The 72,089-nt window shown below is 44.5% G+C and overlaps 1 protein-coding gene across 2 annotated transcripts; it reads right to left on the reverse strand.

The window, feature by feature from the left end:
* Positions 1-25,135: 25,135 nt before the first annotated feature.
* On the reverse strand, positions 25,136-37,579 carry LOC123445482 (protein ESMERALDA 1-like). Of its 2 annotated transcripts, none has more exons than XM_045122471.1 (10): positions 37,151-37,579; positions 36,292-36,361; positions 35,532-35,599; positions 35,320-35,408; positions 34,310-34,507; positions 26,722-26,926; positions 26,440-26,607; positions 26,089-26,256; positions 25,827-26,017; positions 25,136-25,715 (listed from the first exon to the last, which is right to left on the reverse strand). In XM_045122471.1, the coding sequence occupies exons 1-10, from the start codon at positions 37,577-37,579 to the stop codon at positions 25,553-25,555; spliced, it is 1,749 nt and encodes a 582-aa protein (XP_044978406.1). In that variant the 3' UTR covers positions 25,136-25,552. The 2 variants fall into 2 exon arrangements, with proteins under 2 accessions (XP_044978406.1, XP_044978413.1); XM_045122478.1 differs by having other exon boundaries at positions 36,292-36,357; positions 37,151-37,355.
* Positions 37,580-72,089: the final 34,510 nt, after the last annotated feature.

A 72,089-nucleotide genomic window follows, 5' to 3' on the forward strand; every position in this document is an offset into this window, starting at 1 on the left:
GGGTTGTTATGGGGACCCCCTTGATAAATCGTGTAGTCTTAAGGCTTGTCCGGCAGGACCCAACATTGGTTTTAATTTGCTAATAACCTAATAATAATTGCATAGGGAATAGCTACCCCGGGGATTTAATCAACAACCCCGGGCCAGTGCTCCTCATGAGTGTTGGTCCAAATTGGGCAGACTGCACGGCCACCACAAGGAAACTTGAGGATTGGTTTCCTGTAGGCTTTCCCATCCGTCGTGTCCTGAGAACGAGATACGCGGCTCCTATCGGGTTCGTCGACACGTCGGGAGGTCCTGCTAGATTAGTATTACCTTAGCGATATATCTTTCTTATAGGGATTCCGGTGAAACTTTGGGTCTCCTCAAAGTTGAGGTTTTCCTCTAAGGAATCCGACGAGATCACGAGTTTCGTGATAGAGGATTACTTTGCGGCCCATGGCAGTTTGTGATGGACTAGTTGGAGCACCCCTGCAGGTTTTAATCTTTTGGAAAGTCGTGCCCACGGTTATGTGGCAAATATGGATATTTGTTAACATCCGGTTCTAGATAACTTAAAGTAACTCTAATAATACTGCCCACTGTGTGCGTACCCGTGATTGTCTCCTTCGGAGATTGCTCTCCGATCGAGAACACGATGGGGCTATGTTTGACGTAAGTAGGTGTTCAGGATCACCTAGTGATCAATCTAGTCTTCGACCTCTCGCGTAGACCACCATATGATTACTCTGATCACCGTAAGGTAGCCACCGTATATGCTTAGGTTGCTGCAAACCCAAACACTTAACCTTCCTCACCTAAAAACTTGGCTAGATTAGATACCAAGGTCATTCGATTGTTGAGTCCCCGTGGCTCACAGATTACTACAAACCCCAACAGGTACAGGTACGCTCGACGCAGGAGATCCTGATGATAACCAGCTGAAGTGGGAGTTTGATGAGGACTCTGGCCGTCTGTACATGAACTATCTGGAGGACTGAGGCCGTGGTCGTGATCGTGGGCCAGCATGCGGGATGTCATAGTTTTACTTGTTTCATGTTGTCCGTAGCGGGACTAAACTATGCTTTGAATAATTGTGTGCCTGTAAGCTTTATGCTAAACTATTGTCAGATGGCAAGTGTATGCCCTACTTGTCATTCTTCAGTTATGTATAGTTATGATTATCTTGCTTGCGAACCGTTCAGATGCGCCCCTTTCCCTTTTGAGGCATCACCCCCAAAAATAGGAAAGGGCCGCATCTTAGTCGTTACAACCAAGGAGGAAAATGACGAGATATGTCGTGCCGAATTGAGGGCTCATTTTACAAAGAAAACTCCACCTCCAAAGGAGAAGCTAGATCCGGTGAAAGTGGAGCACACTATCAATCAACTGCAGCGTCCACAAGCACCTCCGTCGGATTCCAACTATGACCGCATTCTTAAAAAGACATATGCACAAGCGGTGTGGTCGAGAACTACTTCTAGTGATGCAAGGTTAGTAGAACGAACAAGTGAGAAAACAATTCTCGAGCTCGATATCGTCATTGCTAATCATCCGGAGATGGTGCTCGTAACCAATCCTGATGATTACTTGGGGGTGATGTAACAAAAGAACAATATAAATACGTGCACGGGAAGCCTCTCGTCAAACCTGGTCATCTTGCTCTAACAATGATGATGCACAGATTGCATGAGTGGTACATGAAAACCTGCAGGGAGTCTGGGAAAAACGCTATATATGTGGCAGTGAAACCAAAGCATGAATTCATTGGACTTCCCGTGATTACTATTCAATTTGAGGAGTTATTTCAGTTATACAATCAACTGGCCCTTGACAAACAACTCATGACTTCCTACTGTTTGTAAGTATTACTTCTATAGTGAAGTCTCTAGCTCAGCTCGTTCATTGCATGTATATATAATTAGCCTCACTATATATATTATGCAGATTGAAGATCGTCGAATTAAAAAAAGCAGGAATCGTCGACGTTGGGTTCATTAGCCCAGATGTCGTAAATGAATTGACCATACGAAACTCAATCAAAGAGACCGAGGAGAACTTGCTAAACTCGTTCCTTATACATTAAAAAAAGGAAATAATCTTTCCTTACAACTTCAAGTGAGTGTCGTTGTCTTCTTTGTAAACTCGGTTTCGCTTACTCGAGGTTAATTGAGTAATGTAATTGATGAGTTATATATGCGTGCGCACAGACCACTTTATTCTGCTATCCATTAACATTGGCAGGGCATTAGTAAATGTCTTAGACTCGAGGCATAAAGCCGAAGAGGATTATGAGGACATAACTGCAATGCTCAAGAAGTAAGTTCAGTCAATATACCGAGACCATATTGGCATGCAACTTTCATTAATTTCATGATATCAAGTAATCATTTTCTTTGTCTGGCAGGGTTTGGACGAAGTTCGCCAATAAGGTTCCCGGTATGAACAAAGAGTTGCGATTTACGCACCCCAAAGTAAGTAGTACTAGCTAGTTCCGCGCATCTCTAATTGATTTAAATTTTCATCAATATATCATTACCATGTTTGCTTATCAGTTTGACTGAACTCTATTCTCGTAAAGTGTATGTACCAGAAAGAAGGCATTGTTTTATGTGCATACTACGTATGCGAGTTCATTCGCCACTCAACCTCTGAGCGGGTCTTCTGTGAGAAACAATTTCAAGTACATAAATAATATTGACAATTGTGTTGAGTTTTATTCATATATATGCATGTATTGACCCCCTTCTTTAAATTAGATCTGCGAGATGCGGGATCAACTCCTACCATATGATCGCATACGAGGAATTCAAGAGGAATTGGCGGGATTCTTTGTTCACCACGTCATACCTAAAGACGGAGAATGCCATGTGGATTTGTCATTGGATCTTAATTAGATGATGTTTTGGATTAATTGTAAAAGATGTTATATTGTATATATGTAATAGCGTCGGATAGATATACGAAAACTTGTTGTTCGACCAAGCATGGAGAAAGAGAGGACACTTCTCTCTATTAGCTAGCTAACACAATATGAAACCACTAAATTAACGCTCCAAAACCCCCCCCAAACCCAGCCACCCTATTCAAAAAATAAACAGCTCCGCTCGGATGCTAACGCGTGGATGCCATGTTGTCCCGGTTGGTGTGAACAACCGGGACTAAAGAACCTCCTGCCGGGCTACCCGCAGAGGCCACATGGAGACCCTTCGGTCCCGGTTAGTAAGGGAACCAGGACTAAAGGTTATGGGCTTTAGTCCCGACCCTTTAGTCCCGGTTCCAGAACCGGGGCTAATGGGCCTCTAGAACCGGGACAAACGGGCCAATTTCTACTAGTGAATGCTCTAATAATGAATAATGATGATCTGCACACTTCTATTTACTTACAACTCAATATTACAACTCGGTACCTAAAACAAAGTATGACTCTATATGAATGCCTCTGACAGTGTACGAGGATGTGCAATGATATAGCTTAGTACGGACACCAAAAAATGGACAATCCATGGTAATACCATGCTAGCTATCTTACGATCATGAAAAAAAATATGGCAATGAATGCTCAAGTCATCAAAAGAGAAGCGGTGGAAGTTGCATGGCAATATATCTCAGAATGGCTATGGAAATGCCATAATAGGTAGGTATGGTGGCTATTTTCAGGAAGATATAATAAGGCTTATGTGTGATAGAGCGTATCACATCACGGGGTTTGGATGCACATGCGAAGTTTGCACCATCTCACGAGGTGAGAAAGGGAAAAGCACAGTACCATAGAGGCTAGCAAATTGCGGAAAGGTAAGAGTGTGTATATCCATGGATTCACATTCGTCGCAAAGAAATCACATACTTATTGCACGATTTTACTAGCTCTCTCGAAGCAAAGCACCGCTCGCATGCCCCGAGGGAGAGGATTGGGAGTATTTAACCATCACGCGACCACAATTATAATAGCGCAAACGATTTCAATCAAAAATTATGCTCCAACTTTATCGCATAACCAGAGACTACACGTGCATGCTTCGGGAATCACAAACCTTAACATCAATATTCTTACTAATCCACAATCATCAACTAGTGCACCCACATATTACTATCTTAATGTCGCAAAACTATTGCAAGGAATCAAACGTATCATACCAGTGAGCTACAACTATTATGTAGGATTTTATGACTAACCATGTAAATGACCAATTACTTTTGACTCTCTAAATAGATATAAGTGAAGCAATTCTTTCTACAAAAGACCACGCTCTAATAAATATAAGTGAAGCAAAAGAGCATTCTACAAATAACGATTTTCTATGTGAGGAGAAACAGGCAATCCAAACTTCAAATGATATAAGTGAAGCACATGAAGCATTCTATAAAGCCACACTCAAAAGATATAAGTGAAGATAAATGAGCATTCTATAAATGAACCATGGACTATCTCATACCAGCATGGTCCATAAAATAATATTGAAAACTAAACACAAAGACACTCCAAGACTTATGCATATCATGTGAACGAAACAAAGACGAAAACATACACATACTTGTTCAAGAAAGATGGGATGCCTTCTGAGGCATCCCCAAGCTTAGACGCGTGAGTCTCCTTGAATAATTACTTAGTGTGCCTTAGGCACCCCCAAGCTTTAACTCTTTCCTCTCCTCCATCTCATATCGAGACCTCCTCTAACTTCGAACACCGCTGCATAGAGGGGGACAGAATTGGTGTTGATGGCGGCAAGATTGTTGATGTAGATCACTGTCACGCTCCTTGCCCAGGCGGCATTCCGGCGCCACCGGGAGAGAGAGGGGGAGAGAGCCCCCTCCTTCTTCTTCCTTGGACACCCCCAATATGGGAGGAGAGTTCCCCGTGTGGTCCATGGGCTCCATGGCGGCGGAGGGGCAGGAGCCCTTCCGGGATTGGATCTTCCTTCTGTGTTCTCTTTTGTTTCGTGTTCCTGTTCTCTAACCCTTCACCGTTTCTTAAATTTCCGGAGATTCGTTACTCTGATCGGGCTGAAATTTTTAGGAGATTTTAATCCATAAATTATCTTTCTTACGACAGAAGAATATCCCTAACCGACTTACAAGCTGGCCACTAGGCACCACCCTGCGCCAGGGGGTATGGGTCGCGCTCTGCTACCTAGTGGAGGTCATGGGCCTCCTTTTGTGCTGATTCCACCTCCAAAAATCACATATATTACAAAATAATTCTCCATAAATTTTTATCGCGTTTGGACTTCCTTTGGTATGGATATTCTGCAAAAATAAAACATGCAACAAACAGGAACTAGCACTTGGCACTAGATCAATATGATAGTCCAATAAATCATATAAAATGTTACCAAAAATATGTGAAAGTTGTATAATATTTGCATGGAACAATGAAAAATCATAGATACGATGGAGACGTATAAAACCCCGCGAGGGTGGTGCACGCCGCCCCCGTCGCGTCCTAGGGCCGCTGCCCCTGTGAGCGAGCGCCAACGCGCTCGAGCTCCCACACGCTCTTCCGGCCCGCACCGCACCATCCCAAAAACGGGAGGAGAAAAAGAGACCTCTGCCACCGAGCCATGGGGGCTTTGCCCGACGACTCCTGCCGGCGGCGGCGAGGGGCGGGGGCATGATGGGTGTGCCCTAGCGACGGCGACTTGGTTTCGCCCCTGGCTGCCCGCCGGAGCGATGCAAGTGTCCAGTAAATTTGGGTTGAATTTACAATAATCTAGAGGGACTATCTTTGAAATTTAGAGGGAGCAGTACCAGCACTTACATATTTATATTTGTGGCTTCTTGATCACTGTTTCTCATTCCTATAAAATAAATCTAAAGATAAGTACTAAGAAAATAATTTAACCAACTAAACTTTAAGATCATGTTAGCACTATAAATATCAATTACTAATATGCAATAAATTGGTAATAACCAACCAATATTGCTCTTTGTAATGACCCCTCACATAAAAATATGTACAAAGTCAATGATTCAACATAATATCCTTTTATCCTTTAGATCAAACTAAAATAATACTGAAACTTAAGACAACAATATTGGTTAATTGATCTTTCATGTAGTCTTTCGCCAATGACGTGCTAGTGAGAAATAATGAATAATGCAATAATGAAATTGAATATTTTTTTGCGACCACATGCATTATGTAGCAGACCAAAATAATTGTAAACTTGAAGTGAAAAGAACAGGGAATATAAATGTATTCTTCAAGAAAAACAACTCCACGCACAATCCTTTTTTCAATCCTTGAGACTGTATTTTTGTGTTAATCGCATAAAAAATATAATAGTCCAAAACCATCTCCTCTGTTGTGCATGTAAGAACTGAAAAAATCATGAGATATTAAACATTTAGCTTGCAAACCAAAAGGAGAAAGAGAAACGACAACATTCTTTAGGAAACTATTAAGAAGTCGGGCATCAATTAATTCAAATAAGAGGTCAAGGAAGTAATCAATATCAGTTCAAGGGTTTCACTATGTGTCACCCCTATTTGATGTATTGTATGTAAATGGTCAGAACACAATCAATCGGAGAAACAACCACTATCAATAGTGAAATGACTAGAAGACGCATAATGAAGATGTGCTCTCATCCATGTTGGGAAGTGAAACATAAAGCACCAGGTCCAGTGTTTATAGAACACAAGTCTAAGCTTCTTGCATCAGCGACAATCAGAAACATAGGTTGACGAGGAAGTGATAATTCACTATTCTGGTAACAGAAAATGACAAATGATACAGAAAGAACAAGAGAGGAAATTCGGTGAACCGATTACCTCATTGTGCCATGCATAATTTCCTTAAAAGAAGTCACATGAATTTGTTTTAAAGTACAACATTTAATTAAAATAAGCATAATCCACAATACATCATTCTCTCGAAAAACAAATTCTGCACAATACCACATTCTTTGAAAAATAGACAACACAAAGATGAAATTGAGAGCGGGGAGATGGCATGCTCATAAGTCATTGCCTTCTAGCTCGATGAATATAACAGCACACGAGGAGGAGACCAAGGCCTGTGAAGGGGAGTTAACTGCATGTAGGATGAATGTCACGGAGAAGATCAGGAGAGAGGTATTAGGTCAAGGTTGTGCCCACTCGGGTGCCGACCTCGAACTTCACGACGGGGGGCAGCGTGGCGATGGGCTTCTTGAGGTCCTGGTCCTCCTGAAAGAAACATAACAGAAAAACAACAAAAAATGTATTTTCTTATTCAATATGGTCGGGAGGGATTGAACAAGGGATCCTTATAGGCGAGCTTCTATTAGGGACGAGTACACCATGTAGGTCGCTTCCCACCTCATCTTCTCGCTCAGATTCATCGTCCTTCCACAACAACGCCAATTAGAAAAATCACGAGAGAGGAATAGAGGGAGGGAGATACAAATCGAGTGAATTGCCTTATCCACTTCTTGTAGCATCTTCCTAGCGTCCATCGCTTCTGCTCGTAACCCGCGGATCTCAGATCAATGTCGTTCGCTGCCGCACCACCAGTCACTCGTTGCCCTCACTAATCTTGGACCGCACCTCATTGTCTATCTTGGATCTAGGGATAGGAGACAAGTCCAATGGGGTTGTCGAGTCCGGGCGGCTATGCTGGTGATGTCGCCCCACACCTACCCATGTGTTGCTGATTGTCTTGGCAACGGTTGGCCCAACATCTGCGGCAATGGGGCGTTGCTTTGCTGGTTCGTCGGTGTGGACAGTGAGATCATGCCTCGGTGTGGCGTCTGTAGAGTGCGATTGGGCGATGCTGGTGTATGCCTCCTGCATACGCAGGCGGGGTGGATGAGGCGACGAACCCCGCGGTGGGAGGAGGACGATGCTGGGGTGGTTTGGGTTAGGGAGAGAGGGTTTGGAGATGGAAAGGCATGTTAGGGCGTGAAGGTGGAGGGTGTGGTGGACGTGAGGTTCCTGGTTTCGCTGGGTTGGAACGCCAAGTATTTGTTGTGATATTTGTGCGGGCGTAAGAGGGTGTGGTTGAACCATCACGACAAAAACGACAAATTCTCCTTTAATATAGAGGTTATGATAGCAGTAGTTTGTTATCATGGTCAGAGGTAGACTAGGTTGAGAGGTCATGCGGAGAATGATAACGTAGCGCGTGAGGACGTGCAATGATGGGACGTGGTGGGTTTTACCAACAATGTGTAATAGGTGATTGTTTGGCAGAAGTTAGAAACATAGAGGAAATAGACATTTCAGTTAATCAAGTCTTTGTATTAGTTTCAAGTCTTATCTTCTTGTGGTTGGAAATTAAAGAGGGGGCAAACATTTTTTGCACTGAGTACATCCTTCTTTGTTCACAAATCAGAAATACAAAACAAATATTCTTTTGAATCAATAAATATTGTATGTTCATAGAAGTACAAGATTGAAAATGAAGGTAAGAAGGGACGGGAGAAGTTTAGATACTATGTTGTCTTGTAGAAAACGACAATTGCCGAGGTGATAGAAACGGGAGAAAATTAGTTTATCGCTGTCAACGACATATCATCATTTCAATAAATTTATGAACGGGGACAATTATTCAATCGCTATGTTTTTTTTCTCGCATCGAACATTAAGCTAGTAAGTTTAATAGAAAGTACAGTTGATAGAATCTTTTGCGGGTCCGGGTGCTGAGAAGGTAATGTGGAACGATATGAGTGCTCTGCTTAGATGAATGTGAAACACTTATGAAAGGGGTAGCTTTACCGTAAAATGGTTTTGAGGGAGTGGCTTTACCGTAAAATGGTTTTGAGGGAGTGGCTTTACCGCAAATTCATTTTTGCTCCAAAGTGGCCGCAAAAGCACACAAAGCGAGTGGTGATCGACCAGCCTAATCTGATCGTACAGAGTTGTGTTGGAACGGATGAAAAGAATGTTTCTCATCGGATCGTAATGGTAACCAGACGGGCCTCCCCTTAATATGTGGTGAGGCATGCACGTGAAAGTTCAGGGTATGTGCGTTAATGTTTCTCATCTAAGCTTCTCTAAAAATATCTTTAGAAATCGAAAAGAAAGAGCTGGGAGGAAAAGTGTTGGCGGGTCTTGTCGTTTAACAGGAACGGGTATTCCTCCTTCCTCAGATTCCCAATCCCTATCCATCAACGGTCTACCCTATGCATGTGAGGCACATTCAAAGATCAAAGCATGCTGCTGACACTTCTGCCAGGCTTGAATGTTCGGCCTTACAGCAGAATGGAGTACTCGGTACTATAGACAAACAAGATACGGAAATTGCTTTTGAAGCACGGCCTCCATGGTGGTCTTTAAATTTAAAATTCAAAATTCATTAAAATTCATATTTTATATATTTTGAAAAATCTAAAAAAAATACAGAGATAAGTGAGGGCTTAACACATATGTGTGTAAATTTTTAGAAAAAAATACGTTGAAATAAGGCTTATACAAAAAGACAAATCTAAGACTTTTTAACACATGATACTATTCATTGTCTCAATCCATAAATTTATCTTTTTTGTGTAAATTGTATTTTAAGGTATTTCATCCTAAAAATTTATACACATGCACATAACATCCTTCTTTATGTGCATATTTTTTCAGATCTTTTTGAAACCAAAAAGTTCTGAAATTTGATTTTTTTCAAAAATTTCCAGCTTCATGGAGCTCGTCCTTCAAATGTCTGTTCTCAACAAGATACTCCTATATTGCTGTAAGTAGATTTGTTTAAAAAAAAAGGGTTTTACCTACTCAACAGATGAACACGTCATGCATCAGTTGATGATTAGATACAAAAGTACTACCTCGGATATATAAGTATATACTGCAAGAACATATTTTGGTTGTATAGTGAACATATTTTGACACTAATGTATCACACCCATTTGTTACGCGTGATGTTAGCTTTGAGGACGATAGGGGAGCCGAGCTTCATGGTCTTTCCTCCCCTTGTTCTAGGTACATCTCGCCATCGTCTGCTTCTAAGGGTCTCGTCATTGGGGTGTACCTGGTGCACCGGGGCAATTGGTGCTAGCGATGCACCGGTCCCCCATTGCACATTAAAGAATATTTTTAAAGAAATATGTAAATGAATTAGCGCATTGACACAACATCAATGTATGTCCTCACAAAAGTTCAAATCAAAATTCAAAACATTGCTCAAGATATGAAAATGACAAATTTGAAACTAAATGGTACATAATACTAGTTGGGCTTCAGTTTTGGCCCATTAGCACATTGATGTCAAATTTGTCATTTTTGTATCTTAAGCAATATTTTGAATATTAAATTGAATTTTTGAAACAACATACATTGATATTATCAATGCACTAAATTTCTTTCAGATTTTTTCGAACATTTTTGAATATGCAACATTGTCTGATGCACCAGTAGCACCAATTGCTCCAGTGCACCACATACGTTCCCCTCGTCATTGATGTGGATGTGGGTATGACACCGGTGCTACAACTCATGACACAGCTTCTGGAGTTGGGTGGTGACCTAGCTCTGCTTATGTCCCTTGAGCAGTTGGAGGTGAACCCCACCCCACAGATCATTGTTGTGGATTTTTCGCGAGCGCCACCCTCGGAGCCTAGTCCGAGGCTCGACTTCGAGGTTGCAATCTCTTGTGCAATGGCACATGTGCCTGGTGCTCTAATCACCAAGGAGATTTACTATTTCTTGGCTACCTTGGACGTTGCTAACCCTGGATCCGGTAAGAAGATTGGGTGTCTTCTGAAGGAAAAGGCCATCAGGGATAAGAAGAGTGGCGGTGCTAGATCTTATCATGTAATGTTGAAGGAGAAATCAAACAAGTGTTGAAGCAAGAAGAGTGGCGCTATAGAAAATGTGGCATCATTTGCTTGATGAATGGCTCCCAGTGTTTTGACATGTCATCATGGTTGTGCTCGTGACCTTCATCTATGTTTGTTCCTCAAGTTTCCACTTGTTTGTGGGAACTCACTTGGGAAGTTGATTTTCGTGTGCAAGTGGGTTGTAGGCGTAGCATGGTGGGTGAATTTGCTGGTCTTTCTTTGTGATCTTAGAGCATCTCCAACAGAGGCACTAAATAAGCCGCACGCACAAAAAATCGTCCATATAGCGTGTGCGAGCAAAAGCAGTGCTCCAGCAGTGGTGCAATAATGTCGCGCGCGGGAAAAACGCATCGTATGCGGCTTATTTGGTGTGCCCGTTCTAGCCTGCTGGACAAACAAAACTCGTGCGCGAACCACCAACCGCCGGATTTGAAGCCTCCAGGCGTCGGCGCCTTCGCCCGCTCCTCACGTCGATGCTTCCCCCGCCTCTCCTCAGCGTGTCGCTGATATGTCCATTTTGCATCATGCTTTTATGTTGATATTTATCGTTTTGGGGGCTGTTATTACACTTCATGGTACAATACTTATGCCTTTTCTCTCTTATTTTATAAGGTTTACATGAAGAGGGAGAATGCCGGCAGATGGAATTCTGGTCTGAAAAGGGAGCAAGTTTGAGACACCTATTCTGCGCAACTCCAAAAGCCGTGAAAATCAACGAGGAATTATTTTGGATTTTATGAAAAATACTGGGCGGAAGAAGTACCGGAGGGGAGCCACCAGGAGGCTACAAGCCGGCCAGGCCCGGCCTACCCCCCTGGCCGGGCCTAGTGGCTTGTGGGCCCCCTGTTGCCCCTCCGGCGTCATCTTTTGCTATATGGAGGGTTTCGTCCCAGAAAAAATCACAAGGAAGCTTTCGGGAGGAGCCGCCGCCGCCACGAGGCGAAACTTGAGCAGAACCAATCTAGAGCTCCGGCAGGGCCGTCCTGCCGGGGAAATTTCCCTCCCGGAGGGGGAAATCGTCGCCATCGTCATCACCGACACTCCTCTCATCGGAGGGGACTCATCTCCATCAACATCTTCATCAGCACCATCTCCTCTCCAAACCCTAGTTCATCTCGTGTAACCAATCTCCGTCTCACGACTCCGGTTGGTACTTGTAAGGTTGCTAGTAGTGTTAATTACTCTTTGTAGTTGATGCTAGTTGGATTACTCTGTGGAAGATTATATGTTCAGATATTTGATGCTATTCATTACCTCTCTAGTCATGAATATAATTATTCTTTGTGAGTAGTCACTTTTGTTCCTGAGGACATGGGATAAGTCTTGCTATAAGTAGTCATGTGAATTTGGTATTCGTTCGATATTTTGATGTGTTGTATGTTGTTTGTCCTCTAGTGGTGTTATGTGAACGTCGACTACATAACACTTCACCATTATTTGGGCCTAGAGGAAGGCATTGGGAAGTAATAAGTAGATGATGGGTCGCTAGAGTGACAAAAGCTTAAACCCTAGTTTGTGCGTTGCTTCGTAAGGGGCTGATTTGGATCCACTAGTTTAATGTTATGGTTAGACTTGTCTTAATTCTTCTTTCATGGTTGCGGATGCTTGCGAGAGGGGTTAATCATAATTGGGATGTTTGTCCAAGTAAGGGCAGCACCCAAGCACTGGTCCACCCACATATCAAACTATCAAAGTAGCGAACGCGGATCATATGAGCATGATGAAACTAGCTTGACAGAAATTCCCATGTGTCCTCGGGAGCGCTTTACCTCCTATAAGAGTTTGTCCAGGCTTGTCAAAAGGGATTGGGCCATCTTGCTGCATCTTTGTTACTATTGTTACTTGCTACTCGCTACGAATCATCCTATCACACTACTATCTGTTACCCATATTTTCAGTGTTTGCAGAGAATACCTTGCTGAAAACCGCTTGTCAGATCCTTCTGCTCCTCGTTGGGTTCGGCACTCTTACTTATCGAAAGGACTACGATAGATCCCCTACACTTGTGGGTCATCATTCGCCGCCCTCCCTCCTGACCCAGTGGTCGTCGGTGCTTCCTCTACCTATTCTCCTCATCGCCGCCCCTCGAGTGCTCCGTTCCTCGGACGAGCAGCGCCCGACGACCGTTTGCAGCTCGACGCCCACAAGGTGTTTGACAAAATACTTGCAAGGTATATATTGCTTAACTCTATATGTTTGTAGATGAATTTGGTGCATGTTGTTTGTAGTTTTAAATTAGTTTTAATTCAATTTTGTAGATGGGTTCGTCCTATGATTCTTCCGATGAATAATTTGATCTCAAGAAGAGGAGCAAATCTTAATGATCCTAGTTATCCACGTCAATAAAAAGCCGAAGCACGATGGTTCATTTTTCGGTAGTTAGAAATTGTGGAGGGAAAGGGTTGATGCCCATAACAGATTAATGAGGAACTACTTTGTGGAGAATCCCACATACCCCGCATCCTACTTTCGGTGTCGTTTTAGGATGAGCATCGAGTTCTTCAAACACATTGCGAAGAAACTAGCGAGGCATAATTTGTTTCTGAGCAAAGGAGGAATGCCGCCAGAGAACTCGGGCATAGTTCCAAAAGGTGACCGCCGCTTTGCGTATGTTGGCAATCGGTATTACGGTTGATCTAGTTGATGACCACTTGGCCATGGGTAAGAGTCAAGCCATCATGTGTGTCAAGCGCTGCATAGTTGGAACTGTGCAAGTGTTTGATCCGGAATATTTGGGAGCTCCCAATGTTGAAGACACCACAAGGCTTCTAGAGTTCAACAAAGCTCGCGGGTTCCCGGGTATGCTTGGCTCAATAGATTGCATGCATTCGAGTTGGAATAACTTTCCTACTGTATGGCATGGATAATTCTACGACCAAGAAAAGCGTTTCACTGTAATCCTTTAAACGGTGTCCGATCATGAGACTTGGATTTGCCATGCTTTTTTCGGAATGCCCGGATCTTGCAATGACATCAATGTTATTCAATGGTCACCGCTCATGACTAGGATTGCAAATGGTGAAACTCCACCAGTGGAGTTTGTAGCAAATGGTCATACATATATACAACTAGGTCTACTATCTTGCGAATGGCATCTATCCAAGGTGGCAAACATTTGTGAATCCGTTGAAAGCACCGCAAGGTAAGAAAAATCTTGATTTTCACAATGCTCAAGCGTCGGCGAGAAAACATGTGAAGAAAGCTTTTGGGATTTTGCAAGCCCAGTTTGCTATTGTGAAATGACCGGCTAGATTTTGGGATCAAAAGATCCTATGGTACATCATGAACACTTGTGTTATCATGCATAACATGATCATCGAGAATGAGCGTGTGGACAAGATTTAGACTATTCTCAATACGAATTGATAGGGAGACTCGTGCGAGTGCGGAGGAGCGCTGTGAGGGTGGCCTGTTGTGTTGCCTCTTGTCATGCCATTCAATGTGGTGAAACGCATGATGAGCTTCAAAAAGATCTAGTCTAGGACTCATGGTTATGAAATGGGCAACGTATGAGTTGATATTATGAATTATTTGTTGTATTGAAAATAAACTATTCGTTGTATTATTCATGGACTATTTGTTGTATTATTCATGAACTATTTGGTTGAATTGGAATAATAATTGAACTATTTACTATTGACTTATTTTGTGTATGTCTGATCTTCTTAGTTTTATGTTTGAGTGGAAAATATGTTTGTATTAGGCATGCGCGTTGTAATTTAGTTCCACTGCTAAAGCGCTAAATTTAACAGCATCTGCTCAAGCTACTAATTTTCGTGCGCGCAAAAACGATGTTTTAATGTTAAAAAAAGTTAATGTGCCGCCCTAACGCACGACTGTTGGAGATGCTTTTGTTAGATTTAAATAAAATATGTTAATTATGGGAATCTTCCCTTTTCAAACCGTAGGCAGTTGCGTGGCAACCGTCGCATCGGTAGTCTCCTCTCAAGCGGTCATGTCTGTTCCATCTGTATAAATATATTGATCATCTAATGAAAGGATAAGGTTTTAGCTTACTATTCATTCATATGTCGTCTCTCTCGTTCTATCTCAACACGTTATCAGCACGACGGCTATTCATTCATTCGTCTGTTCCATCTGTATAAATATCGACAGCGTCGGTTATCTGCAGCGTCGCCCTCCATCATGCCCGGCGTGAGCGGCTCCTCCGACGCCGCAGTCATCGATGCCAATGCAGTCGCAAGACGTCGCATGCCGTTCCCGACATCGGACGCCCCTCCGTCTTCGTCGGGCACGAAGATTTGCCGCTCGTGTCGTGCCGCTCCCCACGATTGGTCGTCCGTCGTGCCTGCGCCGCCCCGCGCTGACCGTGCGCCGCGATCCGCCCGTTCCGTGGCCGCGTCATGGCTGCCCACGCTCGTGCCAAGCCATGGACGACCCGCCCAGCCACGCTCGCAGGCGACAGTTACGGGGATGGCCGCACAGGAGGAAGAAACGGAATCTTATCCTTTCAGTCATTTCTCGATGTAGTCCTCGGACTTTATCTTAATGCTAAATCGATCTAAATAAATTCTGATTCAATCCTCAAGCTTACGAATCTTTGCAGTTTAGCTATACGCTTGACTGTATTTTACAATCGATCCATCTAGCTCTTTGGACTGCATTTTCAGTTTTTTTCTGTTGAGTTTTAGCACTCCAGAAAATATGTGGCATGTTCAATGTGTTTGCTTTTTTAGCGATCCCTATAACATGTCTTATTAGTACAATGATATTGTTTTATGATTGAGATTTAGTTTTCTCGCATAACAATATTGATTTGCGATTGAGAAAAAAAATCTCGCAAAAAAATCTCATTGCGATTGAGATTAATTTTCTCCCGCAAAATATTAATTCACCCTACTGAATTATATTGCAATTTGATATAAGATCATCTCATTGAATTTGAGGTCTATACTATTCAACTTTTTCACTTGAGCATCAATTGCAACATCATTACTATTCATTGCAATAGTAGTGTATATCTATAGAGTACTTTGTACTCCAAAATAAATTGTGATGTAATAGATTTCTATGTTATTCTACATGTCGAGATTATTTACATATGTTATTTGCAATTGAGATTTTAATTTCTTGTAAATAAAATCAGTTCATCTTAATTGAGCCTTTGGCTTGATACAAACAAGAATTGATATGCAAATTTCTAAGTGTGGTTTTTCAAATTGATGTTTTGGTATCACAAGGTAGTGTGTAGATCTACGACTTTGTAGATTATCACCACTACTGTTAAAGCCTACATTTTGTCATTTTGACATTATAATTGCTTTACAAAGTGCTCTCCCACACAATTTTTCTAAGTCATGACATAAGGCATTACGAGTGAGTATATACTGATTTCATCAGATTATACTCCCTAGTGCTGCGAGATCCACTCAATTTTAGAGATTATCTTCAAGGTGTCATACTTAGCAATTTAAGATTCACATTAATGGTTTCAAGATAACTTCTTGAAATACCCATTAATTTTGCTAAGTTCACTACAACATTAACCATGATGATATTTAATTTACTGACCATAAATTAATTATCTCTGGTAACCGAGGGCTAGAGAATTTGAGGCATTCGCCCTCAATGGCCACCATTGCCCTATCTGGGACGTGGACATCATGATCGCTCTTGGGTCTCGTGGGATAATGTGTGCAATCCTAGATTCATCTCCGGTCAGGATCACACTACTAACAGAAAAATGTTGTTTTATATATCATAAGACATTAGATTCAGAACTCAGCATCTGGCTATTTTGTATCAGCAATTCCTAGGATACAATGACCTCAAGGAAAAAGGTTTGAAGCTCACTTCAACCTTCAAGCCGACATCACCAGTGATGATGGGACCCTGTGGGAACAAAGAACGTGTGGTTGAATATGCCTCAACCGACATGTTTGGAGACTATGAGTAGTCTCTCAGTTTCCTAAGTGGTCAATATAATTTATGTCCATTCATGATGTTGTAACAATAACATAAATAGTGTTGCCATCATATATTGTGTATCACAATATACTGTATCAGCACTTCGGTACAAATACATTTGTGTGTATTCTATATATCTAACGGTGTTTTTCATATTGAGAATCTTCGTGTCTATATATTGATTTCTATGGGAGTTAATCCGATGAAATATGGTTTGTGCCTTGTGGACATATGCACTACGAACTCTATATGCAGGGAAGTGAAATGTTTCCACTCTCGTTGAGTGAAAGGAGACATTTTAAAATCGCTAGACGCGATGAGGTATTTGTTGGCTCAACTCGAGTCATATTTACTATCCCCGTGGGTACTCGAGTAATGTTAGGATGCTTTATTGCTTCCCGGTTTAACTCGTACCGTACGAAACTATAGAGGTATCCGTTAAAATAGTTTCCATAGTGAAACTTATGATGACAACAAAGAGAAATAACTTCTCTTTACCATATGCAACGGATATGGCAAGCATATTTTCTATGTATCATCTGGATTGTACTACACATACAACACAACCCGCAGCACATGTTGCGTACGAGATAGTTTTCTAGAGTGTCTTGTACATGACAAACTTGGCATTCTTGCCTTAGTCATCAAGACATTGGGTTGAAAGCGAAACTATTAGCAATTCCAATAGTTTATGATTATTATGATGCTAAATTCTAGTAGTATTTGGATTTTGTGTGCACTACGTGTGACACAGGGAAGCTAATTTTAAGGCTCGCGCACCTTAAAGTCTACGTTGAACCACTCGGACTCCTTAAATGCATCGAGTCAAGGTAAATGACTCTTCCCATCCATTTACTAGACCATTCAGATATTCCATGGTTCTAAAAGACATATGTATATGATTGTCTCAAGTGTGATTTATCCACATGAAACCGTTGGTTCATTATCCTGACATTGATTTCAAGCAAATCGAATGGATAACATTGTAAAATTCTCCTTGAGTGCCTTCTCTATGGTCCTTGGATTGAAGTTTGCAATTTTTTCTAATGCCTAGACTCAAAATGGTTTGGTGGAATCCTTTATCCAAAGAATTAAGATCATTGCATTATCTTTACTTTGGAATTGCAACTTACCAACTTTACGTTGGACTCATGCAGTTTTACACGCTCATGACAGAACTGCATAATATTATTCCCCTCTATCTTTGATACGTGGAAATCTACCAAGCATTTCTCATCTGCGGTAATTCGGTTGCATAGTGATATCACCACCCAACATACATCATTGGCCCCTCAACATATAGTTGGGATCTATGTCAGGAATAACTGTATTTCCGTCAATACCTCAAGCCCCTCGCACGGGAAGTTATTCAAGGCCAGTATGTTGATTCATGAGGAATATTTTCAGGCATTAGGGGGAGATTTCAAGTACCGAAAAGAATGCCAGGAAATTAGTGGAATGTTTAATACATTCCTGCCTCAAATCCATGTACTCAAAGAGTTGAACCATGCATTCAGAAGGTTTGCAACACATTGCAAATAACCTGCGATATTCATTTACTGACTATAAAGGTGTCACGCAATCCTACAATCGTGCAAAAATACGTCGGAAAGAGTGGAGGTACCAACTAAAAGCACTCAACTCCCCGTTCAGAGCAATAGGGGGAGAACTACAACGATGGTATATCAAGATTCAGCTTCTCGCAAGCAAGGATATCAAGGCCTCTAAATTAGTAAATGCAAGTCAACTTCATGTTGACAAACACCTAATGGGTAGTATATACCCAGTGCATGGGAAACCTCCACCAACCCAGGTCATGGTGCGCATAATGACAGGGACATCGGAATACCCGACTCAGTCGCATTGGGAAATCGCAAGCAGTCACCATGTGTAAGATATTTCCATAAACTCTATATTGATATATAGATTCTAGAGAAACATATAACTGGAAGTCTACAATTGTCGATATACATTTCTCAACTAGACTACAAAAAAAACTTTCAAATGATTCAGATCCAAAGACCATGGCCATGGCAAAGTGTGAACAACACTCGGACTAAACTCAAGCAACGGGTATAATCTAGGTAGAAATGATCTTGCTCAATAATGGAAAGGTAGTCATAAGAAATACCTACACCAGTTTTCTTCTCGAAACATAATTGAGAACAACGAGGCGGTGAAACAAAAAGCAAGTATTGTAGAACAAGAGTTCACGCAGATATCCAACTATTGTGCAGAGGTGGAATATCTTTCTGATGACTTATATAATTTGGCAATACAAAATCGTCTACCTCTGCAGTTGATAGATGTAGTGATCATATATCCATGTGGATCACTAGATACACACATATATGATTGATTCCCGATGGAATCTCACTTCTGAATCGAAATACAAAATGTAACATACATTGTGTAAAATCAGTAAGTCATCATACGACTTATTATCGTCGGTACATTTGGTACAACCGACGTAGTGAGTTCCTTAAGCACAAGGATTACTCCTACAATGATGATTATCCATGTTTGTGTGTCTGCAATGACGACACATGTAATCATCTCAATGATGGAGTTTAAAATAAAGAATTTGGGTAAACCAAAATATTGCTCATTACTACAACTTAATTACCTTCATTCATACATTATGGTTTACTATGTTGTCTATATCCTAAATATATTAGAGCAATTCATTATGGACAAATCTTATCCATCCATAACTCTCATGGTAGTTCATTCTCTAGACGTTGAGAAAGATCTATTTAGACCAAGAGATGATGAAAATAAGATATTGGGACTCAAGTTTCATAATGCCATTGGATCCATCAAACACAATTGGCTGGGAAGAATATCTATCGATATCTCCAAAGGCATCAAACATCTTGTCCTCGTTTTTCATTTTCACGGAAATGGGAACATCGATATCATTGAATACTATGTCGGATCGTAGACAGGCTTAGTGTTCCTACTAGGTGTGGTAGCCCTCTCGACCTCATGGCTACATCCACCACCATTATCTCAACGATAATGTTTCTTGTGTTGTCCGGATGCAAACAGATTACATAATAAGCAATATCACTATATTGCATATCTTGCAAGTCAAATCATGCGATTGATTTGTTCATCGGGTCGGTACATTTGGTACATTTGATACAACCGACGTAGTGAGTTCCTTAAGCACAATATATCACTATATACCAACTTCTATGTTTCAGAAATATGTTCATGAAATCGGTATATGACGACTTCGGAATATGCAAGAATCAGGGGGGGTATCTTCCTGAATTGTTCCTGTTAAAAGCATCATATTATACTCTTTTCCCTTCATGAGTTTACTTTATATGTTCTCATAAAGGTTTTTAATGAGGTAATATCAACACAAGATCATATGCCATACTTTATGTTTTCCCCACCGGGTTTTTTAAGAAAGTATATACGACATATTTATTGTCCTCTAAACTCTATGGGTTTTCTCATATTGAGTTAAAAGAGACAATAACCATTATATGTTGCGTCATTTTCTCCTTATTTTTTTCATTGGGTTTGAAGGAGTTTTAGCATCATATCAAACACTATCTCTTCATATTTTTCTCACAGGGTTTTTGGAGGAGCTTTTCAAGATGATGATACTATATGGACAAGTGAAGATTAAGGAGGAGTGTTAGAGTTAATTAACATGTATTAATTATGGGAATCTCTCCTTGTCTAACCGCAGGCAGTTGCCTCCTTGGCAACCATCACGTCGGCAGTCTCCTCCCTGAACAGGCACCTCTCAAGCGTATGTTCCATCTGTGTAAATATATTGATCATCTAATTAAAGGATAAGGTTTTGGCTTTACTATTCATTCATCTGTCGTCCCTCTTGTTAAGATTTATTACATTAATGTAATTAGGGAATCTACTTTTCCCAACCGTTATGCTTCACACGATGTTCCTCCTCGACCAAGCAACGCCATGATGCCTTATCCACTTGAGAACCCTGCTGAAACGGAGGCCATGTTACTTGAGTACACCTCAAACGATGTGTTTGGCGACTTTGACTAGTCCCTCGACCTCCTTAGTGATCTACTTCATTGTATCCATCTGTGATGATTGTAATAAGAACATAAGTTTGTTGTTGTCTTTGTATCATATTATATTGTATCGGCACATTTGATATAATAATATTGTATTCTATGTATTAACATAAGATTTTCTTATTGAAAATTCTTTCATTTTATATAGTTTTTCTACGGGGACAATCCGATGGAAGAGGAATTATGCCTTGTGGACAGTGGTACCACAAACTCCATACTAAGGGAGATAAAATATTTCCAAACTCTGAAAAATATGAATGGATATATTTTAACTATCGCTGGACGCGATACCGTGATTGTTGGTACTGGACGTGCCATATTCACCCTCCCAAGTGGTACACAAGTGACGATAGAGGATGCTTTATTGTATCCCGACTCATCACGTACCCTGATCAGTTATCGAGATATCCGTAAGAATGGTTTTCATATTGAAACCCATGAAGACAACAAAGAGGAGTATTTACTCTTTACCAAAGATCACGGATATGGCAAAAAGGTACATGAGAAAATTCCTTCTCTATCGTCTTGTTTGTACTATACGTACATCAAACCCGTGGAACATGTTGCATACAAAGTAATTTTTCAGAATGTTAATGCATTCCAAACCTGGCATGATCGCCTAGGCCATCCAGGCATAGGGATGATGAGAAAAATTACTAGCAATTCCATTGGTCATAATTTGCTTGAGTCAAAATTTCCTCAATCTTCTGATTTTGTGTGCACATCTTGTGCCACGGGAAAGCTAGTTTTGAGGCCCTCGCATCTCAAAATACAAGCTGAACCACTTCAGTTCCTTGAACGTATTCAAGGAGACATTTGTGGTCCCATTCAGCCATTATCTAGACCTTTCCGGTATTTCATGGTTCTGATTGACGCATCTACACGATGGTCACATGTGTGTCTTATGTCCACACGAAACCATGCATTTGCCAAAATAATGAGGCAAGTCATTAAGTTGCAAGCCCATTATCTTGAAAGTCGAATTAAGACAATTCGAATGGACAACGCTGCAGAATTCTCCTCACGTGCTTTCAATGATTATTGCATGGCTTTGGGGATTGAAGTTCAGCACTCTGTTCCATATGTCCATACACAAAATGGTTTGGCTGAAGCATTGATTAAGAGGATTAAACTCATTGCAAGACCTTTGTTGACGAATTGCAACTTGCCAACCTCTTGTTGGGATCACGTTGTTTTACACGCTGCTAACTTGATCCAATTGAGGCCAACTGCATATCACAGTTCTTCCCCTCTCGAATTGGTACGTGGAAATCCTCCTAGCATTTCCCATCTGCGTAAGTTCGGATGTGCTGCATACATCCCGATCTCACCACCACAGCGGACATCCATGGGCCCACACAGAAAGTTGGGGATCTGTGTGGGGTACAAATCGCCGCCGATTATGAAGTACCTGGAACCCCTAACTGGGGATCTGTTCATAGCCCGTCACGCTGATTGCATATTTAATGAGGAACATTTTCCGGCATTAGGGGGAGATTTCAAGTACCAGAAAGAATGCCTGGAAATCGATTGGAATGCTCATGCCATTTCATCCTCTGATCCACGTACCCATGAGACCGAACTTCAAGTTCGGAAGATCATTAATTTGCAACATCTTGCAAATAATCTGCCAGATTCATTTACTGATCTAAAAGGTGTTACAAAATCCTTAAATCCGGCCAGAAACGCGCCAGAAAGAGTGGAGGTACCAATAAAAACCACTCAACTCCCTGTTCCTAAAAAAAGGGGGAATAGTATGGCTTCTGGCCTGGAGCTAGCTTCTAGCAAGCAGCAAAGGAAATCGAGGAGAAAATCCTCGGAGTCAGTAAATGCAGGTCAACTCAACATTGACAAACACCTGATGGGTAGTTCACACCCAGTGGAAGGGCAACCTTCACAATCCAGCTCCAGTGTGCACAAACTAGCTGGAACATAGGAACACCCAGACTCAATCGTATTAGGAAATCATGAAGAGTCTCTAGGGGTGCAAGAAATTTCCATCAACTATGTTGATTCTGGAGAATCATTTGACCGCAAGACTACGACTGTCGACATACATTTTGCTGAAAAGATTGCAGATACCCTTATCACTGATCATGATCCAAGGTCTATCGTCGAGTGCCAAAGGCGCTCCGACTGGCCTAAATGGAAGGATGCAATCCAAGCAGAAATTGCCTCGCTTAACAAAAGGAAGGTATTCACTGAAGCAATACCTACACCTCCCAATGTTTTCCCTGTGGGATTCAAATGGGTTTTCCTCCGGAAACGGAATGAAAACAATGAGGTGGTGAGATATAAAGCAAGGCTCGTAGAACAAGGTTTTACGCAGAAACCCGGCATTGATTTCAATGAGACATACTCTCCAGTAATGAGTGGAACCACTTTCCGGTATCTTATATCTATGGCAGTACAAAATCGTCTATCCATGCAGTTGATGGACGTCGTGACCGCATATCTTTACGGGTCACTAGATTCAGACATATATATGAAGGTTCCTGGCGGAATCTCTGTCCCGAATAATAGTGCAAAACGCAACATGTATTGTGTAAAGCTGAATAAGTCATTGTATGGCTTAAAACAGTCGGGACGGATGTGATACAACCGACTAAGTGAGTTCCTTCTTCAGAAAGGTTACTTCAATAGTGATGATTGCCCATGTGTCTTCATCAAGAAGTCCTCTACAGGATTTTGCATCATCTCTGTGTATGTTGATGATCTCAACATCATCGGCAGTGCACCAGACATTGATGAAGCATGCAATCACCTAAAGATGGAATTTGAGATGAAGGATTTGGGTAAAACCAAATTTTGCTTAGGTATTCAACTTGAGCACCTTCCCTCAGGAATCATGGTACACCAAACTGCTTATATCCAGAAAATATTGGAGAAATTCAATATGGACAAATCCTATCCATCTAAAACTCCTATGGTGGTTCGATCTCTAGACGTAGAGAAAGATCCGTTCAGACCGAGGGATGATGGAGAAGAGGTGTTGGGACCTGAAGTTCCATATCTCAGTGCTGTTGGAGCGCTTATGTATCTTGCAAATTGCACAAGACCTGATATTGCATTTGCAGTGAATCTACTTGCTAGACACAGCGCAGCTCTCACCAAACGTCATTGGTCTGGAGTGAAGAATATCTTTCGATATCTCCAAGGCACAAAGGATCTAGGCCTATTTTTCCAGTTTCAGAGCAATCTGGACTCTAATATGATTGGATATACCGATGCCGGTTATTTGTCTAATCCCCATAAGGCCAGATCTCAGACCGGTTTTGTGTTCCTACATGGTGGTACAGCTATATCATGGAAGTCTTCAAAACAGACTCTAGTGGCTACATCTACCAACCATTTTGAAATAATTTCATTATTTGAAGCATCATGTGAATGTGTATGGCTTCGCAGAATGATAAACTACATACAACAGTCATGTGGAATTGGTTCAATTGAATCACCCACCATTATCTATGAGGATAATGTGGCTTGTGTTGCACAGATGCAAACAGGATACATCAAGAGCAATATCACTAAGCATATTTCTCCTAAATGGTTTCCCCCCCCCCCCCCACAATCTTCAGAAAAGCGGGGAAATAAGCATTCTGCAAGTCAAATCATGCGACAACCTTGCTGATTTATTTACTAAGTCTCTATCAAACTCAACATTCCAGAAATATGTTCATGGAATTGGTATGCGACGACTTAGAGACTTGCATGCAACAGGGGAAGTCTCTCCTTGAGATATCCTTGTTCAATGACATCACATTATGCTATCTCTTTGTGAGTTTATGTTTCAGGTTCTCATCAAGTTTTCATAAAGAACTTTTTGGAGGAGAATCTTTTCAAGATGATAGCCCTACCTGGATGATCATGAGACGATTCTACATGGTCAAGCGTAGATTAGGGGGAGTGTTAAGATTTATTACATTAATGTAATTAGAGAATCTACTTTTCCCAACCGTCGGGTGGCTGTGTCCTCAACCGACGCCTCTCCCGCTCGTCCTGGAACCGGCGTCTCTTCACAGAGCGTCGCGTCTGTCCGGGCGATATATAATCGCTATAAACAGTGATTAAGGAATCAGTTTTTCCTAAACACCTCTCTCGTTTGATCTCAAAAGTTCTTATGGTCTCGTAATTTAGGAATAGTCAGCTTGCATCTTGGGGCGGCTGTGACTTGGTTGCGTTTTTCGCCCGGTTTTTTGTAAATTAACCAGACAACTTTCTTATTTTTTATCAATGAATGAGGTATAACTTTTGTCTTCATTTAAAAAAATCAAGTGCTACCCACAACACTTATTTTGGATAGGAGAAAGTAGCACCATGCAGGTCCCATCGCTGATATTCAAACCGGTAAGTGCCAGCCAAAGTTACAATAGAGGGGAAGACGACCCCGGTAAAGAAGACAAAGACAATGCCCATTTCTAGAGCAAGTGGGGAACGAGTTAAAGAAACAAATTTACAATGTTTGCCTTCCATCAAAATTTGTGTACAACGACAGAATTCTAATGAGCCATGTACAAGGGGGCACTACTACACTAATCTGTCTGGAACTTCATAGGAACTCTATAGTGTCAAATAGATCTATTGGTATGTGTTAGATCTAATCGCTGTATGGTTAGCAGGAAGACAGTACAAGGCTAGGGAATCTGAGGCATCCCTGTTGGCACAAGCTATACATAAATCGATGTACAACACCCTGTCAGGTATGCTTGCAGTTGCAGGTGAAGTTGAATCGCCAGCGCGCAGTACACGGAGAATGAAGAAATCATACCGCGTGCCAGAAAAATAAGTTAGTTCACTGATGAAATGCTGATGCTATCTAGTGTGTATGGGTTTTGAATGTGTTGTTTTGTTCAAGCGGCACATGCAGTCAGGACATGGAAATGTGTATATCGATTCATTTGGTCTTTTCATCTCGACCCCTTTGGCATCGCTATGTGCTCTCATGTTTAGTAAGTGGCGTTTCAACGACTTCCATCTGCATAAAAACGAGAAGGCATGACTAAAGACTACAGAGATGAAGCATATGAGTCTTAAATGCTTAGGCTCTGAAACAAAACAAAAAACTAAGGGTGGTCCGGTATATTACCCGATGCGTGGATTATCAAAGAGTATGGCCAGCCTTCTTTTGTCTGGCTTAATTGTCTTTGAATGTCCGCCATACATATATCTTCTGTGCCCCATAAGAAAATGAGGGAAATTTCCACCTTGTGTGGTCACGAAAACTTCACTATATGCGCAAACACTATAGTCTATTGCAGCCATCCTTGAGGAGAAATTCTGCCAACAATGCATCATTTTAGAACAATATCCATAGGAAATTCCAAAGCGTGCTGTTGACCCAACAATACCTTAAATGGAGCAAGTTCCTCATCTGATGCTAGTGTTTCCTTTGTCTGTAGAAGAGGAAACATTTCAAGAAGAGGAGCCATGGTTTTCTCTGATTTGTAAATCTTTCCAGAGGCCAAATAAATTGCAGTCTTATTGTTGAAACCCATTCCACGAAGCATTAATCCAACCTAAAGGTCATGTAGCATAAACATGTAGATCATCAATATCCTAAACGGAAGATGTCTTGCTAGACAAAAGAAACTGGGCAAAGCATGGACCACCAAAATGTGCTGAAGAAATAAAGAAGTCAAGAGTTTCACTAACATGCTAACAACGGTGAGCATCTGTTCTCATATTAGATGCAGACATACCTCCAAAGGTGTAAGTGGGCATTTCCCGTTCATTCTTATAACTCCTGGCCTTATTACTCGCCCTCTCTTTGTAAACTTCCCTCTCCAACCTATTTCTCTGGCCACATCCAGTTCCTTCTTCTCCTCGTCACCACCATCATATACACAACATGAGAAGGCAACCATATCCTGCAAGACAACAAATTAGTAGATGCCTCCAGATTTTCGTAACACAAGAAAATAGTGAATCCCAAGTTCCAAAAATAATATTAAATATAAATAATTTTCACGAAGAAATCAAACCTCCTCAAAGCGAAGATGCACTGCGATATATTTGCCATTGCTTTCAGCACTTTTTTCTCTCATTCGAGAAATTAACGTCTCAGATAGAGTAGCAATTGGGTTTGAAAATTTTAAGGCTTCAAAATTCACCAAGCATCTCAACCGTTGAACAACAGGTGGGGCATCAAACGAGAGTCGGTTTGCAAAAGGAGAAATTCGGATGAATCTGTAGTCCAGAACAGAGTATAACTTCAGGAACAGTCGCATAATAATAAAAGCAAGCACATAATCATATTTTAAATACTCCCTCTGTCCCAAAATAAGTGATGAAAATTTAATACTAAGTTAGTACAGATTTTATACTAAAGCAGCGACACTTATTTTGGGACGGAGGGAGTATGAGATATCAAGTGTAATCACCTCTTCAGGTGCTACGACGCAATCAAACTTTGATTCGGGAGATCAAATCAACATTAATTTTCTGATAAATATTAGTCTATAAAGTATTCAAGCCCCCTCTAAAATTGCAGATTCAAAATGAAAATGTATTCTTTCCCCTTTTCCTTCTGAATTATCTTTTCCCATTAAGAAGAATGAAATGCACCTTGAAATACTCCCTCCGTTCCTAAATATAAGTCTTAAGAGATTTCACTAAGAGACTACATACGGAGTAAAACGGGTGAATCTACACTCTAAAGTATGTCTATATACATCCATATATAGTCGTCTAGTGAAACCTCTAGAAAGACTTATATTTAGGAACGGAGGGAGTATTAGACATGGGTAGAGTACATTCAGAAATACATCTAGATTCTTTTGGGAAAAAAAATATGACCAACTGTGTGATTGTGTTAATTCAGCACACTGGATGTGGTAGGACTAGGGTTCCTACCGGGCCTCCGGCGTAGATTGTATGGGCAAGGAGGAGGGGAGCGAGGGCTGGAGCAAACGCGCCGGCGAGAGGGCGCCGTCGCGGCTAGGGCTGGGCGCGGCGGAGGCTAAGGTTCCGGCTCCTTGGGGAGCCGGGCAACAGAAGATAATATCTTTATTGCTTCATCTCAATTGATGTCTTACAACTAGTATTTATAACTCGAGCCTAAGATAACTTTCCTAAAGTAATTTGCCTAAGATAACTTGCGGGCCAAGCCCCTAATATTAACGCCCAGTGGGCCTCCGCCGGCTATAGGCCAAGCCGGTCATAACATCTCTCCCCGCCTGCACAAACAGCTCGTCCTCGAGCTGAAAGTTTGGATAGTGTTGGCGGAATTCCTCACGCTGCTCCCACGTAGCTTCCTCCTCCGGAAGACCCGTCCACTGAACGAGGACGAACCACGCTCCACGTCGAAGCTGTGCCTGCAACACCTTGGCTGGTTCTGGAAGGATGCGACCATCGGCGGTTGGAGGAAGCGCCGGAGGGGCCGCCGGTGGCTCGCCACGGAAAGGCTTGAGCAGCCCCACATGGAAGACGTCGTGGATACGAGCGTGATCTGGCAGCTGAAGACGATAGGCCACCTTCCCAATGCGCTCCACGATAGGGAAGGGCCCAGCGTAGCGAGGGCCGAGCTTGCGCTTCGCGCGCGGGTCGAGTGACTGCGTAGAGCGGTGGAGAAGACGCAGCCACACCCAATCACCCACGGCGAATTCCGCCTCGCGATGGTGATCGTCGTAGTAGTGCTTGGCCAGCTGCTGGGCCTGAAGGAGACGCTGACGGACCTCAGCAAGCATCTCGTCACGGGTGCGGATAAGGTCACCCGCAACCTCCGTCCGAGCCGTCTCCGGGTCCACCGGAAGTATAGGCGGGGGTGGACGACCATATACCACCTCAAACGGCGTGGCACGAAGGGCGGAGTGATAGGAGGTGTTGTAGCAGTACTCCGCCCAAGTGAGCCAGTCCATCCAAGCTCGAGGCCGATCACCTGTCACACAACGCAAATACATGGCAATGACCTTGTTAACCACCTCGGACTGACCGTCCGTCTGAGGATGAAATGCCGTACTCAGGCGAAGCTGGACGCCCGCCATCCTGAAGAGGTCGCGCCAGACATGTCCCGTGAACACCGGGTCCCGATCACTGACGATCGAAGCTGGGAACCCGTGTAAGCGAACGATGCCGTCGAAGAAGGCCCGGGCCATGGACGCCGCCGTGTACGGATGACCGAGCGCGATGAAGTGGGCGTACTTAGAAAAGCGGTCGACCACCGTAAGGATGACCGACTTGCCGCCCACCTTGGGGAGGCCCTCGATGAAGTCCATGGAAATATCCGCCCAGACCTGAGACGGCACCTCCAAGGGCTGAAGTAACCCAGCCGGTCTCAGGGTCTCCGTCTTGTTGCGCTGGCATGTCTGACAAGACCGAACCCAGTCGCAGACCAGGGCGCGATCGCCGGGGATGTAGAAGTCAGCGCGAAGACGATGTAGGGTTTTCTGCACACCCTCATGACCCGCCGAGTGGGCGAGCTGTAACACCTGGTGACGGAGATCATCATGCGCCGGAACAAAGATCCGGCGCCCATGGAGAAGCAGTCCGTCAGCGAAGCGCCAGGGCTCCTCCAGGTCGCCGGCCGTGAGTTGCTGCTGGAGAAGAACGGCGTCGTCGGCTGTTGCAGTTGCGTGGCGAATGTCGGCGAAGAGGCCGAACGTCGGCCCGGAGCGGACGCACAGGGACGCCCCAGCGACCTCGTCGGTGGAAGGAGTGAGATCGGAGTCGCGACGGGACAGCGCGTCGGCCACGGTGTTAAGGCGGCCCGGACGATACTCGACGGAGAAGTCGAAGCCGAAGAGCTTGCTGATCCACTGGTGCTGCGGCACAGTCGACAGCCGTTGGTCCAGTAAGAACTTCAAGCTGTAATGGTCCGTACGGATGTGGAAGACCCGTCCCCACAAGTACGGCCGCCAATGGCGCACGGCCTGCACCAGGCCAATGAGCTCCCGCTCGTACGCCGCCAGCTTAAGATGGCGCGGAGCAAAAGGCCGGCTGAAGAAAGCAATGGGCCCCTCGCCCTGATGAAGCACGGCGCCGAAGCCCACGCCCGAAGCGTCACAGTCCACCACGAACGGGCGGTCGAAGTCGGGCATCTGGAGGACGGGACCCGTCGTGAGGGCCCCTTTGAGGGCCTCGAATGCCGCTGTCGCCTCGTCGTCCCAGGCGAAAGCATCGCGGCGGAGCAGCCGCGTGAGAGGTGCCGCGATGAGCCCGAACTCCCGGATAAATTTCCGGTAGTAGCCTGCGAGGCCGAGGAACCCGCGGAGAGCCCGCGGCGAGGGAGGCGTCGGCCAGGCGGAGACAGCTGCCACCTTGTCGGCGTCCATAGCCACCCCGTCGGCCGAGATGACATGGCCGAGGTAGGCAACGGTAGGTGTCCCAAACGAGCACTTCGAGCGCTTAAGGTGGAGGTCGTGCGCCCGAAGCTCGTTGAAGACGATGGCGACGTGCTGGAGGTGCTCGGCCCAGGTGGCGCTGAAGATAAGAATATCATCAAAGAAAACAAGCACAAACCGCCGTAAGTAGGGTCGCAGAATGTCGTTCATCAGGGCCTGGAAGGTCGCCGGGGCATTGGCGAGGCCGAAAGGCATCACCAAGAACTCGAAGTGGCCATGGTGGGTGCGAAACGCCGTCTTGGCGATGTCGTCCGGATGCATGCGCACCTGGTGATAGCCCGACCGGAGATCGAGTTTGGTGAAGAAGCGCGCCCCATGAAGCTCATCCAAGAGCTCGTCGACCACCGGTATCGGAAACTTGTCCTTGAGTGTGAGCGCGTTCAGGCCGCGGTAGTCGATGCAGAAACGCCACGTGCCATCTGTCTTGCGGACGAGAAGTACCGGCGCGGAGAAGGGTGACGTCGAGATCCGGATGATGCCCGCTGCGAGCATAAGGGCACACTGTCTCTCCAACTCATCCTTCTGCAGCTGAGGGTAGCGGTAAGGTCGCACCGCCACGGGAGTGGAGCCCGGCACAAGGTGAATGCGATGGTCGTACACCCGAGCAGGTGGAAGTCCCCGCGGCTCGTCGAAGAGGGCGCTATGTTGCTGCAGAAGGGGATCCAGCAGAGGGTGCTCGGTCTCGGAGGAGGCGGCGGCCAGCTGAAGATGTGGCACGGCTGGCTTAGCGCCCCCAATGCCGTCCCACCGGATTTGGCGTCCCAGCCGCCAGAATGTCATCGTGAGCGCGTCGAAGTCCCACACGATGGGCCCAAGGGTCCGGAGAAAGTCCACACCGAGGATGAAATCGAAACAGCCGAGGTCGATGCCGGCACAGGTAATGGAAAAGTGTTCGCCCCCGATGGTGATGGGAACGTCGCGGGCGAGTCCATGACACTGGAGGCGGTCACCGTTGGCCACCGTGATCCGAAGGCGCTCCCCGCCCGTGGTCGGAATAGCTAGACGACGCATGGTTGCCTCGGGCAGGAAGTTATGAGTGGAGCCCGTATCCAGTAGGGCCACCAGCTGCTCGCCATGGATCGTCACGGGCAGCAACATGGTCCGCTCATGACGAATGCCGGCTAGGGCGTGGAGAGAGACGACGCAGGCCGTCGCCGTAGAATCTGCGGCCGTGTCTGGTGCGTCGGTCGTCTCGTCCGCCTCGGTGTAGTCGACCGTCTCCAAGTAGAAGAGGCGGGGGCAGACATGTGTCGGCGTGTAGGGCTCATCGCAATTAAAGCAGAGACCCTGACGTCGACGCTCCTGCTGCTCGGCCGGGGACAACCTGCGGAAGGTCCGTGTGGCGGCCGGAGGTGCGGCCGCCGCGGCTGGCGAAGGCCGGCCCGGTGCTAGAAGGGTCGGCGCGGGTCGACTGAGCTGGCGGCCGCCCCGTCCGGGCGGTTGCTGCAGTGCCTGGGCCCGCTGCTCGAAGCCCGGGCGTAGTACATGGCGGACTGAAGGTCAGGGGGTTCCCGGAGCTCGACATCCACGCGAATATGGTCCGGTAGACCACCCACAAAGAGCTCAGCGCGCTGAGTCGCGGATACGCCTGGCGCGTGGCACGCCAGGGCTTGGAATCGGTCGGCGTAGTCCTGGACCGTTGATGTAAACGGTAAGCGGCCGAGGGCTGCCAGTCGGCTGCCACGGATGGGGGGGCCAAACCGAAGGAGGCAGAGCTCGCGAAATCGGTCCCACGGTGGCATGCCGCCCTCGTCCTGCTCGAGGGCGTAGTACCAAGTCTGTGCAGTGCCACGGAGATGATAGGACGCGAGCCAGGTGCGATCCGACGCGAGCGTCCGCTGCCCCCGAAAGAACTGCTCGCACTGGTTGAGCCAGTTGAGGGGGTCTTCCGCGCCCTCGTAAGTGGTGAAGTTCAGCTTAGCGAACCGAGGAGATGTCGGACCGCCGTGTCCGGTAGCCGCGGCTGTTTGTGGCATCGCGTACGCCGGGTCGGGAAACTCCGGAGCGTAGGGCGCCGAGCTGGGGGACCGCTCGAACGGCAGAGAGGGCGCCGGGTGTTCCGGTGCCGGGGTATAGATCGGGCCCGAAGATGATCCGGCTGCCCACGCGGGAATCAGCGATGGCGATGGTGGAAACTGCACCTGGTGCAGGGGGCGACCGGTGGTTCGGGGCGCTGGAGGTGCTGCTGTCGATGGCGGCGGCGGCTGGTGGTGCTGAGCCGTAGCCTGCGCCGTGGTGGCCGGTAGAAACTGGTGGGGCGGCCCCCCCAGCGACGCGGTGGTGGCCGGCCACACCGGCCAGGGGGTGCCCGCGGCGTGGTAGTGCTGCAGCAGCAGCTGCGGCGGCGGCGGCGGCGCCCCTCCGTAGGGCGGCTGGAAGGCCGGGGTGGCCCACGGCAGCGACGGCGGCCCGTAGGTAGTGGGGGCGACGCTCGGCGGCGGGGGTTGGGTCCCAGCGAGGTAGAGGCTGATGCCTCGGACCGCTTGGACAAGCTCCCGCAGGGTGCCCGACATCGCCTCGGGCGAGAGGATGGGAAGCGGCTCCTCCGTGGTGATGATCGGCACTGGCGAGGGAGCGGTCCCGGACGTGATCGGCAGCGGCGGCGGGGCGGTGGTGGTGGTTTGCGGCGGTGGGGCGGTGGTGGTGGTTTGCGGCGGCGGTGGTGGAGGGAGCGACATGATCAACCTGGAATCTCTGGATACCAAATTGGTAGGACTAGGGTTCCTACCGGGCCTCCGGCGTAGATTGTATGGGCAAGGAGGAGGGGAGCGAGGGCTGGAGCGAACGCGCCGGCGAGAGGGCGCCGTCGCGGCTAGGGCTGGGCGCGGCGGAGGCTAAGGTTCCGGCTCCTTGGGGAGCCGGGCAACAGAAGATAATATCTTTATTGCTTCATCTCAATTGATGTCTTACAACTAGTATTTATAACTCGAGCCTAAGATAACTTTCCTAAAGTAATTTGCCTAAGATAACTTGCGGGCCAAGCCCCTAATATTAACGCCCAGTGGGCCTCCGCCGGCTATAGGCCAAGCCGGTCATAACAGGATGATTATAGGATATGTTTCCATGTCACGAAATGTCATCGATACAATGCATGGGCAATTTAGGGATTAGATTAGAAAAGAACCAAATAAAGATATCAGATTATCTAGTTAGTAAAGAGATAGGATAAGGTAGGAATATGAAGCTACAGATAAGCTTTATTCGCAAATTAGACACAAGAGATCCAGTCTTGTGGATCAAGTCAATAGTCTTATATATCAAGGATTGGTGTGTAACCTTTTGAGCAACTATGAGAAATCCAAAGTGGCAAAGTTAAATTAAGCGACTCAACTACCCAGGTATTAGGCCCAGCAGTGGCTAGACAAGGGTGTGTTTGCCCATTCCCCACCTTTGGACCCTTGCCAGTTCATCCCTTTAATACAAATAATGAAGACCATTTCTAAAAGAACTGGACGATGTCAGGTTCATTCCTGACAAAACAGCAGTATCTGGATATAGGAAAATTGACTTGTTTAAACTGTATAAACTAGGTCTCCTGTTTTCATTTTCCTAAAAATTTGGAGCAACATCCCATTTCATACATTAAACTAATTTTCATATGAATTTAACTGTAAAGAGAAGAGTCAACAATTTAACAATCTTCAGAACAATCGTTCGAACTAGGCAGTCCCACTGGTTATGGCACCTTTGGAAACAAGGAACTGGGTCAGCACAACAAGTTGTTATAAGCCAGTTTCCAGTGTAAGAAGGTATCTCGCTAATAAAACTGAGCCCGATACTGATGAAGAGGAAGAGATGCTCCAACAATATTTCATCAATAACTGCTAATAACAGAATGTCCTACGTAACTAACAACATATAGGTCTAGGGATGCAAATTGATTGTTCTTAGGGTACCCTCTGACCCTGCTTAATTCAGCCAAATGAACTAAAATTTCTGAATGTAATGTAATTTTGAAACTTAGTTCATTAAGTTGAACTAAAAGAGGTCAGAAGGTACCCTAGGGTAACTTTTAGGGTACCCATTAACACCCCTGTATAGGTCCATAACTAAGGCTAGAAGCTCTTGCAGAAGCATATCACTTACATAGTTACATCGCATGCAAGGAAAGTTAATAACGAAAAATTAACATAAGACGGCAAAACATATGCATAACAAACCAGGATACAGCCAAAATAAATTCACACAAGCAACTTTAGTTCTGAAGTGACAAGTGATTTGGATTACTCACCTTTCTTCAACTAACTTTGGAAGAACAACATCTTTGTAGTATTTAATAGGAGACCAAGCCTTTATCTTGAAATTGAATACATTGCTTAGATTGTGACCAAAACGCTCCATTATAAAATCAGGCACTTTGTTAACTACTCGAACATCATTCTGTAGACGTTTCACAAAGTGTTCTTCATCATAAATATCACTGAATTTGCTGTGCCCAAAAGAAAACATCAGCAAGCATATTTGTGCTACTAAATATACAGTTGTATAAAATTTAACTTGAAGGAGCTTGAACAAAAGGCACAGGCGTCTATCCAACAAGAACGAATATATAAGTTGTCCTGTCCAGCACTCAAAGCGGCCCAAAGTCCAGTATTCTGTGCTAGTTCATCTCTTAAATATTTAATTAATCTCACTCTTTATATCTTAACAGTAAAAATAACCACCGTTCCTACAATGAACTCAAATTATCGATACAACATACAAATCAGGATAACAACCCATATCAGTTTTGGCCCTTTTCAGAGTGATACCCTGTGTAGTCAACTACAGCTAGCAAGAGCCACTTCATATGTGCATAAATTTGCTTGTTTTAGACAAACATACAGAAGGAGAATTAGGGTGGGTGAGATTGGGTGGGGGAGGGGTGTATCCTGGTTCCAACTTTGACAGCCTTAATTGACATGATATTCTAATGTGAAATTAAGCCGTACAAGGTAGTAATCAAGCATACGAGACTGAAGAGCAACTTAACTGTTCTAGAAACCTCAAGGTTTGAAAGAAAAAACTGAGTAACATGGTGTTTGGGAGATGTACATATGACTGACAAAATGGTATAGGAAACAGACAAAGGGACATGTGCATACCAAAATAAACAGGCAAACATCCAAATAAAGGCCAATTGGTTTGGGCACAAACCAAACACACCGTTATCAAGCAATAATACATATATTTCAGACTTGCTGTCAAATAGACAACAGGTCAAAAATGTATTTGAGAATGGAGTGGGAGAAATGAGGAGACCTTGGATCCTTCCAAATGCTGTGGAAATGGAAATTCGGGATAATAAGAGTAGCGTTTAGAAAACCAGCAATAGCAACCGCATTGCATATCTGAAAACAAGAAAAACAGAAGAAAGAGAAGCCCAAGTGAGTAACACAAGTTACCAGAAACAAGTATGACGTGAACAAACATAAACTGTCACATATGAAGAAGCATTGAGAAAAGGCAACTACCGATGTCCTTTGTTGATTCAAACCGCCATTTGCCTCCACATATATGTAGCCATTTGATTCAGGCAAACCTACATGAGTTATGAAAAACAATTAGGCACCAATTTGGTGGTACTGTGTCTTGTAAACTTAAGAAGACATTAATTTAAAAAAAAAAACTAAGACATCCATGTGAGTTCTCTAAAACTAACACCCCTGAGTGTTCCAAGTATGTTAAACTTGGTCAGAAAAGTGTATCGGGTTGATGAACTAATCTTCATGAGACTTTAATAACCCATCCATGTAAAGCATAATTGGTTTCAGAATGTTTCCATGCAGTGCTGGTAATTTTTCTCAGGAACTCACCACAAAGGAGCTGTGCCTAGATAATGGAGAGAAACAAGATCTGACATGATATTCACATTTGAAAAATAAGAAGAGGAAACGGTGGTAACAGTGTAACTCCTGACCAACAAATCCATAAGACATCACCGTTAAGTTCCTCATGATAGAATACAAGAAAGCAGGTCTTCTCTACCACAAATCTCAATGCGTTCGGGAGTTTATCGACATGTGAAAAAAAAACATAACTCAATGGAATTACACCAAATAAAGAAATACATATTATTATTTTTTGAATAGAAAGGGGTTTCCCCCACATTTTATTAAAATGAGGCATAAAGCCCAACCACGTTCACAGCTAGTTCAACAGCTAAACTAGAATTAACAAAGAAATGCATATTATCAGGAAGAAAAAAACAAAAGGCAGGTATAGATGGCGTACTGTTTGTCAGATTGTGTATGCAAGGTCGCCAGACACCACCTTTGTAAGTTTGCCTCCATACAGTTGCTAACTACAAAAATATGACAAGGTGAGAGAAGGAAGCGAGTATGAAAAATATACAGAGGTTGTAAATAAGTGAGCAAGATAATTATGTGGATGAAGCAAAAGAAATAGCATAAAACACGTAGAGTGGAATAAACCAGAGTCAGATGGTGCACACTCTTCTATTCAATTAGGCAGGTGTATTAAATTCATAAGCACGAGAATTCTTCCTCCTGTCAAACATCTTGCGGGCATTCAGATGTTACATTGCTGACCGAACCGATCAGCGACATACCTTGAGCCTGCACCTAGCAAACCAAGGTACACTATCTGACTCAAGCAGACAAGCAGAGGACTGACTAATCATACAAGACGCTTGTGACAAACCAAATCAGGCTTCTGATGATAATGATCCGTCAGTGGTTCAGGTCATGCTCGATGCTGCAACAATCACATAAAAGTAGGAATAACTAAGGAAAATCCGACAGGTCAACAACCACTCCACTGCCATCTCAGGCTATTCGAAGGAAGCCACAGCTCAATTCGAACTAATCAACTTGGAGTAAACTAATCTGAATAGAGACCAACCACTTGCTAATGGCGCGTGGTACACTAACTACATCTTCTTCTTTTTTGAACTGATATACACTAACTACATCTGGTAGATCAGTAAATAACTTTGACACGCCAAGTCAACCAACCCAGCCCACTTTGCCAATAGCCAATAGCGACACAGTTGTTACAGTCACTTAAGCATTTGCGCCCACATCGCGGCCGGAAATCGAAATGCGGCGAGGCACGGGCAAAGCTGACTAACCGCGTCGGTGGAGTTGTCGGCGTCCATGTCGGCGCGGAGGCGCGCGTAGAGCTGGGGGCTGCGGTAGACGGAGCCGGGCGCGGAGCGCGTGATGATCCGCGGCACGACGTCGAGCGGGAGGGAGCCCATGTAGAGCAGCATGGCGGCGACGTAGAGCAGCGGCGCGAAGAGGAAGACGGCCTGCCGCCGCAGCAGGGCCGCGAGGAGCGCCCACGCCGCCCGCCTGGCCGCGCCGCCCCACCCGACGCCGCCCGCCGCCGCCGCCGCGTCCTGGGATCCTCCTCCCCTCGCCGGGCCGCCCTTCCCGGGCGCCCGCCTCCCCGCGCCGCTACCGCCGGCCCGCGCGGGGGACGGGGGCGGGGGAGGGGACGGCGTGCCCGCCGCCCCGCCGAAGCTCCCGAGGCGGCTGTACACCTGCTGGCCCTGCATCGGGCCGCGCCAAAACCGCTGGCCACTCCGGGGGGCTAGGTTTAGGGCTGGCTGGCTCGCCCCCCGCCGCGCGATCGCGCAATGGGAGGCGGGGAGGGAGGGAGGGAGGGCGGCGGTGCGCGCCGGGGCGGCGAGGGAGGTGGGGGTGGGGGTGGGGAGGAGGGAGGCGCTTGTGCGGGGCACGTTGGGCGGCCGGCCTCCTCGGTCGCACGCGGCGGGCCACTGCGCTGCACTGCGCGAGCCGAGCTGGAGTCCGGTCTGGGCTTTTAGAAACCGCCCCGTGCCTCTTTCGCGAGAGTCAAACCTCGAACGGGAACAGAAAGGGCAAGGAAAGAGACGGGCGCGGGCGGCCATCTCCACGTGCATCCGACGGTCGCGAAACCCCCGCAGCGCAGGGGAAAGAAAGGGAGAGCGACTGGCGAGTCAAAAACGTAGAGTACGTGCTAGTCCTAGTGCTGCCAGCGCGTTTCGGGCGCTTAAACTCGGGCGGTTGAGGTGCGGAACAGCGAGAGGTGGCGCCACGGCCTCCTTCGTTCGACTTGGACAGCGACGGGTCCGGCGGTTGGTGAGGCCATGAATGAGCGTGACGGAACAGTACGCTGATCAGGGTCTAAGAAAGCCTACGGGTTTGGTGGTCAGGCCGTGTATGGGGTGGGAACAGTGTGCTGGGCCTAATGATTTCGTGGTGAATCCGACCCGACAGGCAACCGCACACGGGGGAATAAAAGCATTCCCGTTTCTCCTTCCACGCCACATTTTTGTGCGTTTGGTGACAGCTGTGTTTACACGGTTGAAGTACAAGACACATGGAAAAGAGTGTGGCTGGTAGTCATCTAAACAGTTTTAGGCCCTGTTTGTTTCAGAAGTCTCATGACTTTTTTTAGTTTCAACTAAAAAGTCTTTAGTCCCTATTGGTTTGTTTTTATAGACTAAACATAGATTAGAGGTAATTAAATGACATGCAAAAAGACCATGTTATTCCTAGTAATGTAGTACTCCCTCCGTCACGATGTAGAAGGCATAGTTAAACTTGCCTTCGTTTTCAAAATAGAAAAGGTTTAAGGCGTGAAAGCAATTAATCTTATTAATTAGTACTAGTACTACTCATGCATGCACCCTCCTAATTTGCTGCTCACGCATTAGTACTACGTACTATTTTCTCAGTTGATTAGGAGCATTAACATCTACACCTACTACATCTCACAACCAATCGATGACTACCTTGGTCCCAGAGATTTTTCAAACGTGCCTTCTAAACCGTGACGGAGGGAGTAGTAGTTATTAAATGACATGCTAAAAGTAGGGACGCTGTTGGAAAAAGTGCAAAACAGGTCTCAACAAGACCCTCCCATAGGGACTTCTTCCTTTAGTCACAAGTACCACCTTTTAGTCCCTAAAAGTCCCTCCTGTTTGTTTCACATGGGACTAAAAGGGATTTTTTTTAGTCCCTACACCAAAAAGTCCGTGGAAACAAACACCCCTTAGATCATCTATAATGGGACCATTCAAATCTAACTCCTCGAACGCCCGCGGACGCGTCCGGATACGCATTAAATTTCTCTTTCTGCATCCAACTCTCTCATTTCATTCCTCATATCTATAAAAAACATACAAACTACGTCCTAGGTACTAACTACAGTTGTACTAAGTTTCTTCTTGGTCGGAAATGGCATGCGCTGCCTCCATGCGACGCCTGGCCACCGTAGCCGACTCGGAGCGGATGGAGTTGAGGATGGCCAACTGCTCCGGCCACAGATCGACCACCGCTGGTGTCTCCTCCTTCGGCTCATGCGGCTCCGGCTCCTGGGGCGTCGCCTCCTCCAACGACGCGTGTGGCTCTTCGTCGGGCTCCTCCCTCGTCTCCTCCCCCTCCTCAGAATCCACCTCCGATTCCTGAGGTAGACCCACTGCCCTTCGGACTCGGACCTACTTCAAGAGGAACAGACGATGCTGGATCGTGTAATGTCGGCGGCGTGGTGGCATGGCTGAAGGGCTCGGAGAGGGAAGTGCTCGGGTGGCGGAGGAGAGAGGGGGAGGTGGATGTGCCAGGGTTGGGGGCATCGGACGGCTTAAATAGCAAGCCCCGACCCCGGAGCGCGCCACGCGGCGTTCATACCACGCCGACAGTCGAGGCGCGTGATAACCCACAAGTATATGGGATCGCGATAGTTTTTTGAGGATAGATTATTCAATCCAAATTTATATATTCGGCACAAGGGGTATTCAAAGAAAATTTATAATTTTTTATGAGACTGTTCTGTTTGACAAAAGTTCAGTTGTTAGTGACATGAGATATGTGGACTGGACTTACATCAAAGCCAATGAAAAATTATTTCCCCATGTGCAAGACAATTTCAGTTCAGTGGATATTGAAGAATTTGTTGGGAGAGAGATGACCCGATGGAATGATAAACTGATTATGCAATTCTATTCAACTGTTTGTTTCTATGCCGATGGCTCTATTGCGGGGATGACTAATGGTCACAAGTATGAAGCCACAATTGATGAGTGGGCCACTGTCATTGGTGCCCCACAGCAGAAAGAAGATGATCTGGATGTCTACTCTGAGATGAAGATGAACCACAACTCCATGGACAATATGTATAAGCCAATTCCTCACAAGTTCTTGGCAACACACAAGCTTGGCTCTGTCTATTTCTTGCAAGCAGGAATACCCACCACCAATACCATTATGAGACACACCTTGATGCCTAAGTCAAGTGATGATAAGATGATTGAAGGCTATTCCATTAACATGTTGCACCATCTAGACACCCACACTCGCTTTAAGGTGATGGATTTTATAGTAGAGACTATCAGGAGGACTGCTGCAGATCAAAAGAGATCTTGTGGATATGCCCCACATTCGGATGCTTATCAATGTCAAACTTGGCAAGCATGCGTATCTGCTTGATCATACCCATTTGCCCCTTCAGCCTGAATTTGAAGATAATGAAGTTGTCATGGATGCCAATGACCCCAGGTCAGCCGCAGCTAGGGAGGCAGCAGAGGCAGCAACAACATAGGCTACTAGGAATATGCCACCACGAGTTCCACAGCTCAGAACTCAAGCTTAGCTAATGGCATTTCTAGTGAGCTCTATCCAAGGTATGGAGAAGAACATCTCGTAGATTATGATCAACCAAAGGAGCTTAGAGAGGATCGTGGAAACCAAATTCCATGATTTGGATGCCAAAGTGACAGAGATATCTGCTAGTGTTGATCAGCTCAAGCATGAAGTTGATGGTGTGACGACACCAAGCTCAACTAGTGATGATGAAGAGTCGCCTCCTCGCACTACCGCTTAGTTCAGTACCAAGCCCCGGTCAGCAGTTGTGCTAGTGTCGGAAGCAAGACCAACTTCATCATCTCAGGCATCTGCACCTTCAGCTTCATCCCCAGCTCCAACACATCTAGTATCGACTCCTCGAGCTCTAGGACATTCTGCCGAAGCCTTTGCCGATGATCTTTAGTCTACTCCATCATCGACTGCCACAGGAGATAGGGCCCACATATATGATTAGCTCTATACTTTTGAACTTTTTTGGTAACTTGTTGCCAAACGGGAGAAATGTATAGATCTTAGGGCTTCGAGTGAGAGAGAGCTTTTGACTTTATTTGCTCTCGTTGGGTCGCTTGGTTTTACAAAACTTTGTCTCGTTGGATGACTTTATCCAGTTACCTGTGTTTGATCATATGATTTGCTTATCATACGTTTTGCTTGGTTGATACTACCACATTATTATCTTTGAGCTATTCACATGATAATCATTCACTTATTCTTTTGGTGCAATGTGCATTACTATTCATTCATATCATGTATGCGCACCACCAAGATGTATGTGACATGGAAGAGTGACCCATGATCCTAATCGGTTGTGCATTTGCATTCAAACGCAAATTATATATAATGCACAAATTTACGAGGAGCTCTTGCTTTTCACATACTTCTCAAAGCATCGATGCTAATCATTGATTATATCTTTTGTCGAAGCTTTGATCTATATGTTGTTATAAAGTACCAAAAAAGGGGAGATTGAAAGCACAATTACTCCCTAAGGTGGTTTTGATAATTGATCACAACATATGCATCATTGGACTAATGATTTTATCCTAATATATTTTAGTAAATTTCAAAAGGTGCATTGGCTAAAGGTTTATGTGGAGAAACCCCTTGGTGCAAGAAAGGAATGGTATTGGCTCAAGCTTCAAGCAAGAAGACTCTTCATTTTATATTTGTGAAAAATCCCTTTTGAGTCCGTAGGAAAGCCAATACTAGTAAAAGGGGGTGAGGTATTAAAATGAATTGGTTGCTCAAGTGCTCAGAGATAACCACCAAAAATACTTAGTCATTTTCCCACATAACACTTCTTTCCGCAACCACATACCCAAAATCGGTGCCACCAAGTTTTCTGATTCGGCCCTACCGATATTCAACCCAGACAGATGTTGGAAATATGCCCTAGAGGCAATAATAAAATATTTATTATTATATTTTCTGTTTCAAGATAATCATTTATTATCCATGCTATAACTGTATTGAATGAAAAAATAAATGCATGTGTGGATATATAGACAAAACCATGTCCCTAGTGAGTCTCTAGTTGACTAGCTGTTGATCAAGGATAGTTAAGGTTTCCTGGCCATAGACAAGTGTCGTCACTTGATGACGGGATCACATCATTAGTACAATGATGTGATGGACAAGACCCAAACTACGAACGTAGCATATGATCGTGTCATTTTGTTGCTATTGTTTTCTGCATGTCAAGTATTCATTCCTATGACCATGAGATCATGTAACTCACTGACACAGGAGGAATGCCTTGTGTGTATCAAACGTCGCAATGTTACTGGGTGACTATAAAAGTACTCTAGAGGCATCTCCAAAGGTGTCCGTTGAGTTAGCATGGATCAAGACTAGGATTTGTCACTCCGTGTGACGGAGAGGTATCTCGGGGCCCACTCGGTAATACAACATCACATATAAGCCTTGCAAGCAACGTGACTAAAGAGTTAGTCACGGGATCTTGTATTACGGAACGAGTAAAGATACTTGCCGGTAACGAGATTGAAATAGGTATAGAGATAGCGACGATCGAATCTCGGGCAAGTAACATACCGAAGGACAAAGGGAATGGTATACGAGATTATATGAATCCTTGACATAGAGGTTCAACCGATAAGATCTTCGTAGAATATGTAGGATCCAATATGGACATCCAGGTCCCGCTATTGGATATTGACCAGGGAGTGTCTTAGGTCATGTCTGCATAGTTCTCGAACCCGCGGGGTCTGCGCACTTAAGGTTCGGTGATGTTTTGGTATAGGTGAGTTATAGGTGCTGGTGACCGAAGTTTTGTTCGTAGTCCTGGATGAGATCCCGAACGTCACGAGGAGTTCCGGAATGGTCCAGAAACGAAGATTGATATATAGGAAGTTGATATTTGGATTCTGGAAGAATTTCGGGCATTGTCGGTAGTGTGTCGGGAGTGACGAATGGGTACCGGGGGCCCACCAGGTGGGCCCACCACTCCCCAAGAGGGCCATGTGGACTTCATGGCTGCGAATAGCTCTTATTGGGCTGTCTAGTCAACCAAAGAAAGCCCATGTGGGAAAAGGTGGAAAATCCAAAAGAGGCGGACAATTTGGGAAGGAGTCCTAATCCAAGTAGGATTGGAGGAGGACTCCTCCCTCCTTTGGTTTGGCCGACCCCAAGGGGTTTCCCTTGGTCGGAAAGGCTGCCTCCTCCCTCCTCCTATATATACTAGAGGTTTTAGGGCTTTTGAGACACAATTTCAGCCACGTGCAACCCTCTCCTCTAGTTTGTAGTTCCTCCTCTAGATCGGATTTCTGTGGTGTTTAGGTGAAGCCCTGCAGGAATAAATCACCACCATCACCGGTGCGTCGTCACACTGCCGGAGAACTCATCTACTTCCCCGTCTCTCTTGCTGGATCAAGAAGGCGGAGATCGTCATCGAGCTATACGTGTGCTGAACACGGAGGTGACGTCCGTTCGGTGCTAGATCGGGACGGATCATGGGACGACGGCGATTTGGATCGCGAAGACGTTCCACTACATCAACCACGTTTATTAATGCTTCCCACTTAGCGATCTACAAGGGTATGTAGATCCGATCTCCCTCTCGTAGATGATCATCAACATGATAGGTCTTCGTGTGCGTAGGAAATTTTTTGTTTCCCATGCAACGTTCCCCAACAATAGAACCCTAGCCAAACCTACCATTTCGGTACAACTTATTCCGCATCGGCGCTACCGAGTTCAGGTGACCAACCTTCTGTTGCCTCGGTACACAAAATTGGAATTTCTGAGTTTTGATATCGGTGTCACCGAGTTGGGCCATCTAACCGTTAGCCACCTTTTCGTTTCCACTGAGTTGTGTATACCGGTCTCACCGAGATTCAAAAGTTGTTGCCTTTTGTGCAAGTTGGTACCACCGAGTTTATGACTTCGGTGTCATTGAGTTGGTCACTTTAGGTGTAACGGTAGGATTTTGGGTGTTGCCTATATATACCCCTCCACCTAGCTACCATTGGCAGAGGAAACACTCAAAACACACACTTCATTGCCAGAACCAGTTTTCTGAGAGCGAGCCACCTACCCATGTGTTGAGTTTTTGAAACTTGATTTCTAGCCTCCCCAAGTTGCTTTCCACCAAATCAATCTCTCCTACCCATGCCAAATTTGTGAGAGAGTGATTTAGTGTTGAGGAGACTATCTTTGAAGCACAAGAGCAAGGAGTTCATTGTTCTACCACATCTATTACCGTTTGGAGGGTGGTGCCTCCTAGATTGGTTAGGTGTCGCTTGGGAGCCTCCTATATCGTGCTGTGGAGTTGAACCAAGATGTTTGTAAGGGCAAGGAGATCATCTAATTCGTTAAGATCTACCGTGAGTGAGGCTAGTCCTGTGTGGACGGAAGCCGTGGTAGAATAGACAAGGCCACTTCTTCGTGGACCCCTTGTGGGGTGGATCCCTCTGTGGACTCTCGCGGTCGTTACCCTCCATGGGTTGAAGTCTCCACTAGCATGGACGTACGATAGCGCCACCTATCAGAACCATGCCAAAAACCGTCGTGTCAACCTCTTGCGTTTGATCTCCCTACCTTACTCTATTTACTTTACACTTGCATGTTTGATGACCCACAAGTATAGGGGATCAATCGTAGTCCTTTAGATAAGTAAGAGTGTCGTACCCAACGAGGAGCAGAAGGCTCTCATAAACGGTTTTCAGCAAGGTAATAACTGCAAGCACTGAAATTGTCGGTCACAAGTGATTGTGTGGTGAGATGATTCGTAGCGAGCAACAAGTAACCAAAGTAGAAAAGGTGCAGCAAAGTGGCCCAATCCCTTTTGTAGCAAGGGACAAGCCTGGACAAAGTCTTATAGGAAGTAAAGCGCTCCCGAGGACACATGGGAAATCTGTCAAGCTAATTGTCATCATGTTCACATGGTTCGCGTTCGTTACTTTGATAGTTTGATATGTGGGTGGACCGGCGCTTGGGTACTGCCCTTACTTGGACAAGCATCCCATTTATGATTAACCCCTCTCGCAAGCATCCGCAACTACAAAAGGAGAATTAAGACAACGTCTAACCATAGCATTAAACTAGTGGATCCAAATCAGCCCCTTACGAAGCAACACATAGACTGGGGTTTAAGCTTCTGTCACTCTAGCAACCCATCATCTACTTACTACTCCCCAATGCCTTCCTCTAGGCCCAAATATGGTGAAGTGTTATGTAGTCGACGTTCACATAACACCACTAGAGGAAAAGACAACATACATCATATCAAAACACCGAACGAATACCAAATTCACATGACTATTAATAGCAAGACTTATCCCATGTCCTCGGGAATAAAAGTAACTACTCAAAAAGCATGGATATATTCATGACCAGAGAAGTAATGAATATCATAATGGATCTGAACATATAATCTTCCACCAAGTAAACCAACTAGCATCAACTACAAAGAGTAATCAACACTACTAGCAACCTTACGGGTACCAATCGGCGTCGCGAGATGGCGATTAGTTACAAGAGATAGACTAGGGTTTGGATAGGAGATGGTGCTGATGAAGATGTTGATGGAGATGACTCCCGTCCGACGAGAGGAGTGTTGGTGATGACGATGGCGACGATTTCCCCCTCCGGGAGGGAATTTTCCCCGGCAGGATCGTCCTGCCAGAGCTCTAGATTGGTTCTGCTCAAGTTCCGCCTTGTGGCGGCGGCGCCTCCTCGAAAAAGCTCCGCCCTTTTTTTCCCGGACGAAACCCTTCATATAGCAGAAGAGGGGGCCAGTGGGCCACCAGGGTGCCCACAAGCCCTGTAGCCGCGGCCAGGGGGGCAGGTCGCGGCTACCAGGCTTGTGGGCCCCTGGCAGCTCCCCTCTGGCACTTCTTTCGCCCAGTATTTTTTATATATTCCCAAAAAATTCCACGTTGATTTTCAAGGCATTTGGAGTTGCGCAGAATAGAGGACTCAGACTTGCTCCTTTTCGAGTCCAGAATTCCAGCTGCCGGTATTCTCCCTCTTCAAATAAACCTTGCAAAATAAGAGAGAAAAGGCATAAGTATGGTACCACAAAGTATAATAACAGTCCATAAAGCGATAAATATCAACATGAAAGCATGATGCAAAATGGACGTATCAACTCCCCCAAGCTTAGACCTCGCTTGTCCTCAAGCGAAAACCAAGATCCATAAACATGTCCACATGTTTAGGGATGAAGGTGTCGATAAAACATAATACGGACATGAGGGCATCATGATCACACATAGAACAACAATACATCATAAAGATTCTTATGGGAAAGTAACAATTCCTTCACAAAGCAAAGCATGAATCGAAAACCTTACCGAGAAGTAGCCAACAACAGTCCATAGTCATTGAAGCAATTGCAATTTATCATAACATCAGCAGAGTCAAATAAGAGCTTGTAAAGCAAATCCACATACTCAATCATCTCTTTTGTTTTCCACAATTGTTACAACTCACGTGGTAATCATGGTATCAAAGTTTCAGTTGGACACAGAGAAAGATAGGGGCTTATAATTTTGCCTCCCAACCATTTACCTCAAGGGTAAGGTCAACAATAATAAAGCAAGAGTACTCATCTCCAAGTTGATATATGAATATAGATCTTTCCCTAGCATATGACGTTCACCAAGATGAAGACGAATAGGGAATTGGTGTTGATCACCATGACTTTCACAAGGAAAAAAGTAAAGGTACAAGATAGGCCCTTCGCAGAGGGAAGCAGAGGTTGTCATGTGCTTTTAAGGTTTGGATATACGACCTCTTAGTATAAAGGAACGTCACTTTATATTGCCCCGTTCGATAAAGAACTTTATTATGCAGTCTGTCTCTTTTATGTCTTCCTCATCACAGGTTCGTACAAAGCTTATTTTCCACACACAAATAAATCATACATACTTTAGGTAGCAACTTTTTATTGCTTGCACCGATGACAACTTACTTGAAGGATCTTACGCAATCCATAGGTAGGTATGGTGGACTCTCGTGGCAAAACTGGGTTGAAGGTTTATGGATGCACAAGTAGTATTTCTACTTAGTACGGAAGTTTTGGCTAATATGAGGCGGAAGCAATCGTCACATGCTAAGGGATCACTAGACATATAACATTTTTTGGAATCAAGCAAACACAATTCATTATGTTGTCTTCCTTGTCCAACATCTACTTTTAAGCATGTAATAGTTTGGTGAGTGCTCACAATTGTAGAAAGTGTCTAAGATGATATATTTATATGTGAACCTTTCTTTCCTTATTACTTCTTATTAATTGCAACAATGACTGGGGTCTATGTTGGTCTATTCTCAACAAGTTTCAATCATCATATGTCACGCCCAAGATGCGACCCTATCCTCAATTTGGCACGAGGGCCTCGTCAGGGATAGAAGCGCATCTCGTCATGTCGCAAGAATGGATATCGTTACAAGTATATGTACTGAAAAGAAGAGATATAAAGAATTAGCTTACACTCGCCACAGCTATATCAGAGTCACATCAGTACATTACATAAACATCAAGAGTAAGAGCAGGGTCCGACTACGGACGAAAACAAACGAGAAAAATAAGAACGACGTCCATCCTTGCTATCCCAGGCTGCCGGCTTGGAACCCATCCTAGATCGATGAAGAAGAAGAAGAAGAAGAAGAAGCAACTCCAAATGAACAATCAACGCGCTCGCGTCAAGTAACCTTTACCTGTACCTGCAACTGGTGTTGTAGTAATCTGTGAGCCACAGGGGACTCAGCAATCTCATTTCCAAAGGTATCAAGACTAGCAAAGCTTAATGGGTGAGGTATGGTTAAGTGGTGAGGTTGCAGCAGCGGCTAAGCATATATTTAGTGGCTAACTTACGAATACCAGAAATAAGAGGGGGAAGATCTACGCAAAACGGACGTGACTACTGATGATCAAATGAATGATCCTGAACACCTACCTACGTTAGACATAACCCCACCGTGTCCTCGATCAGAGAAGGAACTCACGAGAGAGACAGTCAGGGTTACGCACACAGTTGGCATATTTTAATTAAGTTAACTTCAAGTTATATAGAACCAGTGTTAAACAAAGTTTCCACGTTGCCACATAACCGTGGGCACGGCTTTCCGAAAAGATTTAACCCTGCAGGGGTGCTCCAACTAGTCCATCACAAATTACCACAAGCCGCATAGAAATCCTCAATCACGAAGCTCGCGATCTCGTCGGATTCCCTAGTGGAAAACCTCAACTCTGAGATTACCCAAAGCATCACCTGAATCCCGATGCACAAGATATCTCGTCAAAGGTAAAACTGATCCAGCAAGGCCGCCGGCGTGTCGACGATCCCGATAGGAGCCGCGTATCTCGTTCTCAGGACACGATGGATAAGCTACGCGTATGAGTGCCAAACCTCGAGTTTCCTCGCGGTGGCCCCGCACAGTGCTCTATTTTGGACCAGCACCATCAGCACTGGCCCTCCGTGTATTATGTAGAATTACTCCTCGGGTAGCGCTAACTCCCTATGCATTTCAGATTAACAGAATTATTATGTTGGGCAAATAGTACCAAAGTTGGGCCTTACCAGACCAGCTTTAATCTAAAACGAATTACCAAGGGGGTCCCCATAACAACCCCGATCGTGTTAGGAGCGCTCAATTATGGAACATAACACCGGTAGCCGAAACTAAGGGGGCAAAGGTGGAACAAAACACCAGGCTAGAAAGGCCGAGCCTTCCACCTTTTACCAAGTATATAGGTGCATTAAATTAAATAGCATTAATATGGTGATAGAACAAGGAACCCATGTTAACACATGGAAACAACTGCACCTGCAACTAGCAACGCTACACAGGGTTAAGCAAGCGGTAACATAGCCAATCAGTGGTTTGCTAGGTTGTACAGGTTGAAGGTGATCATGGCATTATTGAGAGGCTAATATTTAACAGGTGGTAGGCAACGAGACATGATCGATAGAAACAGTAAAACTAGCATGGTAATGATAGTAATGGTATCTGGGGAAATGATCATCTTGCCTGAGATCCCGCTTGGAAGAAGAATGCCTCTGTGAAGCAGACGAACCGACGTAGTCGAACGGGTCCTCACAATCCGACACGCTGCGGAACTCTATCGAGACGAAGCAAACCAGAAACACAAATCAACACACAGAATTCACCACACGATGCACAACACATATGATGCATGAGCAGTTGAATACATGCAAGTCACGGCATGACAATTCACACAATCAAACACTACACATTAAGTGAAGTTCAATATGCAACGGGTTGCATATTGACGAAACTCCACATATGAATTATTTAGTTCACTCCCGGTTATTTACACGGCAATATTACTGTTGTCAAACATGCAAGAGGTGAAGCGGAAATTAAACTACGTACCTAGACATTTTAAATGAGGTCGGAAATGTCATATAGCACCTCCGAGACGACCTCACATGTTAATTTACAATTCTGTCCAGATCTGAACTAACACATATAATTGGTTGTTAAACAGAAAAACAAATAGGTTCACATGATTCTACGCGTCAAGACAAGCAATCTACACATAAAGAACATCTCCAACGGAGCTACGGTTCAAAAGATACAAGCATCGCAAGATATGATGTCATGAATGCAATATGTGTGCAATGACGGTCACAAGCACTTCAAAACAAACAACCAGCAAGAGAAAATGAAACTACACGAGATTCTAAGCAAGTTTCATGTAGGACACGATCAAATCGGAGCTACGGATCAAAACAACGAGCAAAACAAGATATCACTACAATCTGCGAAAATCAGCCACATAGCACTTTCTACACCCCACAACTACGGGCTACACTACTCCGATAAACTCAAGCAAGGCATGACACGAAAGAGGGCAAGAAGCACTACCACAAACAACTAACAACAACTAGCTTGGCAGCAAGGAACACTAGGGAAAGAAGACAAAAAATGGCAACCCACACACTATTTCAGACTTAGTGAAAATAACACTTCATGAAAGTGCAGTTTTCGATCTGAAGCCATATTGACAGCAGCAAAACCAATAACTACAGGACTCCAAATGGCATGAAAATTTACAGCATGCTAGAGAAACACAAGGGGTGCAACTAACTCCATTGGACCAACCTCAAAAGAGCTATAGATCACAAGATGCAAGCAGGACAAGACATCAACAAAATATAACAGATTCCAGACTTAGAAATATTTCAGCTCCTCTAAAACAACACTATTTCTAGCAACTTGAGGGCAATCAAACCACACCTAAACATGCTTTTCTATTGCAACTAAAAATACCAGGGGCTAGTCTAAACACCCAAGAACAACTCCCTAGTTGACAACTTAATCAAACGAAGCACGGAATAAATCCTACGAATTAAACAAAAGGGCATCACGGCAAAATATCACGCGAACTAACTACTCAAAAGCTAAAACTAATTGCACAGAAAAATCCCTACACGCAAAAATACGTGGGGTTGCACAACAATATAATGCCACACGAAAATGCGAGAAAAATAACCTAAACACGGGAAAATAAACTACCGCAAATCCCTACACGCAAAAATACAAATGACTGCTCTAAAATACGTGGAAAAATGATTCCTAAAATATGGGCATTTTATCTAAGGCATACGAGCAATCCGGATTTGCGCAAAAATTAAATACGGGGCGTATCCTATTGAAACAACACGCAAAACTAGGCGTTTGGCACGTTAAACTTCGTCAAATAATTATGCAAGTTTTATAAACGGGTTCTACGCGTAAAACTACATGAAATCCATGTCTAAAACATCGCGATCTGACTTACAGATAAATAACTACGGGCGTTCTAATATACAGATATTTTCTGAAAATATAACTAATTTGGAAAACTCCAATAAACCTATTGGGCCGAATTGGTGGGCGCAAAATAGCAAACCTGCACATGGGTGAGGAATAGCTCGCCTTGGGGAAGCCACTTGGGCCGGCGGTTGGGGAAGAGGCCTGCTGGCCGGTGGAGAGCAGACTGGGCCTGGGCCGGCTCGGGGGGAGGGGTCAACGGCCCACGCGGGGCGAGGCCCAGGCGCAGGAGCGCTCGCCGTCTCCTCGTCCCCTCGTCCTCCCGACCAGGAGCTTCTCGCGGCGGCGGTTGCCGACGGGAGGGAACCGACGCGGGGCTATGAGGGGAACCGGCGGGAACCGGCTCGGCTTGTTGCCTTCTCCCGGCGAGATCTGGCCCGGGAACCTCCCCTCGGGCAGCTCGGACAGAGCGGGGCGACGGCTCGGTCCGGCGAGGACCCACGGTTGCGCGGCGAGGGAACCTCGGGCAGGAGCTCGCGAAGGACGCTGGCAAACGGCTGCGAGGCTCCGGCGGCGAGAATGGCCGGCGAAGAGGCGAACTCCGGTGGCGAGGAGGCTCGGGCTACTGCGGGCAGGAGGAGCTGCGGGGCTCGACGGGAGCAGGGAGGATGCGGCGGCGGCGGCGGGGCGATTCGGACCCGGGCGGGCCCCAAATGGGCTTCGCGGGCCCGACGGCTGGAGAGGGAGAGAGGAGGCTGGCTAGGGTTTCGGGGTTGGCACGGATTTCGAGGAGAGAGGAGAGGGGGCTGTCTAAAAATATGATGGAGGGGCATTTATAGAGAAAAGGGGGCTAGGTTACCCGGAATTCCGTTCCGGATCCAACCGTGCGGTCGGATTCGGACGATTCCGAACGCGGGAACAGTTACGAGGCCGTGTAGAGTGGATATCCGGAGACAAGAGGGAGAACGGGCGGCGTGGCAACAATTTTTAAAACACCGACAAACATCCGACGGTAAACCGAATACGGCGCCGCTACGGTCGACCGTTCGGGTACCAGACGGACTCCGATCGCGACGAAATTCGACAGGCGGCCTAGCTATATCTAATCACGACCGCATGCCAAGTTTCACCTCGATCAGAGAAAGTTTTACGCACACTTTTAAAACAGGGTTTTGACGATGCCGCGGGCGCGTGCGTGTGCGGTCGGGCTCAGAACGGACAACGATGCGAACCGGCAACTAACAACGGATGCAAATTTTGAAAACTGGCGGCAACGGAGATGCCGATGCAATGCAGATGATGCGCATGATGCGATGATGATGCGGCAAAAGAAATAGACACACGACGGAAACGGAATAGAAGGGGAATCTTCTAGATCGTCGGCATCGGGCTATCACATCATACTTGTTATATGTGAAGCTATCACTTTCCATAAGATCATCTCATGATCTTTCATGCTATCGTTCTTTTCATACTTTTGATCACGGCACAAAACAAAGCCCTTGACTAAGATACTCTTTATTATATAGCTTGCAAGCTCGAATACATCGAGGGAGACACAAGGCAAAAGACTCAAACTAAACGCTAAAGACTTATTCCACTAAGAGAAGAAATAAAAACTAAAAAGGAAAGAACTAAAACAAAGGTAAAAGCAAAAGATATAAAGGTGATACGATACCAGGGCAACTCCCCCAAGCTTCGCACAAGCCAAGGGAGTTGCCCATACCAATGCTTAGTTGTCTTCCTTTGGTGGTGATGGTGGTGGAGTCTTTGCAGAGGTCTTGAGCTTGTTTAATTTCCAATGGAGCATGAAATTCTGCTCCCTCAGATCATCGTTTTCTTCTTCAAGCTTCAACACCCTTTGGCATAATTCCTGCTTACTCTCCTGCAGGAAACGAGAAGGGATAAAAAAAGTCTTATGCTTCTTCCTGGAGTTGGGGAGGCTTGACTTCTTGAACTCCACATGGGTGTTTGCAGGTTGAGGCAGAGGAGCCTCCTCCTCGTCAAAGCTTGTTTGCTCCTTCCCCTTTGGTTCATGATCCTCTTCCTCATCTGTGGTCCAACCATAAGGCTCTAAGTTCCCATTAATCCTGGAGTTAGCACGGTCATCGGCCACATAGATCTCTTATTCTGAATCTTGAGAAGACATCTTGACCTAAATCTGCGGCAGACAACAGGCTCGAAATGAAAATAGAGGAAAACTGCGCGATACGGAGATCAAAACCCTCGGGCGTATATATAATGATTTTTTCTGGACCAGAAGGAGTGCTCCGCAAGAAAACGAAGTCCAGGAGGCACAAGAGGTGCCCACAAGCCCTGTAGCCGCGACCAGGGGGGCGGCTACCAAGCTTGTGGCCGCCTCGTGCGCTCTCCAGACTGCTTTTTATTTTTCTATTTTTCCATAAATTCCAAAACGGAGAAAATTTCCTACTGGAAAAGTTTTGGAGTCCAATTACTTACCGAAACACATACCTCTTCGTTTTCAGAGTCTGAAACAGGCTCATAAACATCCCTTATGTACTCCTCTGGAGTTATGATATTGATGATATTGGTCTCAACATTTATGGGAGTACCAAAGATATAATGCTTGATTCTTTGCCCAGTTACCACTCTAGGAAAATTACCTTCCGTGTGATACGTCTCAAACGTATCTATAATTTTTGATGGTTTCATGCTGTTATCTTGTCTTCTTTGGATGTTTTATGTACCTTTTATATCTTTTTTGGGACTAACTTATTAATTCAGTGCCAAGTGTCAGTTCCTGTTTTTTCTGTGTTTTTGACTCTTTTCAGATCTGATTTTTGGAGCGGAGTCTAAACGGAATAAAAACCCTGATGACCCACAAGTATAGGGGATCAATCGTAGTCCTTTCGATAAGTAAGAGTGTCGAACCCAACGAGGAGCAGAAGGTTCTGATAAACGGATTTCAGCAAGGTAATAACTGCAAGCACTGAAAGTAGCGGTAACAAGTGATTGTGTAGCGAGGTGAAACGTAGCGAGCAAAAAGTAACAAGTAACAAGTAGTAGCAACGGTGCAGCAAGTGGCCCAATCCCTTTTGCAGCAAGGGACAAGCCTGAACAAAGTCTTATAGGAGGAAAAACGCTCCCGAGGACACACGGGAATTTCTGTCATGCTAGTTTCATCATGTTCATATGATTCGCGTTCGTTACTTTGATAGTTTGATATGTGGGTGGACCGGCGCTTGGGTGCTGCCCTTACTTGGACAAGCATCCCACTTTGACTGGTCGTGGCCTCTCAAGAAGAAGTTCAGGCCTATTCCAGTGCCAGACCTTGAAGACAGCTCCTTTTCTTCATTCCGCAATTCTGAATCTGATGAAGAACAGCTCGACACTGCAACCGGCCCAAGGAAGAAGACTACTCCCAAGAAGCATCACGGCTCTTCCTCAACCGCCAAGAAATGAAGTCTTCACGGGCGTTAGTCCTCAGTTTGTCCCTTTTTGTCACTTGATGACAAAGGGGGAGAAACTCGAGAGTTAGTCTTCAAGCGGGATATTTTTGGGGCTTATAAACTATATTTAAGTTACAAACTCTTGGCTCTTCTGAAGTTTTTTTTGTAATGAGTTGTAACTTAAGCCCGATGGTACTCTGACGCTTTTGAACGTTTTTCTTCGCATGCTTATTCCTCAAGTTTTAATGCACGCATGCTGGAATTCGTCAGATACCATTTGCCATCATGCATCTTCATTTTCTTCATATGATATGTTATATGTATGCATGATTTACAAGACTCAGGGGGAGATCTCCATGATATAAATGATCAATGTGCATGTGCTGTGAAAAGCAAAATTCTCAAGATATGCACATCTTCAGGGGGGGTCTCTGTGAATCTTGTTTTTCAAATTCCTCAAATGAGTATTTACACTTCATATTTTTAATCCCTGTTGAAGACTTAACCTAATTGTCATCAACCACCAAAAAGGGGGAGATTGTAAGTGCATCTAGTGCCCCTTAGTGATTTTGGTGGTTTGAAGACTTATAGGTTAAGTATCTAATGTGTTTGTGAGTGTACACAGGATCTATAAGTCATTGAGGAGTTTGAGATATTTGAAGAACATCGACCCCTAAAATATATGTCTTCAGTTGAAGAAATTGGTTTGAAGCTGAAGAAATGAATCGTGAGGAATCTGCGATGAAATTGATATTCCTCATGAAGATACTGATATTGAGAAGTCCGGTGGTTCCTGAAGAAAATCATTCTGAAGAATTTGAAGCATGAAGATTTACACTTTCTGTTTTACTTTCTTCGCATTTGAGTAATAGGAACACCGTACTGTTAAAGGGGGTCAAAGTTACACTATGGAATGAATTTCCTCATGATGCTCAACCCAAGCCTAATCCTATCAAAAGCCTCAAGTGAGGAATATGAGTGACATGAGGACTCTCACAGTTGAGGGTTCCGACCGTTTCGATAAGCACGCCAAGTCACTGGTCTTATCCACTCCAACGGTCATATTATTTAAGGGCATTAGTGTCAAATCATGTTGGGATGCTCCTAGGCTATAAATAGCCACCCCCCACAACCACTAGCTGGTTGGCTGCTCCATTAGAAACTGACACTTGTCATAAGAGCAACCCAAATTCCTCAGAGCCTTCGAGAGTAAATCATCAGTGAGGAAATACACCACCCACCGAAACCACAAACCAAACCTAGTGATTGAGCATCACTGAAGAAGTTGTTCCTGTGTGGGACTGAAGCCTTTTACCTTTGAGGACTGTGCATCCTCCAGACGGTTAGGAGTCATGGTCTAGAGCTTTCCAGCAGTCAATTGTGGATCACCGGGTGACCTAGTTTGTGAGGGTTTGGAAGTCTGCCCTGAAGACTTACCACGAGTGTTGGGCGAGGACTGTGCGTCCTTAGCTCAAGGAGAGTACGGTAGGGACTGTGTGTCCCGGGACTGGGTGTCCTTTGGTTTCAATACCAAGCCGCTCCAAACCAGATGTACGAGTGTCACAACAGTTGGAACTGGGTCATCAACTACTGTCTTCACTGAGAAACGGGTTCTAATTCCTCAACTCTTTACTTTCCCGTATTATGTGTTGATGACTTTCACTGTGACTGTTTGAAGAATTTGCTGAAGACTTTCTCCGAATTTCCTCAACCCCAAATTCTTCACGTTAGTCATTTCTCATCTGTATTCTGCATGCCTGCTCACTGTGCAATCTGTTTTCACATTCTTCACTCTGAAAAACTGCTGTTGTGAAACTTCGCACTTCTGATCCTTTATTGTTTCCGCTGTAAGTTAGTCATCAGTGAGGAATTTCCTCAATAGGAATTTCCTCAGTGATGAAATTCTAGAAATCTCCTATTCACCCCCCCTCTAGTCGATATAACGCACTTTCAATTGGTATCAGAGCAAGGTACTCCCTTGTTCTGTGTGATTTTGGTTTAACCACCTGGAGTTTTAGTTATGTCGACTGCAGGCATGTTTAAGGTGACTGCAGCATGTCCTACCTACGAAGGAAAGAACTTTCCCTTCTGGAAGAACAAAATGCAAATGCATCTACGAGCTATTGATAATGATCTCTGGTATATTGTGGAACATGGCGTCCCCATCATCTCTGCCAGTGTCTCTGCTGCTGATGTGAAGAAATTCAAGCAACTTGATTCTCAAGCGAAGAACATCATCTGTGGCCATCTGAGCCCAGGCCAGTTTGGAAGAGTAAGTGCTTTGGACTCTGCAACACTGATCTGGGAGAGACTGTGCAAGGTAAATGAAGGAGTATCAACCCAGCGTGACTCTCGTGTTGATATTCTTCGCAATCTCTTCAATCGCTTCAAGAGACATGACAATGAAAGCTGCCAAGACACCTTTGATCGCTTCACTGACATATCAAATGAACTGCAAGCACTAGGAGCTCGAGACATCACTGATCACGAAGTTGTGAAGAAACTGCTGAGATCTTTGGATTCTTCATTTGATACTTTAGTTCTGATGATTCAAGAAAGACCAGATTACAAGATGCTTGATCCAGCTGATATACTAGAAAGGCTAAATACTCATCAATTCCAGCTAGAAGAAAAGAGAGATCTATATGGACCAAGCTATTCCAGACCACGTGCACTGAAGGCTAGAGCAATTTCCTCATCTGAAGACGAAGACACAGATGACAGTATTTGTGACCTTGAAGAATTTGGACAGGAGCTTCCAATGCTCGTGAGGAAATTCCAGAGATTTACACGACGTGGTCAGTTCGGTAAATCTTCAAGAAGAGACATGAGGAAATTAGAATCTTCATCTGAGGACTACAAGAAACGAACCTGTCACAAGTGCAAGAAATCAGGTCATTACATTGCTGATTGTCCCTGTTGGGGAAAGGAATCAAAGAAGAAGAAATACAAGGATGACAGTTCTGATGACTCGAAGAAGAAGAAGAAATCTTCAAAATCCTCATGTTCAAAGCCCTCATTGCATAAGAAGACTAGTTTCCGAAAGGCTCGGGCACTTATCGGCAAGGAAATGGACTCCGAGGCAGAATCAGAGGAAGGTGATGAAGAAGATGGTTCTGAAGAAGACTCAAAATCTGGACAGGCTAGTCTTGCACTAGCAACCACGTTCGTCAGCAAGTCAATCTTCAATCTTGAAGAAAATGATTGCACCATCCATACTGATGACTATGCTGATGACTTCGCTCCAACCTATTGCTTCATGGCAAAGGGTTCGAAGGTACCAAATAATGCCTCCTCCTCTGATTCAAGTGACTGTGAACCTAATGATTATAAGAAACCCAGTTACAGTAAACTTGCTAGCATTGCCACTAAACAACAAACTGCTCTGGAAAGACTTCAGAAACTGCTAGATAAAAGTGATGATCTGTTGAATGACTAAATGAACCTTACCCCAATCCTCACTGATGACATGAAAAGTCTTCGGTCTATATTTGATAATCTTCAGGATCGTTATGATACACTCCTCACTGATCATGAGAAGCTTTCCTATGGATTTCTTCAAAGGAAGCTTGATCTTGAGAAGCTGAGGATGTCTCATGATGATCTTCGTATGGAAAATGATTCATTGATAGCTCAACAGATCAGCGCTAGTCAAGTTGAATTTATTCCTCCATGTCTTAAATGCATTGAACGCGAAACTGCTAATTCCTCACCAGAATCATCAAATGCTACCATTGCTACAAATTCTTCAACTGCACCTGTTGTGTCTATTTCCTCACTTGAGGAAAACACAAATGTTACTGATGAAAATGCAGGGTTGAAGGAATTGTACGTGACAGGCATGTACAAAAGCCTCAAAGGACATCAAACCCTTTGTGATGTGCTCAAAAAGCAGATCTTGAACAGGAACCCGAGGAAAGAAGGAATTGCCTTTGAGAGGAAATTAAATGCTGATGGATCTTATTGGAAACCTTTGTAGTATCCCAAAACCTCATGGGTTGCTGCTACTGGGCCTCCTTTTGATCTTCATGTGAATTATCCTATTCCTCGGATGAGTCATTTGATTCCAACTATAAACTCTTCAAAAATCAATCTGGTGAAGTATTTGCTCGATATGTTGGAACTAACTGCAGGAATGGCCCTCCTTTGAGGAAAATCTGGGTTCCCAAAAGCTGTCTTGAAAATCTTAGGTGAATGTCCTCATGACACCACCACTGAAGAATCTGAACCCCAGATCAAATTCCTCAGGAGGACCAAAGTCTTCAAGAGGATCAAAATCCTCAACTGGTCAAAACTATGCTCGTACCCGTGCTTATGCTTCTAACATGCAGGGAAACTACAAGGAATATGAATATGAGCGTTACTCCTCAAATCATTATGTTCATAAATCCTCAAACCAGTTCTCTGCATATTCATATGAGTACTTTAATCCCCCTACTGTTAAGAGAAGTGCATTGGCTTCAATGCCACCTTTCTCATATGGTGCTCGCAGGACGATGAACACTTTGCCACCCCTTCAGATGTGGGTGGTGAAGAAATCAAACTAATCACTTCTGCAGGACAGGTCTCTAGATGAAAATCATCATCTGAAGAATTTGCTGGAGACCTGAGGAAATACTTGATAGGACGCAAGCTAATGATTGATGAAATAGAAATATTTCACACGTCCTTACATTTCTGTTATGATGAAATTACCGATCTGATGAAATTAGTATCATATTCTTCAAATCTGAAGCATATGAGATGGTAAGCTGTACTAATTCATCTGCAGGATGACAAACCCAAGAATACTGAGTGGGTTCTTGATAGTGGCTGCACACATCACATGACTGGTGATAAAAGCTTACTGATGAATATGCCACTAACTCCGTCACCTCTGAAGCAAATCACATATGCTCACAAAGGTAAAAGCAAGGTATTGGGACTTGGCAAAGTGGCTATTTCCAAGGATAGGCATATGGACAAAGTGATGCTTGTTGAATCCCTTGGTTTTAACCTTATGTCAGTCTTGATGCTTTGTGATCTTGATATGATTGTTATCTTTGGTAGATATAGATGTGTAGTCATCATGGAATCTGACAGATCCAAAGTCTTCGAAGGTGTAAGAAGAGGGGATTTGTACATTGTTGATTTCTCTACAGGTCCTCAACCAGCCACTTGCTTACTAGCAAAAACCTCAGAAGGATGGCTGTGGAACCGAAGACTAGGTCATGCAGGCATGAGGAATTTGCACACACTCGCGAAGAAGAAGCATGTCATCGGCATCGAATCAGTCAAATTCCTCAAGGATCATCTCTGTGGTGCTTGTGAATCTGGGAAAATGACCAGATCCAAGCATCCCTCTAAAACCATCATGACCACTACACGTCCATTCGAATTGCTTCATATGGATTTATTTGGACCTACTCACTATGCCACACTAACCAATGCAACATCTTTATATGGCTTCGTCATAGTTGATGATTATTCCAGATATACTTGGGTGCATATCATAGTGTATAAAACTGAAGTGCAGGAAATCTGCAAACGATTTTCTTCAAGGGCCTCGACGAACTTTGGCATCAAGATCAAACATATCAGGAGTGATAATGGAACCGAGTTCAAAAACACTGGTCTTGATGATTATCTTGATGAACTTGGTATTACTCACGAATTGTCTGCTCCTTATACTCCTCAGCAGAATGGTGTCGTCGAAAGGAAGAACAGGACTCTGGTTGAAATGGCTAGAACTATGCTTGAAGAATACCAGACTCCTCGTCGCTTTTGGCCTTAAGCAATCAACACTGCATGTCATATCATCAATAGGGCATATCTTCACAAATTCCTCAAGAAAACCTCATATGAACTCCTCACTGACAAGAAACCCAATGTAAGTTATTTCAAAGTCTTCGGTGCAAAATGCTGGATTAGAGATCCTCACCATAGCTCAAAATTTGCACCTAAGGCACATGAAGGTTTTATGCTCGGTTATGGTAAGGACTCGCACACTTACAGAGTCTTCAACAACTATCACAACAAAGTTGTTGAGACTGTAGATGTGCGGTTCGATGAAACTAATGGCTCGCAAAGAGAGCAATTGCCTTCTGATCTAGATAAGCTGTCTCCCGAGGAAGCAATAAAGCTCAAGCCTACTGAAGATATTGTCCCAACTGAGGAAATTGATGAAGAAACGATCCCCATCACTGATGAAAATCAAAAAGATGCTCCTGAGGAAATTGCACCAGCACCACTTCCTCAGCCCAGACAAAATCCTCAACCAGCTCATCCGAGGATTGCGAACGAAGTAGAACTTGACAAAATCCTCAACGACATCAACGCGCTAGGTCCTCTCACTCGCTCAAAAGCTTCACACTTAGTTAACTTTTGTGGGCACTTTTCTTTTGTATCCATCACAGAACCCTCAAAAGTTGCTGAGGCTTTTCTGGAACCGGAGTGGATCCAAGCTATGCAAGACGAACTTCTTCAATTCAAGCTGAATGACGTGTGAGAGCTCGTCAAACGACCAGATCCTCGCAAGCACAACATCATCGGCACCAAGTGGATTTTCCGAAACAAGCAAGATGAGGACGGTCAAGTGGTGAGGAACAAGGCACGACTTGTAGCCCAATGCTACACCCAGGTTGAAGGAATAGATTTCGATGAAACTTTTGCACCTGTTGCTAGACTTGAAGCTATTCGAATATTACTTGCTTATGCTAATCATCGTAACATCACCTTATATCAAATGGATGTGAAAAGTGCATTCCTCAATGGTAAGCTTGAGGAAGAAGTATATGTTGCTCAGCCTCCAGGTTTTGAGGATCCAAAGAATCCAGACAAAGTCTTCAGACTCAAAAAGGCTCTGTATGGCCTCAAGCAAGCCCCTCGGGCATGGTATGATACATTGAAGGAATTCCTCATGAAGAAAGGCTTCAAACCTGGTTTGCTCGATCCAACTCTTTTCACAAAATCCTATGATAATGAGCTGTTTGTATGTCAAATATATGTCGATGATATCATATTTGGCTGTACTGACAAAAGATACAGTGATGAATTTTCCTACATGATGAGTGAAGAATATCAGATGTTCATGATGAGGGAGCTGAAATTCTTCTTAGGTCTTCAAATTCGTCAACAAAGCAATGGAATCTTCATATCACAGGAGAAATACCTCAAGGATGTTCTGAGGAAATTCGACATGCACGAATGCAAAGGTGCCAAGACTCCGATGCCTACCAACGGCCACCTCGGCACTAATGAAAATGGTAAAGATTTCGATCAGCAGGTATACCGTTCTATGATTGGCTCTGGAAGAACAAAATGCAAATGCATATACAAGCTATTGATAATGATCTCTGGTATATTGTGGAACATGGCGTCCCCATCATCTCTGCCAGTGTCTCTGCTGCTGATGTGAAGAAATTCTAGCAACTTGATTCTCAAGCGAAGAACATCATCTGTGGCCATCTGAGCCCAGGCCAGTTTGGAAGAGTAAGTGCTTTGGGCTCTGCAACACTGATCTGGGAGAGACTGTGCAAGGTAAATGAAGGAGTATCAACCCAGCGTGACTCTCGTGTTGATATTCTTCGCAATTTCTTCAATCGCTTCAAGAGACATGACAATGAAAGCTGCCAAGACACCTTTGATCGCCTCACTCACATGTCAAATGAACTGCAAGCACTAGGAGCTCGAGACATCACTGATCACGAAGTTGTGAAGAAACTGCTGAGATCTTTGGATTCTTCATTTGATACTTTAGTTCTGATGATTCAAGAAAGACCAGATTACAAGATGCTTGATCCAGCTGATATACTAGAAAGGCTAAATACTCATGAATTCCAGCTAGAAGAAAAGATAGATCTATATGGACCAAGCTATTCCAGACCACGTGCACTGAAGGCTAGAGCAATTTCCTCATCTGAAGACAAAGACACAGATGACAGTATTTGTGACCCTGAAGAATTTGGACACGAGCTTGCAATGCTCGTGAGGAAATTCCAGAGATTTACACGACGTGGTTAGTTCGGTAAATCTTCAAGAAGAGACATGAGGAAATCAGAATCTTCATCTGAGGACTACAAGAAACGAACCTGTCACAAGTGCAAGAAATCAGGTCATTACATTGTTGATTGTCCCCGTTGGGGAAAGGAATCAAAGAAGAAGAAATACAAGGATGACAGTTCTGATGACTCGAAGAAGAAGAAGAAATCTTCAAAATCCACGTGATCATCGTGTGGTTGGCGTTGAGTCCACGCTCAACCATCCCTTGGCACTTGAAGACTTGTTGCTCCATTGCTTCGAGCCTCGCCTCCATGCTTCCGGTCTTCTTAGGCCCCTCAACATCACGGATGTGCAACATCCCCTCGCTCATCTTGATAGATTGAGGGTGTTTAAGCACTTCCGTGAGGTAGGGATTGATGACCTTCTCGAAGATCTTGTCCTTAGGAGCGTTTGGGGAAGTCATGGTGATCTAGATCTGCGGCAGAAACAAGCTCGAAACGAAAACAGAGGAAAACTACGCGATACGGAGATCAAAACCTTTGGGCGACTATATATTGATTTTTTCTGGGCCAGAAGGAGTCCTCTGCAAGAAAATAGAGTCCGGGAGGCACACGAGGTGCCCACAAGCTTGCCCACCGCCACCACGGGGGTGGTGGCGGAGTGGGCCCTTGTGGCTGCCTCGTTTGCTCTCCGGACTGCTTTTTATTTTTCTAATTTTCCAAAAATTCCAAAACGGAAGAAATTTCCTATTGGAAAAGCATCGGAGTCCAATTTCTTGCCGAAACAGATACATCTTTGTTTTCAAGGTCTGAAACACGCTGATAAACATCCCTTATGTACTCCTCTGGAGTTATGACATTGATGATATTGGTCTCAACATTTATGGGAGTACCAGAGATGTAATGCTTGATTCTTTGCCCATTTACCACTCTAGGAAAATTTCCTTCCGTGTTATTGATCTTGATGGCACCGGAACGATATACTTCCTCGACAACATAGGGACCTTCCCATTTAGAGAGAAGCTTGCGTGCAAGGAATCTCAAACGAGAATTGTATAGCAAGACATAATCACCTACATTGAACTCTCCTTTCTGTATTCGTTTGTTGTGACATCTCTTAACCTTTTCCTTGAACAACCTGGCATTCTCATATGCCTCGGCTCTCCATTCATCTAACGAGCTGATATCAAACAACTGCTTCTCACCGGCAAGTTTGAAATCAAAGTTGAGCTCTTTGATTGCCCAATAAGCTTTGTGTTCCAGCTCAAGAGGTAAATGACAGGCCTTACCGTAAACCATTTTATACGGTGACATGCCCATGGGATTCTTATAAGCAGTCCTATAAGCCCATAGTGCATCGTCAAGTTTGCGAGACCAGTTCTTTCGAGATCTATTGACGGTCTTTTGTAGGATCAACTTGATCTCCCTATTACTCAACTCAACTTGACCACTAGACTGAGGATGATAAGGAGATGCAACTCTATGGTTGACATCATACTTAGCTAGCATCTTGTAGAAAACACCATGAATGAAGTGTGAACTGCCATCAGTCATCAAGTATCTTGGGACTCCAAATCTTGGGAATATGACTTCTTTAAGCATCTTAATAGAGGTGTGGTGATCAACATTTTTAGTGGGGATAGCTTCTACCCACTTAGTAACGTAATGCACAACAACTAAGATGTGAGTGTACCCATTGGAACTCGGGAAGGGTCCCATATAATCAAAGCCCCAGACATCAAATGGTTCAATGACAAGTGAATAGTTCGTAGGCATCTCTTGGCGCTTACTGATGTTCCCTATCCTTTGGCATTCGTCGCAAGACAAGACAAACTTACGAGCATCCCTGAAGAGAGTGGGCCAATAGAAACCTGATTGCAATACCTTATGGGCAGTTCTATCTCCAGCATGGTGTCCTCCTTAGGCTTCGGAATGACACTTCTGCAGGATCTGTCCCTGTTCATGTTCAGGCACACAACGTCTAATAACACCATCTACTCCTTCCTTATAAAGGTGAGGATCAACCCAAGAGTAGTGTCTCAAATCAAATAAGAATTTCTTCTTTTGTTGATAGGTGAAACTGGGTGGTATGTATTTGGCTACGATATAGTTTGCATAATCTGCATACGACGGTGCACTAAGTGAAGTGCGGATGACATTTAGTTGCTGATCAGGAAAGCTGTCATCAATTGGTAGTGGGTCATCAAGGACATTCTCTAGCCTAGACAAGTTATCTGCTACAGGGTTATCAGCACCCTTTCGGTCAATGACGTGCAAATCAAATTCCTGTAGCAGGAGAACCCATCTGATCAGCCTAGGCTTAGCATCCTTCTTCTGCATAAGGTACTTAATAGCAGCATGATCAGAGTGAATAGTGACTTTGGAGTCAACTATGTAAGATCTGAACTTTTCACATGCAAACACGACTGCTAAAAATTCCTTCTCCATAGTGGCATAGTTTCTTTGGGCACTGTCTAGAGTTTTACTAGCGTAGTGAATGACATTCAACTTCTTGTCAACTCTTTGTCCTAGAACAACACCAACAACATAATCACTAGCATCACACATGATTTCAAAGGGCAAGTTCCAGTCAGGTGGTTGAACAATAGGTGCGGTTATCAAAGCCTTCTTAAATATTTCAAAGGCTTCCTCACAATCCTCATAAAAAACAAAAGGAACATCCTTCTGCAAGAGGTTGGTAAGAGGCCTAGAAATCTTAGAGAAGTCTTTAATGAACCTTCTATAGAAACCAACATGACCTAATAAACTTCGTATAGCTCTGGTGTCTATGGGGCAAGGCATTTTCTCAATTGCATCAACGTTAGCCTTATCAACTTCAATGCCTCTCTCAGAAATTTTGTGTCCTAAGACGATACCTTCATTAACCATAAAGTGGCACTTCTCCCAATTCAAGACGAGGTTGGTTTCTTCGCATCTCTGTAAGACTCGATCAAGGTTGCTGAGGCAATCATCAAAGGAAGTCCCGTAAACGGAGAAGTCATCCATGAAAACCTCGACAATCTTTTCACAAAAGTTAGAGAATATAGCCATCATACATCTTTGGAAGGTGGCAGGTGCATTACATAAGCCAAAAGGCATACTTCTATAGGCAAAGGTACCGAAAGGGCAGGTGAAAGTGGTTTTATCTTGATCAGATTGTGCAACAGGTATTTGCGAGAAACCTGAATAACCGTCTAGAAAGCAGAAGTGTGTGTGCTTTTATAGCCTTTCTAGCATTTGGTCGATGAACGGCAAAGGATAATGATCTTTCCTGGTTGCCTTGTTCAGTTTTCGGAAGTCTATCACCATTCTATAGCCGGTAATAATCCTTTGTGGGATTAGTTCATCCTTATCATTAGGAACGACGGTGATACCTCCCTTCTTAGGTACGCAATGTACTGGACTTACCCAATCACTATGAGCAACAGGATAAATGATTCCTGCTTCCAGAAGCTTTAATATTTCTTTTCTAATGACCTCTTTCATCTTAGGATTTAATCTCCTTTGAGGATCAGGAAATGGTTTAAAGTCAGGATCGGTTTTAATCTTGTGCTGACATAGAGTAGGACTAATACCCTTAAGATCATCAAGAGTATATCCAATAGGAGCGCGATGCTTCCTCAGAGTTTTTAGTAACTTCTTCTCTTCGCGCTCTGAGAGGAGAGCACTAATAATGACAGGATATATCTCCCTCTCATCAAGATAGGCATACTTAAGAGTATCAGGCAACTGTTTAAGCTCGAACATAGGATCACCCTTTGGTGGGGGAGGATCCCCCAGCAGTTCAACATGTAATATTCTTGAGAATAGGATGTTGTTCTAAGACAATTCTGTCTATCTCATCTCTCTCCTCCATATGCATATCGTTTTCATGCTCAAGCAGATATTGCTCTAAAGGATCCGTAGGAGGTACGACAATAGAGGCAAGAGCAATGATTTCATCCCTACCAGACGACTCTTTTTCATGGGTTTGTCTTCCAAACTTGGAGAAGTTAAATTCATGAGACACACCCTCGAAACTTACTGTGACAGTCTGCTTAATGCAATCAAAGTAAGCATTGACAATGTTGAGAAAGGGTCTACCAAATATGATGGGACAAAAGCTATCTTGTGCAGTACCAAGGACGAGGAAATCAGTAGGATACTTCGTCTTACCACACAGGACTTCTACGTCTCTCACAATTCCCAGAGGGCAGATAGTGTCTCTATTAGCTAGCGTAATAGTGACATCAATGGATTCTAACTCAGCAGGTGCAATCTCATCTTTGATTTCATCATATAGAGAATGGGGTATTGCACTGACACTAGCTCCCATATCACATAAACCATGGTAACAGTGATCTCCTATCTTAAAAGAAACAACGGGCAGGCCAACTACAGGTCCGTGCTTGTCTTTCGCGTGAGGTTTAGCAATTCTAGCGGAGTCCTCACAAAATTTAATAACATGCTCGTCTATGTCTTCGGCTAAGAGATCTTTGATAATAGAAACACTAGGTTCAACTCTAATTTCCTCACGGGGTGCAAGTGGTATAATGTAACCCCTACGTATCACAGTTGGAGCTTTAGAATAATCCTTTTTCCTAGCAGGGTAAGGTGGTTTCTCAGTGTAGGCACAAGGAACAATAGGATGATTATAGGCAATGACTTTCTCTTCAACTAGATTGGGTTTAACTATGTTGACTTCTACAGGAGGATGATACTTAAACCACTTCTCTTTGGGAAGATCAATATGAGCAGCAAAAGATTCACATAGAGAAGCTACTATCTCAGAGTCAAGTCCATACTTAGCGCTAAAATCTCTAGAAGTGTTTGTCTCAACAAAAGATTCAACGCAATCAAACTGGAAATTCATACCTGAGTCCTTACCTTCCTCCAACGCCCAATCTTCAGAGTTGCATTTGATTCTCTCCAATAAATTCCACTTGTCATCAATATCCTTCTTCATAAAAGAACCAGCACAAGAAGTGTCAAGCATGGTACGATCTTCATGAGGAAGCCGAGCATAAAAGTTTTGAGTGATGATTTATCTCGAGAGCTCATGATTGGGGCATGAATATAGCATTGATTTAAGCCTCCCCCAAGCTTGAGCTATGATTTCCCTGTCACGAGGCCAAAAGTTATAAACAAAGTTCCGATCACGATGTACTAAATACATAGGATAGAACTTTTGATGAAATTCCAATTTCAACCGATTGTAGACCCATGATCTAGCATCATCACATAGCCTATACCATGTCAACGCCTTATCCTTCAAAGATAAAGGAAAGACTTTCTTCTTTACCTCATCCTCGGGCAAACCTGCAAGCTTAAATAAACCACAAACTTCATCTACATAGATTAGATGAAAGTCTGGATGTGAAGATCCATCTCCTGTGAAAGGATTAGCCAGCAGTTTCTCAAGCATACCCAAAGGAATTTCATAAAAGATATTTTCAGTAGGTACCTCAGGTTGAGGAGCAACTCCTCATGCTTCCGTTCATGGTGAAGATACCCCGAACAAACTCCTCAAAGAAGAGTTTCCATAGTGACAAGTGACAATAAATTTCAGCACAGTATATAAATGTTCCCTTACCAATTTCCACTTACCAAAGGCGCTTCACTCCCCGGCAACGGCGCCAGAAAAGAGTCTTGATGACCCAGAAGAATAGGGGATCAATCGTAGTCCTTTCGATAATTAAGAGTGTCGAACCCAACGAGGAGCAGAAGGCTCTGATAAACGGATTTCAGCAAGGTAATAACTGCAAGCACTGAAAGTAGCGGTAACAAGTGATTGTGTAGCGAGGTGAAACGTAGCGAGCAAAAAGTAACAAGTAACAAGTAGTAGCAATAGTGCAGCAAGTGGCCTAATCCCTTTTGCAGCAAGGGACAAGCCTGAATAAAGTCTTATAGGAGGAAAAACGCTCCTGAGGACACACGGGAATTTCTGTCATGCTAGTTTCATCATGTTCATATCATTCACGTTCGTTACTTTGATAGTTTGATATGTGGGTGGACCAGCGCTTGGGTACTGCCCTTACTTGGACAAGCATCCCACTGATGATTAACCTCTCTCGCAATCATTCACAACTACAAAAGAAGAATTAAGACAAAGCCTAACCATAACATTAAACTAGTGGATCCAAATCAGCCCCTCACGAAGCAACGCATAGACTGGGGTTTAAGATTCTGTCACTCCAGCAACCCATCATCTACTTACTACTTCCCAATGCCTTCCTCTAGGCCCAAATATGGTGAAGTGTTATGTAGTCGACGTTCACATAACACCACTAGAGGAAAAACAACATACAACATATCAAAACACCGAACGAATATCAAATTCACATGACTATTATCGGCATGACTTATCCCATGTCCTCAGGAACAAAAGTAACTACTCAGAAGACATAATCATAATCATGACCAGAGGTTTAATGAATAGCATCAAGGATCTGAACATAAACTCTTCCACCAAATAATCCAACTAGCATCAACTACAAAGAGTAATCAACACTACTAGCAACCTTACAAGTACCAATCGGAGTCGTGAGACGGAGATTGATTACAAGAGATCAACTAGGGATTGGAGAGGAGATGGTGCTGATGAAGATGTTGATGAAGATGTCTCCCCTCCGACGAGAGGAGTGTTGGTGATGACGATGGCGACGATTTCCCCCTCTGGGAGGGAAATTTCCCCGGCAGGATCGTCCTGCCGGAGCTCTAGATTGGATCTGCTCAAGTTCCGCCTCGTGGCAGCGGGGAAACCACGAAAAAGCTCCTGATTGATTTTTTCCAGACCAGACGACTCTTTTTCATGAGGTTGCCTTCCAAACTTGGAGAAGTTAAATTCATGAGACACACCCTCGAAAGTAACAGTGACAGTCTGTTTAACGCAATCAATGTGAGCATTGACAGTGTTGAGAAAGGGTCTACCAAATATGATGGGACAAAAGCTATCTTGTGCAGTAGCAAGGACGAGGAAAACGGTAGGATACTTCGTTTTACCACACAAGACTTCTACATCTCTCACAATTCCCACAGGGCAGAGAGTGTCTCTATTAGCTAGCGTAATAGTGACATCAATGGGTTCTAACTCAGCAGGTGCAATCTCATCTTTGATTTCATCATATAGGGACCGGGGTATTGCACTAACACTAGCACCCATATCACATAAAACCATGACAACAGTGATCTCCTATCTTGACAGAAACAACGGGCAGGCCAACTACAGGTCCGTATTTGTCTTTCGCGTGAGGTTTAGCAATTCTAGCGGAGTCCTCACAGAATTTGATAACATTGTTGGAAATATGCCCTAGAGGCAATAATAAATTAGTTATTATTATATTTCTTAGTTCATGATAATCGTTTATTATCCATGCTATAATTGTATTGATTGGAAACACAATACTTGTGTGGATACATAGACAAAACACTATCCCTAGTAAGCCTCTAGTTGACTAGCTCGTTGATCAAAGATGGTCAAGGTTTCCTGGCCATAGGCAAGTGTTGTCACTTGATAACGGGATCACATCATTAGGAGAATCATGTGATGGACTAGACCCAAACTAATAGACGTAGCATGTTGATCGTGTCATTTTGTTGCTACTGTTTTCTGCGTGTCAAGTATTTATTCCTATGACCATGAGATCATATAACTCACTGACACCGGAGGAATGCTTTGTGTGTATCAAACGTCGCAACGTAACTGGGTGACTATAAAGATGCTCTACAGGTATCTCCGAAGGTGTTAGTTGAGTTAGTATGGATCAAGACTGGGATTTGTCACTCCGTGTGAACGGAGAGGTATCTCGGGGCCCACTCGGTAATACAACATCACACACAAGCCTTGCAAGCAATGTAACTTAGTGTAAGTTGCGGGATCTTGTATTACGGAACGAGTAAAGAGACTTGCCAGTAAACGAGATTGAAATAGGTATACGGATACTGACGATCGAATCTCGGGCAAGTAACATACCGAAGGACAAAGGGAATGACATACGGGATTATATGAATCCTTGGCACTGAGGTTCAAACGATAAGATCTTCGTAGAATATGTAGGATCCAATATGGGCATCCAGGTCCCGCTATTGGATATTGACCGAGGAGTCTCTCGGGTCATGTCTACATAGTTCTCGAACCCGCAGGGTCTGCACACTTAAGGTTCGACGTTGTTTTATGCGTATTTGAGTTATATGGTTGGTTACCGAATGTTGTTCGGAGTCCCGGATGAGATCACGGACGTCACGAGGGTTTCCGGAATGGTCCGGAAACGAAGATTGATATATAGGATGACCTCATTTGGTTACCGGAAGGTTTTCGTGCATTACCGGAAAAGTTTCGGGCTCATCGGTAGTGTACCGAGAGTGCCGGGAGGGGTGCCGGGGACCATCGGGAGGGGTGTCACGCCCCAAGGGGTCTCATGGGCTATGGGAAGAGATAAACCAGCCCCTAGTGGGCTGGAATAAGTTCCCACTAAGGCCCATAAGGTTTGAGAAGGAAAAAACACAAGGTGGAAAGAGTTTCCAAGTGGGAAGGTGGAATCCTACTCCAAGTAGGATTGGAGTAGGACTCCTCCACCTCCAATTTCGGCCAAACCTTTAGGTTTTGAGGCTGCCTCCTCCCCTCCCTCCCACCTATATATACGGAGGTTTTAGGGCTGATTTGAGACGACTTTTCCACGGCAGCCCGACCACATACCTCCACGGTTTTTCCTCTAGATCGCGTTTCTGCGGAGCTCGGGCGGAGCCCTGCTGAGACAAGGTCATCACCAACCTCCGGAGCGCCGTCACGCTGCCGGAGAACTCTTCTACCTCTCCGTCTCTCTTGCTGGATCAAGAAGGCCGAGATCATCGTCGAGCTGTACGTGTGCTGAACGCGGAGGTGCCGTCTGTTCGGTACTAGATCGTGGGACTGATCGCGGGATTGTTCGCGGGGCGGATCGAGGGACGTGAGGACGTTCCACTACATCAACCGCGTTCACTAACGCTTCTGCTGTACGATCTACAAGGGTACGTAGATCACTCATCCCCTCTCGTAGATGGACATCACCATGATAGGTCTTCGTGCGCGTAGGAAAATTTTTGTTTCCCATGCGACGTTCCCCAACAGTGGTATCAGAGCTAGGTTCATGCGTAGATGTCTTCTCGAGTAGAACACAAAAGTTTTTGTGGGCGGTGATGTGCGTTTTGCTTCCCTCCTTAGTCTTTTCTTGATTCCGCGGTATTGTTGGATTGAAGCGGCTTGGACCGACATTACTCGTACGCTTACGAGAGACTGGTTTCATCGTTACGAGTAACCCCCTTTGCTCAAAGATGACTGGCAAGTGACTGTTTCTCCAACTTTAGTTGAATCGGATTTGACCGAGGAGGTCCTTGGATGAGGTTAAATAGCAACTCATATATCTCCGTTGTGGTGTTTGCGTAAGTAAGATGCGATCCTACTAGATACCCTCGGTCACCACGTAAAACATGCAACAACAAAATTAGAGGACGTCTAACTTGTTTTTGCAGGGTATGATTGTGATGTGATATGGCCAACGATGTGATGTGATATATTGGATGTATGAGATGATCATGTTGTAATAGAAATATCGACTTGCACGTCGATGGTACGGCAACCGGCAGGAGCCATAGGGTTGTCTTTATACTAACGTTTGTGCTTGCAGATGCGTTTACTATTTTGCTAGGATGTAGCTTTAGTAGTAATAGCATAAGTAGCACGACAACCCCGATGGCAACACGTTGATGGATGATCATGGTGTGGCGCCGGTGACAAGAAGATCGTGCCGGTGCTTTGGTGATGGAGATCAAGAAGCACGTGATGATGGCCA

Source organism: Hordeum vulgare, chromosome 1H, assembly GCF_904849725.1.
Source record: "Hordeum vulgare subsp. vulgare chromosome 1H, MorexV3_pseudomolecules_assembly, whole genome shotgun sequence".
In the NCBI taxonomy this organism is placed as follows: Eukaryota; Viridiplantae; Streptophyta; class Magnoliopsida; order Poales; family Poaceae; genus Hordeum; species Hordeum vulgare.

Coding starts and splice junctions, on each gene's coding strand:
- LOC123445482 (XM_045122471.1), bottom strand. CDS start 37,579: ATGCAGGGCCAGCAGGTGTACAGCCGCCTCGGGAGCTTCGGCGGGGCG. Junction 26,927..34,309: donor CCAAAGTTAGTTGAAGAAAG/GTGAGTAATCCA, acceptor TCTGGACTACAG/ATTCATCCGAATTTCTCCTT. Junction 25,716..25,826: donor TTTGATAATCCACGCATCGG/GTAATATACCGG, acceptor GTTTTTATGCAG/ATGGAAGTCGTTGAAACGCC.